At 43.7% G+C, this 72089-nt stretch overlaps 2 protein-coding genes and 2 long non-coding RNA genes across 4 annotated transcripts in view; 2 read left to right on the plus strand and 2 right to left on the minus strand.

Moving 5' to 3' along the window:
• Positions 1-2573, plus strand: part of LOC117530538 (zinc finger protein 773-like) — a 5666-nt gene extending 3093 nt beyond the window's left edge. Inside the window, exons 2-4 of the mRNA XM_034193431.1 lie at positions 1402-2042; positions 2127-2424; positions 2512-2573. Coding sequence (XP_034049322.1) covers positions 1402-2042; positions 2127-2424; positions 2512-2573 — 1001 coding nt within the window. The remainder of the gene's footprint in view (positions 1-1401; positions 2043-2126; positions 2425-2511) is intronic.
• A 27292-nt stretch (positions 2574-29865) lies between these two features.
• LOC117530487 (protein NLRC3-like) lies at positions 29866-35752 on the plus strand. The gene is made up of 7 exons (XM_034193398.1): positions 29866-30007; positions 30147-32007; positions 32894-33065; positions 33241-33245; positions 33277-33414; positions 34922-34968; positions 35205-35752. Exons 2-7 carry the CDS (start codon positions 30197-30199, stop codon positions 35735-35737), a joined length of 2706 nt encoding a protein of 901 aa, XP_034049289.1. The 5' UTR covers positions 29866-30007; positions 30147-30196; the 3' UTR covers positions 35738-35752.
• A 124-nt stretch (positions 35753-35876) lies between these two features.
• LOC117530512 lies at positions 35877-59263 on the minus strand. The gene is made up of 3 exons (XR_004566392.1): positions 59251-59263; positions 51636-51637; positions 35877-36414 (listed from the first exon to the last, which is right to left on the minus strand). It is a non-coding gene; the product is annotated as an uncharacterized LOC117530512 (long non-coding RNA).
• Positions 43897-44712, minus strand: LOC117530519. Its single transcript, XR_004566398.1, has 3 exons — positions 44653-44712; positions 44477-44576; positions 43897-44409 (listed from the first exon to the last, which is right to left on the minus strand). It is a non-coding gene; the product is annotated as an uncharacterized LOC117530519 (long non-coding RNA).
• Positions 59264-72089: the final 12826 nt, after the last annotated feature.

Here is a 72089-nt window from a genome sequence, read left to right on the forward strand (position 1 = left end):
ATGCAGACTAACGAGCAGATCTGATTTGATGCCGGTGTTAGTTTTGGGGATGAAAATTTACAGGGTGATTCCATAATTTTTTCCTCAGAATTGAGTGAGTCCATATATTTTTTTTTTTTTTGTTGTTCCCTCTGCTTGGTCTAAAAAAGTAACCATTACTGACTGCCACAATTTTTTTTTTCCTGATTTCTTAAAGCCAGAAAGTTGCCATTTGAAATGACTTTAGTTTTGTGTCATGTCTGTGATCTGCTTTTTTTTTCTACACATTAAACAACAATGAACATCCTCCAAGGCCGGTGATTCCATAATTTTGTCAGGGGTTGTATAATTCAAACAATTACATATGTATCAAATGCAAATGAAGCATTTGATATGTATTTGTATTTAGCATATGTTTGTATATGTATCATATTTGAAGTATATGTTGCTGCGAATGAAGCTAGCTTTCCAGCTGCGCTCCTAGCGGAACCTGTTGCTGGAGTTTGTGCGACAGCAGCCTGCTTAATATTCTTTGAGTTCCTCACTTTGCAAATAAAACTTCAAAATAACTCTGACTTTAGATGAAAAAGGTTAATTGGGAGCCTTCCTTCCTGTGTCCTTGCCCTACATTACAGCCGCAAGTCTGCCACCAACTTATAGGTTATGGGTCTGCAACCTTCACTGTCAAAAGAGCCACTTTTGTCCTGTCTCCCGCATTAAAATTCGTCTGGAGCCTCAAAACATATTTGACCCTTAAAATGGTTGAATAAAGACAACACAACTTCTAATTTTTTTTTTTTTTTTGTGCATATAGTATAGTTTTGTTTACAACCCCAAATCAGAAAATATGTTTAGAGAATGGAAAATGTGGTGGTGGGTAGACCCACAATGATCCTTAAATTTTCTTTGACTTCTGTTTCATTGCAGACAGTATGAACCCAAGATGTTTTGTGTGGCCAACTTCATTTCATTTAATATAAATCCACTCATTTATGGCCTGCAACACCTTCCAAAAATACTGTAATTTTCCCACAATTGTTTTTTTTTTTTTTTGAGCAAAAATTGGTATGTGCTAGTTTGTTAAAAATGAGCAACGGCAGGAACAGAAGGTGGCCATTTTTTTTTTTTTTTTTTGAGCAATTCAACCAAATTAACTGGTCTGAAAAGAAGGAAAGTGGTTCATACAGGTCATTTTTATGATGGTCCATTGTGCAGCAACTCATCAGGGAAGGATAAGGTGCTTATGGTGAAGAGATCACACTACAGATTCCCACACAAAGAACCAGTGACCTTCTGATATACAATTCCACACTGTCAGTTCCATCAACTTACTGTTGTAAGGTCATATTCACCACTCTGCAGCTTTATCATCATGTAATGACCATTGTTCTAAATGTTATCAATTTAATTGATTAATTGCAGATACGCAACACTTGTTGGTGACTAAAGAAGAAATTTTCCCTGAACACCAGGAGTGGAAACTCAGTGTTGACCAGGAGGAGATTAAAGAGGAACAACAGAAAGTCTCAATAAGTCAGCAAGAAGAGCAGCTTCACCAGCTGGAGGAGGATGATATCACTGATGTCCCTGTAAAGAATGAGAATGGTAAAAAACCACTGTCATTACAGGTTCGCCAAAGTGATGAGACCACAGAGGCTGAGCCTGTAGCCAGCAGCTCTTCTGTACACAGAACACTGACAGCACAAGCTGATGGAGAGGACTATAGTGGACCGCAGCCAGCCAGCAATTCAAGTCCAAATAGTAATTTACAACCAAATACCAATGACAGGAGTTCAGACAGTTCTGAACCTGAGACTGACAACAGTTGTGATTGGAAACAGACAAGAGAACTGCATTCAGGTTTTAACTGTCAAACAAATGTATCAAAACAACACAGAAAAATACAAGCAAATGAAAAACCATTTGAGTGTTCTGAATGTGGTAAAAGATTTGGACACAAGAGCATTTTACTCAAACACAAGAGAATTCATACAGGTGAGAAACCATATCACTGTTCTGATTGTGGGAAAGGATTTGGACAGAAGGATGATCTGATCAAACACATGAGAATTCATAATGGAGAGAAACCTTTTGCCTGTTCTGATTGTGGTAAAAGATTTGGACTTAAGGGTAATCTGATTACACACATGAGAATTCATACGGGAGAGAAACCATTTGACTGTTCCGATTGTGGCAAAAGATTTGGACAGAAGGGGGATCTGATTATACATATGAGAATTCATACAGGAGAGAAGCCTTTTGATTGTTCTGATTGTGGTAAAATATTTAGACACAAAGGCAGTCTGATCACGCACATGAGAATTCATACGGGTCAGAAACCATTCGGCTGTACTGACTGTGGTAAAAGATTTAGACACCAGGGCAGTCTGATCACACACATGCTAATTCATACGGGTCAGAAACCATTTTTGTGTTTTGAGTGTGGTAAAAGATTTGGACAAAAAGCAAAACTAATCAGACACATGAGAATTCATGCAGAACATAAATGATTTTGCTCTTAGACATATGCAGGGTTTGAGAGTAACTCGTCCACTCGTCACACTGGTGCTACCACCTTTCAGGTTGTACCATAACATGATTTGGCCCCAGCATGGTATTCAGAAATGAGTTTGTATGTTCATGAATTGTTATCTGAATTTGCATGCCAGGCATTGAGGTAAAGACTGACAGTGAATCAGACTTAGACTTACTATAATAAATTATAGTAAGTAAAACAAATCAACAACTCAAAAGTGACATATAAGCACTTTTAGCCATTTCAAAAATAAGTGACCAATATCACCACCCTTGTTTTCAATTACTGTCATGAGCCTTCCATTCAGGCAGTCTGTCAGTTTCTTGATCTTTTAGCCGATGGCTATAATCTGGCTTGTTTACGTTACTGTATGTTGATGTACATGAAGTTGCACTGTCCCTTCACAAATAAAATAATATATAAATAATGAAAGTTTGAGTTCAACGGTACACATATTTCATGAGGTGAATTAACTATTCATTCCATTGAACATTCATTTGTTTTATATAATGGCTAAACTACATCTTTGATATTCTATTAACAGAAAAGGGACTTACATTTTGGTGTTCCACTGCTGCTAAAGTCCAACATGAACTTTAAATAGGAGTCCAAATTATGACGATGTAGTCCGGTGATGCTGTGCACTGACTTCATATTCCAAAAAAAAATATTGTGTAGTTTCTCAGTCCAGTGAAAAATCAAGTCAGCTTTTCATCCGAACAGCTCTGCATGCCTCTGGGCAGCTTACAGTGGAGTGGATTTTTTTTTTTTTTTTTGAAGAATTAGCACTGTCAATTAGCTCCTTCAAATCATCGTCCGTCAGCAAAAAAAAAAACAAAAAAAAAAAAAAAAACACCGCCACTAGTGGCAGGGTTCGCAGTGTGCAATGGGACAAAATGTATGGGACCAAATTGCACGCTAATGCAACGCAACACAAATGGATGAATATCTATGTCCATGTTGACATACAAAACACCAGTCATATGACAAGGATCCACTCAGCTGTTATAGTAGTGTTCAGAATAATAGTAGTGCTATGTGAGCTAAAAAGATTATCCAGGTTTGAGTATATTTTTATTGTTACATGGGAAACAAGGTACCAGTAGATTCGTCACAAATCCAAACAAGACCAAGCATTCATGATATGCACACTCTTAAGGCTATGAAATTGGGCTATTAGTAAAAAAAAAACAAAAAAAAAGTAGAAAAGGGGGTGTTCTCAATAATAGTAGCATGCTGCTGTTGACGCTACAAAACTCAAAACTGTTATGTTCAACTGCTTTTTTTTAGCAATCCTGTGAATCACTAACTACTACTTAGATGTATAACCACAGTTTTTCACGATGTCTTCACATTTGTGAGGCATTAATTTTGTTGGTTTGGAACCAAGATTTTGCTTGTTTACTAATGTGCTTGGGCCTATGTCTTGTTGAAACACCAATTTCAAGGGCATGCCTCTTCAGCATAAGGCAACATGATCTCTTCAAGTATTTATGAACATATCCAAACTGACCCATGATACCTGATATGCGTATATAGGCCCAACACCAATAGTAGGAGAAAACATGCCCATATCATGAGGCTGCACCACCAGGCTTCACTGTCTTCACTGTGAACTGTGGCTTGAATTCAGAGTTTGGGGGTCGTCTCACAAACTGTCTGCGGCCCTGGACCCAAAAAGAACAATTTTACTCTCATCAGTCCACAAAATATTCCCCCATTTCTCTTAACGCCAGCTTGGTGTGTTCTTGGCAAATTGTAACCTCTTCTGCACATCTTTTATTTAACAGAGGAGACTTTGCGGGGGATTCTTGCAAATTAGTTTTCCCCTCTCCAATCAGCTTTTTAATCAAACTACACTGTTCTTCTGAACAATGTCCTTGAATGTCCCATTTTCCTCAGGCTTTCAAAGAGAAAAGCATGTTCAACAGGTGCTGGCTTCATCCTTAAATAGGGGACACCTGATTCACAACCTATTTGTTCCACAAAATTGACGAACTCACTTACTGAATGCCACACTACTATATTGTGAACACCCCCTTTTCTACTTTTTTTACTAATAGTCCAATTTCATAGCCTTAAGAGTGTGCATATCATGAATGCTTGGTCTTGTTGGATTTGTGAGAATCTACTGAATCTACTGTGTACCCCTTGTTTCCCATGTAACAATAAGAAATATACTCAAAACCTGGATTAATCCTTTTATTAGTCACATAGCACTACTATTATTCTGAACACTACTGTATAAAGCGCTTTAACATCTGCATCAGAAGCTCAAAGTGCTTTACAATTATGCCCCACATTCACACACCGATGTCAGGGTGCTGCCATGCAAGGTGCTCACTACACACTTGGAGCAACAAGGGGATTAAGGACCTTGCCCAAGGGCTCTTAGTTATTTTCCAGTCGCCCTGGGATTTGAGCTGAGGATCCTCTGGTCTGAAGCCCAACACTTAACCACTAGACCATCACCTTCCTGAAGTAGTCCAAGAACTGTGATGGCCCAAGATATCTGCCAGGTAAACAAATGTTAATACACTTTCACAAATGCAACCAGATGAAACTTACTCTCACATTCTCAAAAAAGTGGTTGCAGTGACCGGTCCAGTGTAAAGCCTTATTTTGTAAGGTATTACACTAGGCATGTAAATCTTATCACTGACAACGATTCGATAAACACCTCGATAACACTACCAGCAATACCATACATTTGGTGTTTCTCAGTTGTGAATCTTGTGCCGTCCGGTGGTCTGTGACTCGTGAGAGGTCAGTTTCAGCAGAGTTCCACTGTCAAGGAGTTCAGCACATCACAGTGTAAACACATCTCGTGTATGGACAATAAGACAATATCGAGGCACAGCACTGGTCTGTCACAGGTGCTACATCTCCTCTAGATAACCCTCTCAACTTCGGAGAGCATCTAATCATTATAATCGGCCATGAACTCACTAAATTAACACCATCCACATCCTAGCTTTGCCATTGTTTACATGTGCTGTGAAACAGTGGAACTCTGCTGGCACCGTGGTGCATTCTGGGAAGCGCAGGCAGACGCCAGGGGCATTATGGGAAACACAAACACCGAATATAGCGATACGATCGGTATGATTCACCCTGTTCCCAATTCGATGCGATTTGATGACGATTAAATTCCTCGCAATATGATTAGGGATGGGTATTGATACGATTTTATTTATATCGATGTCATTATCGTTTCCGCTTATCAACCCGATTCTTTATCAATACCGCTTGTGTACTACTGTGTACTAAAAGTAGGTTTTACAGGTTTTCTGTGTCAACAACATTTTATTGACTCAAAGTAAATAAATATGAAATTGGTCACTGGATCCTTGATCTCTGGACATAAATAAAAATCAATAAAATCTGTACCTGGTCACTGGATCCTTGATGTACATGGTGGATCCTAGATCTCTGAACAGAAATAAACAAAATCTGTTGTTTTTGTCAAAAGCATTTCCTTTCAGATATTAATGACAAATGTAACTCCATAGTCTCTGAGCTGAGCTGTTCAGCTGGCTGCGCTGCATGTCAGGATGTAATTCATAAAAAACGTGGGATGTCCCATTTTTGGGGGGACCTGGTTTTGGTCAGTTGCAGTTCTATTGCTTGTATTAGAATCTTTGGAAAGCGCTGTCATTTGATTTAAAACAGCAATTCGCTCTAAAGTTATTAATTCCAACCAATATCTGTGCAGCTGTTCACTCAGTCTCACAAAATAGAAGATATTATCATTTCCTTTACCTGATGGACAACTTCAGTTTCTAACCAGGTGGTGGACTGCAGTCAGCATATAGAAATAATCATTTTCTTGATAAACACCCTCAAGAACGACGGCTGCCCCGGTGTCCCAAACTGTCTGTGGTGCATTCAATGGGCCTCAGAAAAAATGTATGCAAGCAGGCAGTGAGTTATGCAACGCCGATTCAACCCATCAGCTGAATTGATGCACACTGAATGAATCAATGCACTCACACGTCGCAGGCTTACAAGATTGTGGCAGATCGCAAATGGTCAATAGCGCCTTTCTACGCCCCGGGATAATGGGTTTGGCTTTCCACGTGCCACCTGCCACTGCGAGGAGTGCCTTGGAAAATGGCTACCAGGTTCACTGGCCCGTTCCTGGGATCCAAGATCATTAACCCTGTCTCTGTCCATCTCCGCCTTCCAAGGTCCATGAGGGGTTCACACCAACCTGCCATGTCAGCCACCTGAAGCCTGTATGGTCCAGCCCTTTGTGTCCCCCTGTTGATCCCCCGCCAGCCACCCAGTTCATGGATAGGGGACCGGTCTTCATGGTGCGGCGCCTCCTGGGTTCCCAGCGGCGGGGTCGTGGTTTCCAGTATTTGTGGATTAGGAAGGTTATAGCCCTTCCTAGTCGTGATTCACTCCTGGTTTGTTTTGGACCCCGCCCTTATTCGTGAGTTTCATGCTTCTCACCCTTCTGCCCCTGGGCCATTGGGAGTCGGCCCTTGTGCGGGGGGGGGGGGGGGGGGGGGGGGGGGGTGGGGGGGGGAGGGGGGGGGGTACTGTGAGGTTCTGGATCCGTTTAGGTTGTGTTCTGTTTTACTGTCTTTTTTGGTTTGGTTTGGTTTGCCTTTGTGATCTGTCTTTTTTTTGCTCTGTCTTTATGCTTGGGTTTTCTGTGTCCTGCTCTTTCTTGTCTTTTAGTGGTGGGTGTTTCTTTGTCTGGCCACACCCTGGTTCTGTGAGCTTCTCCATACACCTGTTCTTGATTTACAGTTAATCACCTGGGTGCTTTATAAGTCTCACAGTTTGCCTTTGTCACTCGCCAGATCAATGTGCCTTGTGCCTCTTTCCAGCTCAGTTCCTTGTGGGTTTTTTTTTTTTTTTTTTGCCTTGCCTTGATTGCTTCATTGCATTTTTGATTACCTGCCTGTGTCATGTACTGGGTGTCTTCTGGTTTTCGGCCATGCCTAGGTTGGGGTTCTGTTTCTTTTCTGTGTAGTTCCTGCATTGTTAGAATGGTCTTATTCGGGGAGATGTTGGTTTGTGCTGTATTTGTGACTTCTCTTGCTGGGTGTTTCCTGCTTGGGCTTCTCTGGCCCTATCTCTCTTGTCTGTCTCGCTTGGTGCTTGGTGGGGGGTGTCACACTCTGTCTAGGCGGCACCCTGTTCCGGTTCTTTCCACAGGTGTTCCCAATCTGTAGCTCAATACTTGGTGTATGTAAGCTTCACTGGTTGCACTGATAATTTGCCTGATCATTGTGCCTTGTGCCACCATTTCTAGCTCCGTCCCTTAGTATTGTTCAAGTCCTGCTGCCAAGTGTGTTTTGACCTTCTGCCTGTTTATCTCAACCACACTACTTGCCTGATGATTTTGATCTGTTTGCTGTTTTTGGACTGCCTCTCTCTGTACCGGACCCACTGATTAATTCAGTAAATGTCTCTTTGAACCTGAGCTACTGTGTCAAGTCCTGCATTTGTCTCCAGCCATTCCTGCTAAACAAACCTGATACTGTGTACCTCGACCACACCTAAGCCTGATGATTTAGTTACTGTTGCTTCTTCTGAACTGCCTATCTGTGTACTGACCGCAGCTAATGAAACAAGTAAACGCTTTAACTCTACTGAGCTGTGTACCTGCATCCTGCATTTGTGTCCAGTCTGCTTTACCAGCCAACCCTGATAGAACCTATGTCTTGGTCCTGTTTTTCCTCCTTTTCTTTATATCTTCCCTTGGGCACCAGACAGTTTGGACTTTTTTGATATTGTTATGCCGCAGTTATGTAATGATGTAATGACCTGGAAGGTCTCATAAGGCACTTTTATCATCATTATTATTTAATAGGCTTTGCTATGCAGTTAAATCAATATGGGGCATGTGCATATTTATTTTATATTAAAAGATAAACAGTATTAACTCATTTTAGTATAAGAATAGTGAAAGTTTATTTTTTCCCCCTCATTTGTGGCGCCCCCTGGATGGACAGTGCCTTTAGCAATTATATATATATATATATATATATATATATATATATATACACACACACACACACGAGGTCTGTTAGAAAAGTATCTGACCTTTTTATTTTTTGCAAAAACCTGATGGATTTGAATCACGTGTGCTTGCATGAGCAAACCTTGAACCTTCATGCGCATGCGTGAACTTTTTCACGCCTGTCGATTGCGTCATTTGCTTGTAAGCAGCCTTTGTGTGAGGACATGTTTGTGCGCTTGGCGGATTTTCATTCCAAGGAAAAAGACAGAACGACTGGAGCAGCGCCGCATCAAATTTTGCCAGAAACTGGGCGACAGCCAGGTGGAAACCATTCGGATGATTCAGACGGCTTTCGGTGACTTTTCAGTCGTGTGACTATCTGAGAAATTGTGGAAGAGGTGGGCATGTCACACAGCATGTCCTGTGAGACTTCAACAAGGAGGCACTGTTGCTCCACCGTCAGCAGCAGCATGAATTTCACAGCCACTCTTTTCATGGCTAAATCTTCTATCACAGTGGAATGTACCGAAAAAGTGCTGATGTCCACCTCTTCCGCAATTTCTCGGACAGTCACACGACGGTCCTGCATCACCACAGCGTTCACTTTGGAAATGATCTGGTCATTTCGGCATGTTGATGGCCAACCGGAGCGTGGCTCGCTCTCCACCGTTGTGCGGACGTCTTTAAACCGGTTGTACCGCTCCTTAATCTGTGTGATGCACATAGGATCGTCACCGAAAGCCGTCTGAATCTTCTGAATGGTTTCCACCTGGCTGTCACCCAGTTTCTGCCAAAATTTGATGCAGTAGCGCTGCTCCAGGCGTTCCGCCATTATCCTTGTAATGAAAATCTGCCGAGAGCGCTACACGTCCTCACACAAAGGCTGTTTACAAGAAAATGATGCGATCAACAGGCGTGAAAAAGTTCACACATGCGCACGAAGGTTCAAGGTTGGCTCATGCAAGCACACGTAATTCAAATCCATCAGGTTTTTGCAAAAAATAAAAAGGTCCGATACTTTTCTAAAAGACCTTGTATATATGCCCTTTATTGTGCTATCAGTGTATCAGTGATATATTCACCTCTGTATGTTTATATTGATGTTGTAGGATAAACTCTAACATTTTATTTACGTTTTAATGACATCTAGGCATCCAAAGGAGGACATGTGTGTGCACATGCATGAGCTTCTGTAAAGCGTGGAAGTTACCTTTGACCGGAGGATGTGCGTGCACACTGATGTTCGCAAGATGTCTTAAATCACTCCAGACGTGTTATCAGGTTGTGGAAACAGCGTAGAAGTGTTTTTCAGTAGCTTTTACATAATATATGATCGACATGTTAGACATACACAGAAATTAAGCTGTTTTGGAGTGGATTCTGCCATGTTGGAGTAGCAGCCAGAGAGAGACCAGACGTCATGGTGCCTCTCTACTGTGACTGGCTGTCATCCCTCCAAAAAAAAAAAAAAAAAAAAAAAAAAAACATTTGCAAGATTGTTAGTTTCTTAAACCTGTAATATGGGTCAGGAAAAAGTTCAGGATGGTCTCGTCTATATTTCTTTGATTCTGCTTGGATAGGACAGCTTCGGATTATAGCACAATTGCAGAAATGATGGTAGTACTGTCCATTGATGTGATACTTATTACAGCCACCATGACAACTCTGTAAATTTGTGGCACATCCCTGGCAAGGCTGCCTTTGATAGTTCCTGATTTGCCCTGACTGCCAAAGATAAACAGGAGCCGTAGCATACAAGCCGCCCCTGACAATGCTTGTTACCGTATTCTTCCCTTGTTCCATTCCACGGGTGTATGCAGTCAAGGCATTGATTAGGGCATTCCTCCAGTACCTGGTTCCCTTGTCCTTGCCATCAAGTTTGTCATTAGCACTCTTGAGCTGCAAGTTTCCATTGTTTCCAAGCTGAAAATTTCCATTGTTAGTCATAAGCAATTATATATATATTTTCCTGTTCAGCTACTGTATAATTTGAGCAGCATGGTCATAGCTGGTATTCAACTCAACACCTTATTGGACAGGCCCTATATTTTTAGCAAGCTGCTTATATTGCTTGCAGAATTTTCTCAAGTTAGTTATCAGCGAGGTATACCACACTGGTGAAATCAGATCAGACAAAAATGATTAATCCTATGTACCCACTGCTATTTGTGTAAAGGGCCTTTCACACCACATGTTTTGGAAGCGTGACAAATTGGTCTAAAAGCATTATTTTCATTGAAATGCGCTGCTTTTTAAAGGCGTCAGGAGCATCACCTCAAAACCTGAGCTAAACCGATGCTTCTCCCAGGAGCGCGTGCATTGCTGCTTGTCAACAACCTAATGGTCAAAGTTCAACCCAATCCAACTTTCAGCGCTCTGAACTGTGATAAAGCTTCGCACTGTCCAATAGAAACAACGCGTCGGGTCCAAACACCGAAGACTAGTGGCAGAAACCACTGATCTCTACAAAATAGAAACATGTCACGACTGCTCATTTATACAGAAGAAAAATTCTAGCAAATGTTTTTTTTAAATCTCAAAATTCATTTAATTGCTATATTAAAGCTTTTTTGGTGGTTCATCATCACACATACAACATGGTGATCACTCAGCTTTCCTCTGGAAAAAAAAATCAAAGCAAAAATCTCTGCCCCATTGCCACATGCGACACGTTGGTCATAAAAAGTTATGTATAGTTTAAATTTAACCTTTAACTAAGCAAGTTAGTCCCATTGAGATCAAGACCTCTTTTACAAGCGAGACCTGGACAATTATAAAGTTTCCAATTCACCCAACCTGCATGTCCTTGGATGTAACATGCCCACACACACCTTACTGACACCTTTAGGCTTAATATCAGAATAGATAAAACATGCACAAAATATTAATTAGGCCCGTGCCTCTCTGTGGCTAATATTAGCTCCATGCTAGTCAAAAACATGTTGGCTTGGTTCCCATTAGTCCATGGCTGGCCTAATCAAGCTTCAAGCAAGTTTTGTTACTTCTGGCTAAAACGGGTTCGTGCTCACATCAGGTTCCGTTACCTTAAAGTGTCTTTTGATATTCACAGCATTGTGATCATGATAGAAAAGCCCCGCCATTTGAAGCTAGCTGCTAACTCGTGGTAGCAGCGGCCTTCTCTCTGACGAATCCCATTCGATGGTCCTCCAGCGTTAATCTCCTCTTCTGCTCAGTGGTCTCTTAATCATAGTATAGAGACTGAATAAGCAAATTAACTTGTTGAACATAAACTTTTATTTGCCCAAACAAATCAGAGAGCAGCACTGTTAGTTAGCCAGCTAAGTCTTCTTCTCTTTGGTTAAACAGTGGGTTTTAACCCAACTCGGTGCACTACTGCCACCAAGTGCTTGATGGAGAGCACTCCAAGCAACTGTGAGCAGCTGCAAGCATATTGTTAACAAAATAAGTTAATAGGAAATAGATCTATGTTTACAAACTACTTTAAATAAAATTAATTCATTTGAATTGCATCCCCTGATAATGTTGGTCAAACTTTTTTTTTAAATAAAGCACTATAGTGTTTCAGATATTTAATATGACCCATTTATTACGGTAGTTTTGTGAGAGAGCATTTCCCTGAGCATAGCTGATAAACCTGCACCTCTGCCTTACCTTTAACCACGAAGGAACCAAACACTTATGCTAGAAATTTAACTTAATTAATTGGCAATACAGTGAGGAAAATAAGTATTTGAACACCCTGCGATTTTGCAAGTTCTCCCACTTAGAAATCATGGAGGGATCTGAAATTTTCATCTTAGGTGCATGTCCACTGTGAGAGAAAAAATACGGAAATCACAATGTATGATTTTTTTTAAATAATTGATTTGTATGTTACTGCTGCAAATAAGTATTTGAACACCTTTGAAAATCAATGTTAATATTTGGTACAGTAGCCTTTGTTTGACCCAATGCTCAATGCTCTTACTGAGGGAAGGAGGTTGTTTGCCAAAATCTCGCAATACATGACCCCATCCATCCTCCCTTCAATACGATGCAGTCGTCCTGTCCCCTTTGCAGAAGAGCATCTCCAGAGTATGATGTTTCCACCCACATGCTTCACGGTTGGGATGGTTTTCTTGGGGTTATTCTCATCCTCTAAACATAAGTGGAGTTGATTCCATAAAGCTCTATTCTGGTCTCATCTGACCACATGACCTTCTCCCATGCCTCCTCTGGATCATCCAGATGGTCACTGGTGAACTTCAAACAAGCCTGGACATGTGCTGGCTTGAGCAGGGGGGCCTTGCTGCCCTGCAGGATTTTAAAACCATGACAGCATCATGTGTTACTAATGTAATCTTTGTGACTGTGGTCCCAGCTCTCTCAGGTCATTGACCAGGTCCTCCTGTGTAGTTCTGAGCTTTCTCAGAATCATCCTTATCCCACAAAGTGAGATCTTGCATGGAATCCCAGACCGAGAGAGATTGACAGTCATCTTGTGTTTCTTCCACTTTTTAATAAATAATCATAACAGTTGTCTTCTACCAAGCTGCTCGCCTGTTGTCCTGTAGTCCATCCCAGCCTTGTGTAGGTCTACAGTTTTGTCCCTGGTGTCCTTAGACAGCTCTTTGGTCTTGGCTATGGTGGACAGGTTGGAGTGTGATTGATTGTTTGAACAGGTGTCTTTTATACAGGTAACAAGTTCAAACAGGTGCAATTAATACAGGTAAAGAGTGCAGAATAAGAGGGCTTCTTAAAGAAAAATTAACAGGTCTGTGTGAGACAGAATTCTTGCTGGTTGGTAGGTGATCAAATACTTATTTTCAGCAGTAACATACACTTAACAAAAATATAAACGCAACACTTTTGGTTTTGCTCCCATTTTGTATGAGATGAACTCAAAGATCTAAAACTTTTTCCACATACACAATATCACCATTTCCCTCAAATATTGTTCAAAAGCCAGCCTAAATCTGTGATAGTGAGCACTTCTCCTTTGCTGAGATAATCCATCCCACCTCACAGGTGTGCCATATCAAGATGCTGATTAGACACCATGATTAGTGCACAGGTGTGCCTTAGACTGCCCACAATAAAGGCCACTCTGAAAGGTGCAGTTTTTGTTTTATTGGGGGGGGATACCAGTCAGTATCTGGTGTGACCACCATTTGCCTCATGCAGTGCAACACATCTCCTTCGCATAGAGTTGATCAGGTTGTCAATTGTGGCCTGTGGAATGTTGGTCCACTCCTCTTCAATGGCTGTGCGAAGTTGCTGGATATTGGCAGGAAGTGGTACACGCTGTCGTATACGCCGGTCCAGAGTATCCCAAACATGCTCAATGGGTGACATGTCCGGTGAGTATGCCGGCCATGCAAGAACTGGGACATTTTCAGCTTCCAAGAATTGTGTACAGATCCTTGCAACATGGGGCCGTGCATTATCCTTCTGCAACATGAGGTGATGTTCTTGGATGTATGGCACAACAATGGGCCTCAGGATCTCGTCACGGTATCTCTGTGCATTCAAAATGCCATCAATAAAATGCACCTGTGTTCTTCGTCCATAACAGACGCCTGCCCATACCATAATCCCACCGCCACCATGGGCCACTCGATCCACAACATTGACATCAGAAAACCGCTCACCCACACGACGCCACACACGCTGTCTGCCATCTGCCCTGAACAGTGTGAACCGGGATTCATCCGTGAAGAGAACACCTCTCCAACGTGCCAAACGCCAGCGAATGTGAGCATTTGCCTACTCAAGTTGGTTACGACGATGAACTGGAGTCAGGTCGAGACCCCGATGAGGACGATGAGCATGCAGATGAACTTCCCTGAGACGGTTTCTGACCGTTTGTGCAGAAATTCTTTGGTTATGCAAACCGATTGTTTCAGCAGCTGTCCGAGTGGTTGGTCTCAGACGATCTTGGAGGTGAACATGCTGGATGTGGAGGTCCTGGGCTGGTGTGGTTACACGTGGTCTGCGGTTGTGAGGCTGGTTGGATGTACTGCCAAATTCTCTGAAACGCCTTTGGAGACGGCTTATGGTAGAGAAATGAACATTCAATACATGAGCAACAGCTCTGGTTGACATTCCTGCTGTCAGCATGCCAATTGCACGCTCCCTCAAATCTTGCGGCATCTGTGGCATTGTGCTGTGTGATAAAACTGCACCTTTCAGAGTGGCCTTTTATTGTGGGCAGTCTAAGGCACACCTGTGCACTAATCATGGTGTCTAATCAGCATCTTGATATGGCACACCTGTGAGGTGGGATGGATTATCTCAGCAAAGGAGAACTACTCACTATCACAGATTTAGACTGGTTTGTGAACAATATTTGAGGGAAATGGTGATATTGTGTATGTGGAAAAAGTTTTAGATCTTTGAGTTCATCTCATACAAAATGGGAGCAAAACCAAAAGTGTTGCGTTTATATTTTTGTTGAGTGTACAAATAAATTGTTAAAAAAATCATCATACATTGTGATTTCCAGATTTTTCTTTTTTTTCTTTTTTAGATTATGTCTCTCACAGTGGACATGCACCTAAGATGAAAATTTCAGACCCCTCCATGATTTCTAAGTGGGAGAACTTGCAAAATCGCAACATGTTCAAATACTTATTTTCCTCACTGTACTTGAATGTATAATGTGATTACAGGAAATTATACACAGTGATTGCTGATGCTTTTTTTTTTTTTACCAGAATGAGTATGTTGCATTTTACATACAGAAATGATTGTATCTGGGTGTTACAATTATATTGTGTACAATGTACATGGTTTACCCTGGATAATTATAATATCATGCCTCACTGCAAACATGAATTAAGCAGCCTAAATAAAGGAATCAGAAAGCAAGAAATATGTTTTTATGTTAACAATTCCCACCAAACACTGTTTGACTGTTACAGTCTTCAGGAAGAACCAGCTGCAGCAGCTCTGCCTCCGGACTAAACCCTGTCACCGGGACAAAGGACAATGTCCCGGTCCTCCTCAACAAGTGTGGACGTAATTATGGACAACAAAAACATTTCATTTAGACCCCTGTTAGACCATGATGGTGCGCTCAGGCACATTTGGAAAATTCGAGCGCACTCAAATATATTCTGTCGAACCGCAATGGACCGCAAACGTCCGGCTTGTAAATTCATTCTAATTGTTGTTTCTGCATCCTGGCAGCTGTCCAAGTACTCTTACTGTGTTCCATGCACATTTGTGCTGCGTTGAGAGGCTCATGCACACAGTACATGCACGAATCAGTCCGGGTGCGCCGGAGCGCAGTCTGGGTGTTCAGGCGGCTGTCCTCTGTTTCTTTTTCTTTGTTACTGAGACTACAGATGGAAATTAGCATCCTGCTATAATCTGGCAGATTTACATGTAACAATGTTCATTAATATGCATTGTCCCATTTCAAATAAACATCTATAAATTAACACTGCCAGTGTACATATGGACCTACTCTGGCCAGAGTGGGATTGGTGATTGGTGATTTTATTGTGTAGGTGTCACACTCAGGGAGGACAGAAACGTCCCCTGGAGACTCCAGTAAAGTCAGAAAGATCTTCACAGATTCACAGCTCAATAAATCTTAAGAGAAACGTTGTAGAAAAGCAAACACTAGTTTCTAACCTCAGGAAGGAGCTACAACCTTATTTTTATCCATATGAGCCGTCCTCTGATCTGAACGAGCACGCGGCTGAGAAATGGAAGTGTGGGAACCGTCTACAAAGTGCAAAAATGAAAAGAGACATCAGAAAAATATTCCATAAATTCAGGTGTGGTGTCACCAAATTCCCTGAACACATTATTGGTCTCCTGCTGGTTATACTGCAGCACTCAGTTTGGAAAAATGCCTTTTTGAAAAATTTAGGGAATTTTTCATTGTTTCCGTTTTCAGTAGTGTCACTGTTATAAGGTGTAGTGACACAAAATTTACTGCACACAACAGTGGGGCCCTGCTGGTTATACTACTGCACTCGTTTGGAAAAACATGTAAAAACTGATTTTTATTGCTCATTTTATTACTTATTTTAATGAAATCACTAAAATTCAATTCTGGTCTCATTCGTGTTGCATTCAAGCGCCCACTTGGGACATTGTGGGGGCAGTCAGGTGTATTCCAGCTCATTCATGCCACATCCAGGGCATCACAACATGTGCTCTACGTTCAGGCTGGTCACATGACTATGCGCCCGATTGTTTGGAATGCACTCAGGATACTGTCAGAGGTTTTTGGAAGCACCTCAACAATTCCGGAATGGAAGTCAAATTTTCATTCAGGTGTCATTCAGCCTCATTCGGCCTCTGGTGTGACGGGGATATGAGGGTGATTCTTTAACTACGGGCACTATTGGCCTTGTAAATGTAATTTCCACCACACCATTGCCTTACAATATAAAGCGCCTTGGGGCAACTGTTTGTTGTGATTTGGCGCTATATATATGTGCTCTGATGTCACTGTTTATCTCCATAGAAACTACCCAAACAATCTTTCATACAAACTGTTTAGGGACATTACAGTGTTGTTGGAAATTAGTGTGGGACAACTACATTTTGTTTAAAAAAATCACAACAATTGTATGACATTGAATACCCCAATTATGTTTTATTTTACTGATATTTTATTCAGAGATATTTTAAAACATTACAAAAAACGTTTCTTCACCATTCATTTTTATCATTGAAGATCAAAAGTCTGGGTGTGGGACAAGCACAAAACGGCAATATTTGCATATAATGATGCTGAAAAAAGGTGAAAAAGTCATCATAGACTACTAGAACAAATTTCTTAACACAATTTCATTGTAAAGATAACTATAAAAGTGTGAAATTTCCCCTTTTTTCTGTTTTTCATACAATATGATCAAAGGACATAATAAGTGCCCGTAGTCTAAGAATAACCCATGAACATTCAGGGCGACCACACAACTCTGCCCACCTGTTTGACTGCTCTCAGAATGCTGTCCGACATTTTCAAATGCACCTCGACACTTCCGGAATCTCATTTGGCCTCTAGTCTGACGGGGCCCTTGAAGATACTTGTTGGCTGTTGAATATTTGCTTCAGAATATCAGATGTGAAGGACTTGGTTGTCATGACAGCAATGTATTGCTATTAATGTTTGATTTGAGTCTTTTACAGGTGCATCAGTTACCCATGATGCCGTGGACATGAGCGCGCACCAGAACCATGAATGTGTGTTTAGTGTTTTTGGTGCATTAAAGGTCTGTAAGAGCAGCAGGAGGAGGACAGAGTGAGTCTTCACTGTGTGCAGACAGACACAGACCTCAGAGTCTGACAGCTTCCTGAGGAGCCTCGAACACATCCTGAAGGAAAACCACACACACACACACACACACACACACACACACACACACACACACACACACACACACACACACACACACACACACACACCGTCAGGCTTTATCTCCACAAACACTCACACATGGAAACAGATTGTTCAGACTGTGATGTGTAACAAACTGCACACTTTGACAGTGAAGCTGAAAAGGAATTTAAACATTGCGTTCTGATCTCATCCTGGAATTTAAAGGCTGTTGTTCTTGTGTGTGTCTGATTGTTGGACTTTCTGTTTGACGGGTTTGTCAGAGACATCATGTTTTTACTGGAAATCCTTCTCTCTGGTGATGGTTTTAACGTGGGCTGACTTTAACCCGACATAATGTTGGAAAACATTTAGGATGTTGGCCAAAAACATAGTGGGCATTGCAAACATTTTGTTGTGACTGTTGGTCACATGTTAAATAAATATATTTTGAGGTATTTACATGAAATGTTTAGTTTTAGAAAAAGTCGATCTTTTCTTTTATGAAGAATTTCTTATATGTTGTTGCTAGAGTTTGTTCACATGTTTGTTGACATTACACTTTTTAATGAATAAAATTACAATCCAAGGTACAGTCAGATAAACACAAATTAAAACAAACAGGGATTCATTCACACACATTCACTATTATTGCAGACTTTCAAACCAAAGTATTTCATTTAGCACTTTGTAATGTTGCCATTCTTTCACAATGCCGAATTTTATTTTTTCATTGACAATACTGTGGTGCAAAAGCCTAGAATGATTCATCTGTTTCCAGAAAAGCTAAAACATGTTTATTTCTTGATTAGTTTCAAACATTCTATACTTCCCTGTGGCAGGCCTCTCTGGCAATGTTTTTCCCAGCACTTGTCATTTGAACCGTTCTTGTAAATAGCCAAGGATTTGTTACTGAAGGATTATTGAGTGTTATTGTTACTGAGATACATTTGTCCCAGTAGAATACAACAGATACCAAGCAACAAAACATTTCAATTGTTGTTTTTGTCCCATTATTTCTAAAAAAAAAAAAAAAAAAAAAGTAGTATGGGGTCATTGCTGCATTTATTTATTTAATTTTTTTGTAAAATTATTACACCTTCTCCACTGGGGACAGGTCTGGAGTGCAAGCAAGCCAGTCCAATGCCCTTCACCTCTTCTTCTGCAACCATTCCTTTGTCATGTGCAGAATGTGGTTTTGCACTGTTTTGTTGAAAAATGCATGGATGCATGGAAAACGTATCCTTGGAAAATGTTTTCTTGAAGGCAGCATATGTTGCGCTAAAATCTTAATGTACTTTTCTGTATTAATGGGGGCATCACAAGTGTGAAGTACAGAAGTGTTCAGAATAATAGTAGTGTTATGTGACTAAAAAGATTAATCCAGGTTTTGAGTATATTTCTTATTGTTACATGGGAAACAAGGTACCAGTAGATTCAGTAGATTCTCACAAATCCAACAAGACCAAGCATTCATGATATGCACACGCTTAAGGCTATGAAATTGGGCTATTAGTACAAAAAGTAGAAAAGGGGGTGTTCACAATAATAGTAGCATCTGCTGTTGACGCTACAAACTCAAAACTATTATGTTCAAACTGCTTTTTTAGCAATCCTGTGAATCACTAAACTAGTATTTAGTTGTATAACCACAGTTTTTCATGATTTCTTCACATCTGTGAGGCATTAATTTTGTTGGTTTGGAACCAAGATTTTGCTTGTTTACTAGTGTGCTTGGGGTCATTGTCTTGCTGAAACACCCATTTCAAGGGCATGTCCTCTTCAGCATAAGGCAACATGACCTCTTCAAGTATTTTGATCCAAACTGATCCATGATACCTGGTATGCGATATATTGGCCCAACACCATAGTAGGAGAAACATGCCCATATCATGATGCTTGCACCACCATGCTTCACTTTTTTTTTTGTCCATTTTAAAGCATTGGAGATCATTGTAGATGAACAGCCTATAATTTTTTGCACCTGCGTATATGTTTTCCCCTCTCCAATCAACTTTTTAATCAAACTACGCTGTTCTTCTGACCAATGTCTTGAACGTCCAATTTTCCTCAGGCTTTCAAAGAGAAAAGCATGTTCAACAGGTGCTGGCTTCATCCTTAAATAGGGGACACCTGATTCACACCTGTTTGTTCCACAAAATTGACAAACTCACTGACTGAATGTCACACTACTATTATTGTGAACACCCCCTTTTCTACTTTTTTTTACTAATAGCCCAATTTCATAGCCTTAAGGGTGTGCATATCATGAATGCTTGGTCTTGTTGGATTTGTGAGAATCTACTGAATCTACTGGTACCTTGTTTCCCATGTAACAATAAGAAATATACTCAAAACCTGGATTAATCTTTTTAGTCACATAGCACTACTATTATTCTGAACACTACTGTACCTTTACAAGGGCACTTGCACACCATGACAGACTCTGGCTTTTGGACTGATATCAGACTGGACGATCCTGCTTGTCTTTGGGGTGGAGCACAAGGTGCCAATTTCTTCCAAAAAGATCTAGAATACTGATTCATCTGACCATAACCCACACATCCACTGTGTGATGGCATCAACCTGATTGCATCAGAGACCAGAGAAGTCAAAGCCACTTCTGGACAGAGTTGACAAAAGGCTTCTTTTTGTACACAGTAAGTTTAAGTGGCATCATGAATGTAACTGTGCTTGACAAAGGATTTCCAAAGTAATCCTTTGCCCATGTGGTTATATCATCTAATGATGAATGATGGTTCTTGATGCAGTGCTGTGTCAGGGTTCAGAGATAACATATTCACACTAAAATTTCTCCAAGTTCATTGACTCATTTGACATTGTGCTCTGTAGTGGGGAAAAATATGCAAATCGCTTCCAGCCTTTCTTCGAGGAACATGGTTTTTAAACAGAATTGTTTTAAACCAGTTTTCTCTTGCATTTGACAAACTGATAATCCTTTGCTCCTCAACAACTCACCTTTTTGTTACCAGCGCTTTTGCATCAATCATGATTACACTCACCCTGTTGTATGGCTGGGGGGCCTGGCTGCCTTTTTGTTTCTGTCTTTTGTTTTTTCCTTCCAGGTGGCTTGCATTTGGGACTGAGTGGCTGTGTAGCTGAGTTTATCAGGACCTCACCCTGATCACCTGCGGCTCATCAGGACTCACAGCTGTGGTGCATCTACATGGATTGGTAACATGGTGGCATTTAAGACTGGAGTACACAGTGTGTATTTGCCAGAGACTCGACCTTGTGACCAGAACGGGTGAGATCGTCATCTCGGGAGCCATCTCATCATCAGTGGATGCAGAGAACGTCCAGGTTTGATGCATGGTCTGTGAAAGAGGAGAGGGTGAGGTCTCACAGCTCGTCAGCACACTTCCTGAGGTACGTTAGATTTTGTGACTAACATTTATACAGTCAGTAAATGTGGTGTCCCTCACACCTTATTATATTGAGCTGTATGTTGGTCGTTTAAAATCAGCTTCCGCTGCATTGAGTTTGTGAACTGGATGTTCTATGCCTGCAGGTGGGAAGCTGATTAGTAATTAAGGCCAGGAAAGTGTTTTGCTGTTTGTGCACCTTTGAGCGTTCTCTCTGTGTGTTGAGTGTGGACTCACATAATGATTCCTTCTTTCACAGACTCGGTTTGTCGGCGCCACCTGGGGGTGTCGGCGGGGTCCTTGGGTCCCGAACCAGTTCTGCTCCGGACCGTTAGCGCTGCTGGGAGCGCACACGCAATCCACCACGCCAGACCGCGCACTTTATATTTTTCACAGCACGGTTATGTTCATTAAACTCTGTTATCCTTTGTACCGTGCTCTGCTTATTTTATACTGGGTCCGTCAAACGCTGGTCGGTTCTCCGGGCTGCGTCCGACACATAACACACCCGTTGACATGTGACCTCTTCTGCACCTCATAGGGCATTTCACCTTCAATAAGCGAAGTGCACAACGCATCTGCCATGCATGGTCAAAGGGGGGCAAAAACTCCAGCTAACCAAACTCACAAGACCCGCTCCCATTGAATTTCATATACATTAGCATTAGCGGACTGTAAAAGTTAAGGCTTACAGGGATGTTTCAAAGGCTTTAAGCCTTAAGCGATGCATACATAATGACAGGGGCACATTGTGCTGTTTTCAAATGCTCGAGACGGGAATTTATAGGCTTGAAAGTTGGCTGAAACACACGATAGCAAGCTCCGCCGAGTCCAAACAAAGACGGAAAGAAGAAAAATGTGGTCGTAAACCTCCGTTCATTCTACACAATGTCGCCACAGAAAAGAAAGATCCAGAGGGACGTAAAAGACGGACTAAAATTGTAAGTTTCTTGCACACATTTATTTTGACAATATCCTGAAACCGTACCGCCGTTTTCGTGCATCGGCTTATGACTGTAATGTCGCGCCATGAATGACGTGGCACGTAATATTGTAAAATTGACATGTTCTATAAACAAACTGTATGCATGCACATATCATCAACTTATCAAAACAAACGTGACACCAAAGAGGTTATATGCGAGACCCAGCTTCATTGTAAATCAAATTAAATCAAATCAATTTTATTTATATAGCGCCAAATCACAACAAACAGTTGCCCCAAGGCGCTTTATATTGTAAGGCAAAAGCCATACAATAATTACAGAAAAACCCCAACGGTCAAAACGACCCCCTGTGAGCAAGCACTTGGCGACAGTGGGAAGGAAAAACTCCCCTTTAACAGGAAGAAACCTCCAGCAGAACCAGGCTCAGGGAGGGGCAGTCCTCTGCTGGGACTGGTTGGGGCTGAGGGAAGAGAATCAGGAAAAAGACATGCTGTGGAAGAGAGCAGAGATCAATCACTAATGATTAAATGCAGAGTGGTGCATACAGAGCAAAAAGAGAAAGAAACACTGGGTGCATCATGGGAACCCACCAGCAGTCTAAGTCTATAGCAGCATAACTAAGGGATGGTTCAGGGTCACCTGATCCAGCCCTAACTATAAGCTTTAGCAAAAAGGAAAGTTTTAAGCCTAATCTTAAAAGTAGAGAGGGTGTCTGTCTCCCTGATCCGAATTGGGAGCTGGTTCCACAGGAGAGAGCAGATTCAAAAGAGCAGAGTTGTAGTCTTACACACCTCTCTGCAGCTTCTCTCCCCCTGCCATCCCCTCATTACCCCATCCCCGTAGAGACGGTGCCTGCTCCCAGACCACCAATAACCAGCAAAAATCTATTTAAGCATAAAAACTCAAAAGAAAAATAATATCGCACCTTCAACTGCACCACAGACTAAAACAGTTAAATGTGGTCTATTAAACATTAGGTCTCTCTCTTCTAAGTCCCTGTTAGTAAATGATATAATAATTGATCAACATATTGATTTATTCTGCCTTACATAACCATGGTTACAGCAGGATGAATATGTTAGTTTAAATGAGTCAACACCCCCGAGTCACACTAACTGGCAGAATGGTCGTAGCACGGGCCGAGGCGGAGGATTGGCAGCAATCTTCCATTCCAGCTTATTAATTAATCAAAAACCCAGACAGAGCTTTAATTCATTTGAAAGCTTGACTCTTAGTCTTGTCCATCCAAATTGGAAGTCCCAAAAACCAAGTTTATTTTGTTGTTATCTATCGTCCCTCCTGGTCGTTACTGTGAGTTTCTCTGTGAATTTTCAGACCTTTTGTCTGACTTAGTGCTTAGCTCAGATAAGATAATTATAGTGGGTGATTTTAACATCCACACAGATGCTGAGAATGACAGCCTCAACACTGCATTTAATCTATTATTAGACTCAATTGGCTTTGCTCAAAATGTAAATGAGTCCACCCACCACTTTAATCATATCTTAGATCTTGTTCTGACTTATGGTATGGAAATTGAAGACTTAACAGTATTCCCTGAAAACTCCCTTCTGTCTGATCATTTCTTAATAACATTTACATTTACTCTGATGGACTACCCAGCAGTGGGGAATAAGTTTCATTACACTAGAAGTCTTTCAGAAAGCGCTGTAAACTAGGTTTAAGGATATGATTCCTTCTTTATGTTCTCTAATGCCATATACCAACACAGTGCAGAGTAGCTACCTAAACTCTGTAAGTGAGATAGAGTATCTCGTCAATAGTTTTACATCCTCATTGAAGACAACTTTGGATGCTGTAGCTCCTCTGAAAAAGAGAGCTTTAAATCAGAAGTGCCTGACTCCGTGGTATAACTCACAAACTCGCAGCTTAAAGCAGATAACCCATAAGTTTGGAGAGGAAATGGCGTCTCACTAATTTAGAAGATCTTCACTTAGCCTGGAAAAAGAGTCTGTTGCTCTATAAAAAAAAGCCCTCCGTAAAGCTAGGACATCTTACTACTCATCACTAATTGAAGAAAAATAAGAACAACCCCAGGTTTCTTTTCAGCACTGTAGCCAGGCTGACAAAGAGTCAGAGCTCTATTGAGCCGAGTATTCCTTTAAGTTTAACTAGTAATGACTTCATGACTTTCTTTGCTAATAAATTTAACTATTAGAGAAAAAATTACTCATAACCATCCCAAAGACGTATCGTTATCTTTGGCTGCTTTCAGTGATGCCGGTATTTGGTTAGACTCTTTCTCTCAGATTGTTCTGTCTGAGTTATTTTCATTAGTTACTTCATCCAAACCATCAACATGTCTATTAGACCTCATTCCTACCAGGCTGCTTAAGGAAGCCCTACCATTATTTAATGCTTTGATCTTAAATATGATCAATCTATCTTTATTAGTTGGCTATGTACCACAGGCTTTTAAGGTGGCAGTAATTAAACCATTACTTAAAAAGCCATCACTTGACCCAGCTATCTTAGCTAATTATAGGCCAATCTCCAACCTTCCTTTTCTCTCAAAAATTCTTGAAAGGGTAGTTGTAAAACAGCTAACTGATCATCTGCAGAGGAATGGTCTATTTGAAGAGTTTCAGTCAGGTTTTAGAATTCATCATAGTACAGAAACAGCATTAGTGAAGGTTACAAATGATCTTCTTATGGCCTCAGACAGTGGACTCATCTCTGTGCTTGTTCTGTTAGACCTCAGTGCTGCTTTTGATACTGTTGACCATAAAATTTATTACAGAGATTAGAGCATGCCATAGGTAATAAAGGCACTGCGCTGCGGTGGTTTGAATCATATTTATCTAATAGATTACAATTTGTTCATGTAAATGGGGAATCTTCTTCACAGACTAAGGTTAATTATGGAGTTCCACAAGGTTCTGTGCTAGGACCAATTTATTCACTTTATACATGCTTCCCTTAGGCAGTATTATTAGACGGCATTGCTTAAATTTTCATTGTTACGCAGATGATACCCAGCTTTATCTATCCATGAAGCCAGAGGACACACACCAATTAGCTAAACTGCAGGATTGTCTTACAGACATAAAGACATGGATGACCTCTAATTTCCTGCTTTTAAACTCAGATAAAACTGAAGTTATTGTACTTGGCCCCACAAATCTTAGAAACATGGTGTCTAACCAGATCCTTACTCTGGATGGCATTACCCTGACCTCTAGTAATACTGTGAGAAATCTTGGAGTCATTTTGATCAGGATATGTCATTCAAAGCGCATATTAAACAATATGTAGGACTGCTTTTTTGCATTTACGCAATATCTCTAAAATTAGAAAGGTCTTGTCTCAGAGTGATGCTGAAAAACTAATTCATGCATTTATTTCCTCTAGGCTGGACTATTGTAATTCATTATTATCAGGTTGTCCTAAAGGTTCCCTGAAAAGCCAGGAGAGAGCATATCTCACCCATATTGCCCTCTCTTCATTGGCTTCCTGTTAATTCTAGAATAAAATTTAAAATTCGTCTTCTTACTTATAAGGTTTTGAATAATCAGGTCCCATCTTATCTTAGGGACCTCATAGTACCATATCACCCCAATAGAGCGCTTCGCTCTCAGACTGCAGGCTTACTTGTAGTTCCTAGGGTTTGTAAGAGTAGAATGGGAGGCAGAGCCTTCAGCTTTCAGGCTCCTCTCCTGTGGAACCAGCTCCCAATTCGGATCAGGGAGACAGACACCCTCTCTACTTTTAAGATTAGGCTTAAAACTTTCCTTTTTGCTAAAGCTTATAGTTAGGGGTGGATCAGGTGACCCTGAACCATCCCTTAGTTATGCTGCTATAGACTTAGACTGCTGGGGGGTTCCCATGATGCACTGTTTCTTATTCTTTTTGCTCTGTATGCACCACTCTGCATTTAATCATTAGTGATTGATCTCTGCTCCCCTCCACAGCATGTCTTTTTCTTGGTTCTCTCCCTCAGCCCCAACCAGTCCCAGCAGAAGACTGCCCCTCCCTGAGCCTGGTTCTGCTGGACGTTTCTTCCTGTTAAAAGGGAGTTTTTCCTTCCCACTGTCGCCAAGTGCTTGCTCACAGGGGGTCGTTTTGACCGTTGGGGTTTTTCTGTAATTATTGTATGGCTTTTGCCTTACAATATAAAGCGCCTTGGGGCAACTGTTTGTTGTGATTTGGCGCTATATACACTCAACAAAAATATAAAAGCAACACTTTTGGTTTTGCTCCCATTTTGTATGAGATGAACTCAAAGATCGAAAACTTTTTCCACATACACAATATCACCATTTCCCTCAAATATTGTTCACAAACCAGTCTAAATCTGTGATAGTGAGCACTTCTCCTTGCTGAGATAATCCATCCCACCTCACAGGTGTGCCATATCAAGATGCTGATAAGACACCATGATTAGTGCACAGGTGTGCCTTAGACTGCCCACAATAAAGGCCACTCTGAAAGGTGCAGTTTTATCACACAGCACAATGCCACAGATGTCGCAAGATTTGAGGGAGCGTGCAATTGGCATGCTGACAGCAGGAATGTCAACCAGAGCTGTTGCTCATGTATTGAATGTTCATTTCTCTACCATAAGCCGTCTCTCTTCACGGATGAATCCCGGTTCACACTGTCCAGGGCAGATGGCAGACAGCGTGTGTGGCATCGTGTGGGTGAGCGGTTTTCTGATGTGAATGTTGTGGATCGAGTGGCCCATGGTGGCGGTGGGGTTATGGTATGGGCAGGGGTCTGTTATGGACGAAGAACACAGGTGCATTTTATTGATGGCATTTTGAATGCACAGAGATACCGTGACGAGATCCTGAGGCCCATTGTTGTGCCATACATCCAAGAACATCACCTCATGTTGCAGCAGGATAATGCACGGCCCCATGTTGCAAGGATCTGTACACAATTCTTGGAAGCTGAAAATATCCCAGTTCTTGCATGGCCGGCATACTCACCGGACATGTCACCCATTGAGCATGTTTGGGATACTCTGGACCGGCGTATACGACAGCGTGTACCAGTTCCTGCCAATATCAGCAACTTCGCACAGCCATTGAAGAGGAGTGGACCAACATTCCACAGGCCACAATTGACAACCTGATCAACTCTATGAGAAGGAGATGTGTTGCACTGCATGAGGCAAATGGTGGTCACACCAGATACTGACTGGTATCCCCCCCAGTAAAACAAAACTGCACCTTTCAGAGTGGCCTTTTATTGTGGGCAGTCTAAGGCACACCTGTGCACTAATCATGGTGTCTAATCAGCATCTTGATATGGCACACCTGTGAGGTGGGATGGATTATCTCAGCAAAGGAGAAGTGCTCACTATCACAGATTTAGACTGGTTTGTGAACAATATTTGAGGGAAATGGTGATATTGTGTATGTGGAAAAAGTTTTAGATCTTTGAGTTTTGAGTTCATCTCATACAAAATGGGAGCAAAACCAAAAGTGTTGCGTTTATATTTTTGTTGAGTGTAAATAAAATTGATTTGATTTGATTTACAATGAAGCTGGGTCTCGCATATAACCTCTTTGGTGTCATGTTTGTTTTGATAAGTTGACAGACATATATAATATATTTATATATATATATAAATAAAATTGATGATGATGATGATGATGAGAGGAGCCTGAAAGCTGAAGGCCCTGCCTCCCATTCTACTCTTACAAACCCTAGGAACTACAAGTAAGCCTGCAGTCTGAGAGAGAAGCGCTCTATTGGGGTGATATGGTACTATGAGGTCCCTAAGATAAGATGGGACCTGATTATTCAAAACCTTATAAGTAAGAAGAATAATTTTAAATTCTATTCTAGAATTAACAGGAAGCCAATGAAGAGAGGCCAATATGGATGAAATATGCTCTCTCCTTCTAGTCCCCGTCAGTACTCTAGCTGCAGCATTTTGAATTAACTGAAGGCTTTTCAGGGAACTTTTAGGACAACCTGTTGTGTGTGGGCCGCCAGAAGAGGAGGTACTGCTGGCCCACCATCAGAGGGCGCCCTGCCTGAAGTGCGGGCTCCAGGCACGAGAGGGCGCTGCCGCCATGGACACAGCCGGGGGTGACAGCTGTCACTCATTACCTCTTGACAGCTGTCACCCATCTACTCAACGTCCTCTCACTCCATAAAGACCAGACGTCATCTCCACCTCGTTACCGAGATATCATACTTCATTGGAGGTAATATCCTCAGCCATTCTGTAATTGCAATATTTGTATATTGTGAGTGTTTGCAGGAGTACCAGTTCCTCCGTTGGTGAAAGCTGTGAGAGCGCTGAAGGCACTCTTTTCCCCTGAGGAATCTACAGTACTCAGCAGTGTTTGAGTGTGAGGTGGAGGTGGCATTCCCACCGCTGTTGTTACTGGGTGTACACACACCCACACTTGACTGTCTTTGTTCTCACCAGCAGTACCAGATCCGACAGTCGGGGACGGTGATCACCTGGGAATTCGGGACTTGGCGGCTCCAGTATTCACCAGGTTCTGTGGCGGCGGAAATCGTGTGGTTCCGGCTCTTCTCAGGACGGACGTCTTCTATCCTCGAGCCTGCCCACACGTCACCTTTGTGGATTGACTGTAATTATATTCTGAGATTGTCTGTATGTTCGTTGTGCACATTTCACAACATTAAATTGTTAAATTGTTAAATCTATTGGCCGTTCATTTGCGCCCCCTGTTGTGGGTCCGTGTTCACTACACTTTCACACAACCTGATAATAATGAATTACAATAGTCCAGCCTAGAAGAAATAAATGCATGAATTAGTTTTTCAGCATCACTCTGAGACAAGACCTTTCTAATTTTAGAGATATTGCGCAAATGCAAAAAAGCAGTCCTACATATTTGCTTAATATGCGTATTGAAGGACATATCCTGATCAAAAATGACTCCAAGATTTCTCACAGTATTACTAGAGGTCAGGGTAATGCCATCCAGAGTAAGGATCTGGTTAGATACCATGTTTCTAAGATTTGTGGGGCCAAGTACAATAACTTCAGTTTTATCTGAATTTAAAAGCAGGAAATTAGAGGTCATCCATGTCTTTATGTCTGTAAGACATTCCTGCAGTTTAGCTAATTGGTGTGTGTCCTCTGGCTTCAAGGATAGATAAAGCTGGGTATCATCTGCGTAACAATGAAAATTTAAGCAATGCTTTCTAATAATACTGCCTAAGGGAAGCATGTATAAAGTGAATAAAATTGGTCCTAGCACAGAACCTTGTGGAACTCCATAATTAACCTTAGTCTGTGAAGACGACACCCCATTTACATGAACAAATTGTAATCTATTAGATAAATATGATTCAAACCACCGCAGCGCAGTGCCTTTAATACCTATGGCATGCTCTAATCTCTGTAATAAAATTTTATGGTCAACAGTATCAAAAGCTGCACTGAGGTTTAACAGGACGAGCACAGAGATGAGTCCACTGTCTGAGGCCATAAGAGGATCATTAACCTTCATGTAACCTTCACTAATGGTGTTTCTGTACTATGATGAATTCTGAACCCTGACTGAAACTCTTCAAATAGACCATTCCTCTCCAGATGATCAGTTAGCTGTTTTACAACTACCCTTTCAAGAACAAAATCCAGAGAATCTCACACAGTGAAAAAGTGGAGACAAAATAACAAATTGATGAGTTTCTGCATCCATGTTGATGTTCTGCTGCAGAACATCAAGGAGAACATGGGGATGTTTATGAAAAATGAGCTGAAGATGATCCAAAAGTTTCTCCTGACAAATGATACAGAATACTTGGAGAGTCAGAGTGAGGATGAGGAGCAGAGGAGCATCCAACTGGTTTTCCTGGACCTCACAGTGGCCTTCATGAGGAGAATGAATTATAAGGAGCTGGCTGACTGTCTGCAGAGCAGTAAGAGGACTTCTGTCCACATTTAACACAGACGCTAAATGACATGTGATGTTTGTCTGTTTGAAATATATTCATGTGTGAATTCTGTCAGGGAAACAGGAAGTGATGTCATCATTCAGTAACTGATCTGTGCTGTTTGTTCTTTCATGAACTCGTGCTGAAGTTTGTCGTCGTAAATTCAAATCTAACATGAAGCAGAAGTTTGAGCGTGTGTTTGAGGGGATCTCTAAAGCAGGAAAGACGACTCTTCTGAAGGAGATCTACACAGAGCTCTACATCACAGAGGGCGGGGCTTCAGAGGTCAACCAGGAACATGAGGTCAGACAGATTGAAGCAGCATCCAGGAAAACAGACACACCACAAAGAACCATCACATGTGAAGACATCTTTAAAGCCTCAGCTGACACACAGCCACCAATCAGAACAGTGCTGACAAAGGGCGTGGCCGGCATCGGGAAAACAGTCTTAACACAGAAGTGGATTCTGGACTGGGCTGAAGGACAAACCAACCAGGACTTCCACTTCATATTTCCATTAACTTTCAGAGAGCTGAATGTGCTGAAAGAGAAGAAGTTCAGCTTGGTGGAACTTGTTCATCACTTCTTTCCTGAAACCAAAGAAGCAGGAATCTGCAGCTTCCAGCACTTCCAGGTGTTGATCATCTTGGACGGTCTGGATTGTCGCCTCCCTCTGGACTTCCACAGCAATGACATCCTGACTGATGCCACAGAGTCGAGCTCAGTGGATGTTCTGCTGACAAACCTCATCAGGAGGAACCTGTTTACCTCTGCTCGCCTCTGGATCACCACACGACCTGCAGCAGCCAATCAGATCCCTCCTGAGTCTGTGGACATGGTGACAGAGGTCAGAGGCTTCACTGACCCTCAGAAGGAGGAGTACTTCAGGAAGAGATTCAGAGATGAGGAGCAGTCCAGAAGAATCATCTCCCACATGAAGACATCACGAAGCCTCCACATCATGTGTCACATCCCAGTCTTCTGCTGGATCACTGCTACAGTTCTGGAGGACGTGTTGGAAACCAGATACAGACAAAAGCTTCCAGAGACCCTGACTGAGATGTACATCTACTTCCTGGTGGTTCAGTCCAAAGTGAAGAAGGTCAAGTATGATGAAGGAGCTGAGACAGATCCACTGTGGAATCCAGAGAACAGGGAGATGATTGTGTCTCTGGGAAAACTGGCTTTTGAGCAGCTGCAGAAAGGGAACCTGATCTTCTATGAAGAGGACCTGACAGAGTATGGCATTGATATCAGAGCAGCCTCAGTGTACTCAGGAGTCTTCACACAGATCTTTAAAGAGGAGAGAGGACTCTACCAGGACAAGGTCTTTTGTTTCGTCCATCTGAGTCTTCAGGAGTTTCTGGCTGCTCTTTATGTCCATCTGACCTTCATCCAGTCTGGAGTCAACCTGCTGTTCAAAGAACAAACATCATCCAGAAGGTCTGAGATGTATGAAGAAGAATCTGATGAAGCACTTTTCTCTAAGAGTGATATGTCAGAAGATGAAGATAAACCTGAACTAACACGTCTCCATCAGAGTGCTGTGGATGAGGCCTTACAGAGTCCAAATGGACACCTGGACTTGTTCCTGCACTTCCTTCTGGGTCTTTCGCTGCAGACCAATCAGACTGTCCTACGAGGCCTGATGACACAGACAGACAGAATCTCAGAGACCAATCAGGAAACAGTCGAGTACATCAAGAAGAAGCTTAATGAGAATCTGTCTGCAGAGAGAAACATCAATCTGATCTACTGTCTGAATGAACTGAAGGATCGTTCTCTACTGGATCAGATCCAGCGGCTCCTGAACTCTGGACATCTCTCTGCAGGTGTTCTGTCTGGTTCTTATTTATCAGCTCTGGCCTTCATCTTACTGTCCTCAGATCAACATCTGGATGTGTTTGACCTGAAAAAATATCAACCTTCACATGAGGCTCTTCTGCTGCTGCTGCCAGTGATCAAAGAATCTACAAACGTTTTGTAAGTACAAAGACACTTTGACATTTGAACTCTAGGTGTAACAGATCACAGAACTCACAGATCAGATCAAGACTTAAAGTCACGGTTCTGATCGAGATTTCAAGTCGCAGTTCAGATCATTTTCATGTCACAAAAAAAAAAAGATGATGGGAAGACAAAAATAACTGATTTCTAACTGAAAGAACAATGAAAACAAGAGGCACAGTTTGTAAAGAAGAATTTGAAACCGTTTGTTACATTAAATTACAACATGAACAGTGATGGTGAATAAAAACATCATAAAAACAGACCAGAGTTTCTAACTTCAAATTCTTTTTCAACGTGAGGATGTCTCCATCATCTGGTTAGAAGGTAAAAATCAGAATAATAACTATTTCTGTCGCTCTTTCAGGATAAACACCACTCAGCAACAGTCAGGAACAGTTTTTTTTGTTTTTTTTGCTGATGACGTCACGGCTCACACTCACTGATCTGAACCATCTCAGTGAGATCAGCGCTCACATTCCATCCTCATCTTCCTGATGTTTCGGTGTTTTTTTTTTTCACATTTGGAGCTTCAGTCTGTCTGCTGCCGACCACAAGGGGGGCAGACTCTGTCTGCTTTGAACTCGCTCCGTGCACGTGAACGCACAAAAGCTTTTTCTGCTCACACTTTGATTTCACTGAAACTCAGCATTGAAATTTACTCAGTTGTTCCTTTAAAACAACTTATAGGGACAATAAATCTGTATTTCACACTATGATGGAAACTTTGGAGTTAAATCACAGTTCATATGTGAGCTGAACCGTGGGGCATCTGTGATTTGTTCCATCACTAATTTGAACCGAGACTTAATTTCTCTGATTTTAAAGTGAAAATCTTTCTTGTTTTGAATCGTCTCTGCAGGTTATCTGGCTGTAATCAGCTGAGAAGCTGTGAAGTTCTCAGCTCAGTTCTCAGCTCTCAGTCCTCCAGTCTGAGAGAACTGGACGTGAGTAACAACGATCTGCAGGATTCAGGACTGAAGCTGCTGTCTGCTGGACTGGAGAGTCCACACTGTCACCTGGAGACTCTCAGGTCAGGACTCATCCATGTGTGCAGCAGCTCCATAAATCAGAGTGAAACTGCAGCTTTGCTCCCTGTCATGTTGTTTGAGTGTTGATGGATCTCAATGTTTGGAACCACAGTCATGAGCTCATCCTGCAGCAGACATCAGTGTGTCAGTGCTTCTGCAAAGTGGGGACGTCCTGACACTGTCCTCACGTTGTGTCTGCTGGTTTGTTGTTTGCAGGCTGTCTGATCACACATGAAGGCTGTGCTTCTCTGGCCTCCAACCCCTCCCATCTGAGAGAGCTGGACCTGAGCTACAACCATCCAGGAGACTCAGTCAAGCTGCTGGATCTACTCCGGACTCTGGACTCTCTCAGGTATGGACTGGGTCTGGCGGAGGAGCTCCGTGTGGTTCCTGTGGACCTGACACACTGAGCTGACCTCAAACATCTCACACTGACAAACAGTGACTCAGCAAACTCTCTGTGCCGACTCATTGTTACTGTTTGACATAAACACATGACAGAGATCCAGCTGATGGTCAGCTGACCTCTAACATACGTTTGTGTGTGTGTCCTGCCCACGTGTTTGAGGAAATCATTTGTTAGTCGTTCACACGGTCTGGTGCAAAGACAAACAAAAAAACAGTCGTCGATCATTTTCACTGTCAGACTGTTCAGAGTCACATGTTTCAAAGAGGAACGGAGACAAAAAGCTTAATTTCTCTGAAGCTGGAGTCATCAACCTGCTCCTGGAGATCACCTGTTGCCTGCATGTTCTCCATGTGGACCTGCTGCAGCCACAGCTGATGAGTCCAGTCTGGTGTTTCCTCACAGGCGTCACATGAAAGAGCTTCAGAAAAGCTTCTTCATGGAACATCTCTGAGCTCCAACAAAACTTTGAGTTTTTAGGCTGAAGAATTCAAAGTTTGAGGTTTGTGTCTCCAAATTCCTGTAGTTTTTCAGCTTCTGGACCATTAAAGGTTCACTTGTTCTGGATGATAGAAAATCTTAAAGTACTATCAGTGGTTCTGCAGTAAATCATTATTTTCACAGCCAGTTTTCTTTGGAGATGAACACATGAACATTTTCTTGGACTTCATTTCCATCAGTCCTTCAGAAATCCAAACAGTCTGATACTGTGGAGTAAATCTGTGTGCAGCAGGCAGCTCTCAAAAGCTGAGTGACTGAGAATGAGGGAAGCCACCAAGACACCCAGACAGCTCTGAAGGACTTACAGGCTTCTGTGGCTGTGATTGGAGAAACTGTGCAGAGTGAAACATTTTTCTGAGACAGAAAATCTGATCTGGTCCGTCTGTGGACTCGTGGATGCCGCCATCTTACAAAGGGATCACTCACTAATACTGCATGCTGATTGGTCCAAATCAATATGGACATCATTCTGCACCAACTGGAATGGAAAAGCACCAAATTTAAAACAGGATTTTTAAAATAAAAACTGCAGGAAATAAATTTTTCAAACATAAAACTTAAATTTAGTCCTTGATCTTTGGAACATGCAGTTTTAGTTCTGGAGGATCTGCTCCAATATGAGGGGACATGTGACGCCTGCAGCTGATTGGCTGAACACACATGACTTAATGAGCATTGGGCGGAGCCTGGAGAGTCAGGTGACCTCCAGCAGCAGGGTTGGTGAGCCCTGATTGGTTAAATCCACTTCAACAGATTTCACCAGCATCTTCAAACCTGAAAAAGCCAAAAGTTGTTGTTTGCTGCTGATCAGCACAGTTAGAGGTGATCAATAATCAATCCATTTGGAGCGATGAGTGTGTTAGAAGAGAAGAAGTGTGTGGATGAGATCAATGTCATGTTGATGTTTCCATGATTAAAGACCATGTGTTGCTCCGCCCCCTCCTCCTTTCAGGGTGGATCCTGGTGGAGTCCGATGGCTGAGACCAGGTCTGAGGAAGTGTAAGTGTCTTTGTACTTTGATCCATCTGTTTCCATAGAAACCACCCTCTGTGACATCACTCATTCAAGTCCTACTGAGTTGTGTTGTCATGTCGATTGATAACTGTCGTGTCGATTGACAAGTGAACTGGTCGATTGATAACTGTGTGGTGTTGATTGATGAGCTGATCGATTGACAACTGTCATGTTGATTGATGAACTGATCGATTGATAACTGTGTTGTTTTGTTCCATCAGATTTCTCTGAACTCTCTCTGGATCCAAACTCAGTGAACAGAAAACTCAAACTGTCCAAAAACAACACAAAGGTGGAACATGTGGATGAGGATCAGTCATATCCTGATCATCCAGACAGATTTGACCTTTGGCCACAGGTCCTGTCTTCAACTGGTCTGACTGGTCACTCTTATTGGGAGGTCGAGTGGAGAGGAGGCGTTTATATATCAGTGACTTACAGAAGAATCAGAAGGAAAGGAGACATTTTGGACTGTGAGTTTGGACGTAATGATCAGTCCTGGACTCTGTTCTGCTGTGATGACCGTTGTTTCTCTGTTTATCACAATAACAGAGGAACAGACCTTCCTCGCTCCCCTTCGTCCTCTCACAGAGTCTCAGTGTTTGTGGACTGTCCTGCTGGGACTCTGTCCTTCTATGAAGTCTCCTCTGACTCTCTGATCCACCTCCTCACCTTCTGCTGCATGTTCACTGAACCTCTGTGTGCTGGGTTCTGGTTTGGTTCTGGTTCCTCTGTGTCTCTGTGTGGACTGTAGGAGAGAGTAGAGAGTCTGTAGAGAATCTCCTCTTGTGGACACAAACACTCGATCATGAGTGTTTGGACAGTAAATGTCCAGCTGGTTTTACTTTGACGTCTCAGTATGACGCCCTATCCAGACATCGGCGTGTTTGTGGTTCTGTGTCAGCGACTTTGTGCCTTTAAAACATACTACTAGCCTGTGCAGTGTTACTGCACAGTCCAGACCAACATCTGGACATCAGCAGAGCCCACACTGTGCCAAACCCCAGCTTGCTGGACTTGGACTTCTTCAAACAACTGAACCGAGTTAATTCCAGCCAACAAGAGACGGCAGCTCCGGATACACGTGAGCAACGAAGCAGACGAAGCTATTCACAGAACATCCGAAGAGGAGGAGAGGGAAGAGAGGCGGGCTAAATCCGAGCCTAAAGGTTAGAGCTACCACACAATAGCTTCCTAGTCTGTTACCAGCTGATATCCACTCGTAGGCTAAAGGCGGGGGCTACCAGACCGCAGCTGTCTAGTCTGTTACTTGCTGATGTCCGCTCGTAGGCTAAGGCAAGAGCAACCAGGCCACAGCTGCGTAGTCTGTTACTAGCTGATGTTTGGTCTCTTGAAAACCAGATGATGAGCTGAGAACCAGACTAACCACCAGCATGAGATCAGCTGTGCTCTTATTTTGTCTGAAACCTGCTTGGATGGATCTTGTGACTGCACTGGGGACACTGCAGGACGTCCTCAGCAGACATGAAACTGTCCACCGATGCTGCGGAGACACGTGTCTCTGCAGCGGCCTCAGTCCACAGTGTCCTCAGTCCGCTTGCTGTCTGTCCTCTGACAGTCGGCCAACATCTTTCCTAACATCAAGCCTCTGAAGACCGTTGTCTTTTGTCCACAGGTTTGTTGATGTTTCAAGGAAAGTGTGAAAGTGAAACAGCCAAAAACAAAGTCATTAACATATTTTCAGGTTCAAACTTCCGTCATGTGATTTTTCCATGTCATCAATTTTCCATTTGTTCATAGCTGTTGATCTTTTCTTCATGAGTTTTAAATACCAACAACACAGCAGAAACAACTTCAGGCTTTATTTTGTTTTTAAGAAATAAATGAATCAAACATCATGTAACTGAGACCAAAACAATGATGGACAGCAGTGAAGACAAACTGGTCTTATGCAAAGTTCTCGTGACACCCAGTGGCCAATAAGACAAACAGCAGCTTTATTGTGGGAAATGATGAAAAAAAAAAACTCTCAGCTCTCAGTCTGAAAACTTCCTGGAATTTTAAGAGTCTGAAAACTAATCATGTTTAAATAAATGACTTTGAATCACGTTAAATCTTTGAGTGTTAAATTACAGTGTCATCTGCATAAGTCTGTTTATACAAGCTGTAACAAGTCATTGTTCTAAATTCTCATGGGTCTAAATACTCAACAAGCCCAATTTGAGGTCTTCCATCTGGACACACTGAACTTTGTTTCAACAAAAAATTGCAGTTAATTTTACACAAACAATTTTTAATCTGCTGCCTTTGAGCATTTCACCAAAAATAAAATAAATAAACTGCAGGATCAGCAAAAATGTTCTTCCAAAATCCAAATGAGTGTAAATAGTTCATCCGGATTCAAATTACATCAGATTGACCCCTGAATATGTGTTTAGGTTTGATCCAGTTCCTCCACATGAGAGAGAGAGACACAATCCGGAATTCTATTCCTGACCCACCTGCAGTGGTGGCTCTAGAGGGGGTTTTGGAGGTTGCAGAACCACCTTCCCCCCCAACCTGAATCTACAACCCCTGGCAATAATTATGGAATCACCGGTTTCGGAGGATGTTCATTCAGTTGTTTAATTTTGTAGAAAAAAAGCAGATCACAGACATGACACAAAACTAGAGTCATTTCAAATGGCAACTTTCTGGCTTTAAGAAACACTATAAGGAATCAAGAAAAAAAAATTGTGGCAGTCAGTAACGGTTACTTTTTTAGACCAAGCAGAGGGAAAAAAAATATGGACTCACTGAATTCTGAGGAATAAATTATGGAATCACCCTGTAAATTTTCATCCCCAAAACTAACATCTGCATCAAATCAGATCTGCTCGCTAGTCTGCATCTAAAAAGGAGTGATCACACCTTGGAGAGCTGTTGCACCAAGTGGACTGACATGAATCATGGCTCCAACACGAGAGATGTCAATTGAAACAAAGGAGAGGATTATCAAACTCTTAAAAGAGGGTAAATCATCACGCAGTGTTGCAAAAGATATTGGTTGTTCACAGTCAGCTGTGTCTAAACTCTGGACCAAATACAAACAACATGGGAAGGTTGTTAAAGGCAAACATACTGGTAGACAAAGCGTCAAGACAGAAAACTTAAAGCAATATGTCTCAAAAATCGAAAATGCACAACAAAACAAATGAGGAACGAATGGGAGGAAACTGGAGTCAGCGTCTGTGACCGAACTGTAAGAAACCGCCTAAAGGAAATGGGATTTACATACAGAAAAGCTAAACGAAAGCCATCATTAACACCTGAACAGAAAAAAAAAGGTTACAATGGGCTAAGGAAAAGCAATCGTGGACTGTGGATGACTGAATGAAAGTCATATTCAGTGATGAATCTCGAATCTGCATTGGGCAAGGTGATGATGCTGGAACTTTTGTTTGGTGCCGTTCCAATGAGATTTATAAAGGTGACTGCCTGAAGAGAACATGTAAATTTCCACAGTCATTGATGATATGGGGCTGCATGTCAGGTAAAGGCACTGGGGAGATGGCTGTCATTACATCATCAATAAATGCACAAGTTTACATTGACATTTTGGACACTTTTCTTATCCCATCAATTGAAAGGATGTTTGGGGATGATGAAATCATTTTTCAAGATGATAATGCATCTTGCCATAGAGCGAAAACTGTGAAAACATTCCTTGCAAAAAGACACATAGGGTCAATGTCATGGCCTGCAAATAGTCCGGATCTTAATCCAATTGAAAATCTTTGGTGGAAGTTGAAGAAAATGGTCCATGACAAGGCTCCAACCTGCAAAGCTGATCTGACGACAGCAATCAGAGAAAGTTGGAGCCAGATTGATGAAGAGTACTGTTTGTCACTCATTAAGTCCATGCCTGAGAGACTGCAAGCTGTTATAAAAGCCAGAGGTGGTGCAACAAAATACTAGTGATGTGTTGGTGCGTTCTTTTGTTTTCATGATTCCATAATTTTTTCCTCAGAATTGAGTGATTCCATATTTTTTTCCCTCTGCTTGGTCTAAAAAAGTAACCGTTACTGACTGCCACAATTTTTTTTTTCCTTATAGTGTTTCTGAAAGCCAGAAAGTTCCCATTTGAAATGACTTTAGTTTTGTGTCATGTCTGTGATCTGCTTTTTTTCTACAAAATTAAACAACTGAATGATCATCCTCCGAGGCCGGTGATTCCATAATTTTTGCCAGGGGTTGTAGATCTGGCCCTGTTCTGGAGTCACAAGATGAACGAGCCAAAGAGCCGCTCCATGGTGCTGACTTATCAAATCAGATTGACTCAAAAAATACAATGGATCATCTGGACCAGCTGAAGAACCGGCTGGAGCCCTTCAACACCACAAAGTCTTCAAGAAAAGACAACTGGAACCCTTCAATACCACAAAGTCTTCAAGAAGAACCGGCTGGAACCCTTTAACATGACAAAGTCTTCAAGAAAAGCCAGCTGGAACCCTTCAACACCACAAAGTCTTCAAGAAGAACAAAGCTGGAACTCTTCAAAACCACCAAGTCTTCAAGAAGAACAAAGCTGGAACCCTTCAAAACCACCAAGTCTTCAAGAAGAACAAAACTGGAACCCTTCAAAACCACCAAGTCTTCAAGAAGAACAAAGCTGAAACCCTTCAAAACCACCAAGTCTTCAAGAAGAACCAGCTGGAACCCTTCAACACCACCAAGTCTTCAAGAATAGCCAGCTGGAACCCTTCAACACCACCAAGTCTTTACGAAGAACCAGCTGGAACCCTTCAACACCACCAAGTCTTCAAGAAAAGCCAGCTGGAACCCTTCAACACCACAAAGTCTTCAAGAAGAACCAGCTGGAACCCTTCAAAACCACCAAGTCTTCAAGAAGAACCAGCTGCAGTGGCTCTTCCTCCAGACTGAACACTGTCACCAGGACACAGGACAACATCCCTGTCCTCCTCAATAAGTGTGGATGTGATTATGGACAACAAAAACCCTTCAGTTAGACCCCCATCACACATAGTACAAATGAGGCCGAATGAAAACTCAACCTACATTCGGGAGGTGTCAGTGTGCATTTGGAAAACATCGGACAGCAGGCTCAGAGCAGTCGACACAGTTGGGCCTGATTGTGCAGCCGCCTTGAATGTTTTGCACATGTTCAAAACCCTGGTGGCTCAGTGGAGGTGGATCAACTATATCAAACGACAGTCAAAGTGCCGCCTGACTGCAGTCTGATCAGTCAGACGGCATGAAAACATCATTGTGACATCCTGATCCAGGGTTGCCAACTCTCATGTATCAGGCGTGACAGTCATGCTTTCATCATCAATCTCACGCACAAGCAAGAAATGTCAGGCCAAAATAAAAATATCTCCCGTTAATTTTCTGTTAATGATGAGACCAGACCACAGCGCATCATTTCTTAATGAAAGGAGAGAAGTTTCAGGCGCACACACAAAACAGCTGTTAACAGTGTTCTGACTGCAGGATTCTCTGATCGTTGATTTGCTGAAAAATTTGCACTTGACACATCAGCTGCGTGTGAAGAGTTCAGAGAGAATACGAGCAAAGCTTCGAAGCTTGTTTCTCAGTCGGTCACTGTTTGGATGACAAGGTAAGCCGATAAAAAGTCGAACAATTTATTAGTGAATACAAACTTAAAAAAAAAAAAAATGGGTTACTGCACACAGCACCAGCCACAGCCGGGCTGGTGCTGTACTGTTGGTGCTGGATTAGTTACTAGTACAGGTTAGTTTAAAAGACTGATCTCATCACAGGACCATGGGGCCAGAAACATGACCACACACAAAAAAATGACACTTCTACATCACTGTCAGAATTAACAACCCTCTTCATAAAGGCTTCTTCGATGATGTCATAGAGTGCGTATGGTCCTTTGAATATTGAGGATGAAGAGTGTGTTCAAGACAGAGGGAAGATTTTTGGTGTTTGTCCGTGTCCACAAAGACAAAAGAAAATCACTGCTGTTAAAGCAGCTTTCTAGAATAATGTTAAAAAAGGAAATAAAGAATTAAACGCAGTCCAACAGTTTTTATTAATATATTTTCTCACAGCAGCTCAGATCTGAAATTTATACTTAAATCAACATTTTATATTAAAAAATATCTTTGAGATATGAACAATATTGTGCTTATGATACATCATAACCAACTATTGATTAGTGCACTGTTCAGTATCAGCAAAATATTTTTTTAAATAGGATTGTAATGGAAATAACAGATACAGTGTACGAGTATTGAAATTTAAAAAAGATATTTGAAGTAATCAAATCTCATGCTGGAAATGAAAGAAATATGGTGAAAAAGACCATCAGCAGCCACAACAATTACTTTGGGTATCACACACGAAACCAAATAATAAAGTTAATGAGCAGCAAAATGATGTCAGTGATGGCGAATGATATCAGACAAGCAAAGTGCTATTTTTTCCTGCATAATTCTTGACTTCAGTCCAGATATCAGCCACACTGACCACTTATCAGTGGAGATTGGAGTGGTCTCACTGTAAGAGAAAACCTGCTTAAAGGAACATTCTCTGGGTTTTTCTGGTGGCAGATGAGTCCACAGGTGAGCACTTGACATCCCTGATTTGGAAGAAACTTGACGAGTTGACAATTCCTTTTAAGGACTGTAGAGGACAGACATAAGACAACAGGGCAACATGAGTGGAAAAACCAAGGTAGTACAAGCTACCAGGCTCCTAGAAATAAATCCTAGAGGTTTTTTGTGCCATGTGGGGCACAAACCTTAAACTTGGTTGTGCCTGATGCTGTAAAAAACTCCACCGATGGTCCACATGACTTTGGCATTTTGAAGAAGCTCTAGGCCTTGTTTTCTGCCTCCACACAGAGACAGAGCATTTTGAGAAAATCATGTGAACATTACTTTGAAGATGTGCTCTGAAACAAGGTGGGAAAGCAAAGTAAAGAAGTCTCCCAGCATGCACGTGGACACTGCATTTGGTCTCCTCAAAAAGACAGAGCATCTCTGATTACTTGAAGTAAATTCTTCAATGTTGTTGATTCTGTAATATCAGCACTTAGAGAGGTTTGCCACTGTGCAAATTGTAGGAGACAAGTCTGGTGTTCTGACTAGTTTTCAAAGTCTCTTTGATGCTGAAACAACCAAACAGTGTCAGGCTCTAAGTGCTGCTTTGGACTTTAATGGTCAGTCTGACCTGGATGGCAAAGAGCTAAAGAACCTGCCAACAAAACCAACGTCCCACTTTAAGCTGCTGTCTGTCATTTATGAAGCTGAACCCCAATTTGTGGACGGCTCTGAGAACAGCACGAACTCTACTGTAGCTGAGACAGAAAGAAGCTTCTCCAAACTCAAACTCATCAAAACAGATTTAAGGGCAACAACATCTCAAGAGCACCTTTCTGGACTTGCTGTCACAAGTATCAACCATATTCTCACTGAAAAAGTTTCATATGATGATGTTATTCATAAGTATGCAAGAAGCAAGAAAGCAAAATTTTTTAGATTTCACTGGATTTGATGAAGATTATAATGTCTGTATTTGCTACAACCCCTGGCAAAAATTATGGAATCACCGGCCTCGGAGGATGTTCATTCAGTTGTTTAATTTTGTAGAAAAAAAGCAGATCACAGACATGACACAAAACTAAAGTCATTTCAAATGGCAACTTTCTGGCTTTAAGAAACACTATAAGAAATCAAGAAAAAAAAGATTGTGGCAGTCAGTAACGGTTACTTTTTTAGACCAAGCAAAGGAAAAAAATATGGAATCACTCAATTCTGAGGAAAAAAGTATGGAATCAGCCTGTAAATTTTCATCCCCAAAACTAACACCTGCATCATATCAGATCTGCTCGTTAGTCTGCATCTAAAAAGGAGTGAGCACACCTTGGAGAGCTGTTGCACCAAGTGGACTGACATGAATCATGGCTCCAACACGAGATATGTCAATTGAAACAAAGGAGAGGATTATCAAACTCTTAAAAGAGGGTAAATCATCACGCAATGTTGCAAAAGATGTTGGTTGTTCACAGTCAGCTGTGTCTAAACTCTGGACCAAATACAAACAAGATGGGAAGGTTGTTAAAGGCAAACATACTGGTAGACCAAGGAAGACATCAAAGCGTCAAGACAGAAAACTTAAAGCAATATGTCTCAAAAATCGAAAAATGCACAACAAAAATGAGGAACGAATGGGAGGAAACTGGAGTCAACGTCTGTGACCGAACTGTAAGAAACCGCCTAAAGGAAATGGGATTTACATACAGAAATGCTAAACAAAAGCCATTATTAACACCTAAACAGAAAAAAACAAGGTTACAATGGGCTAAGGAAAAGCAATTGTGGACTGTGGATGACTGGATGAAAGTCATATTCAGTGATGAATCTCGAATCTGCATTGGGCAAGGTGATGATGCTGGAACTTTTGTTTGGTGCCTTTCCAATGAGATTTATAAAGATGACTGCCTGAAAAGAACATGTAAATTTCCACAGTCGATGATATGGGGCTGCATGTCAGGTAAAGGCACTGGGGAGATGGCTGTCATTACATCATCAATAAATGCACAAGTTTACGTTGATATTTTGGACAATTGAAAGGATGTTTGGGGATGATGAAATCATTTTTCAAGATGATAATGCATCTTGCCATAGAGCAAAAACTGAAAACATTCCTTGCAAAAAGACACATAGGGTCAATGTCATGGCATAGGGTCAATGTCAACAAGTAGATCTGATTTGATGCAGGTGTTAGTTTGGGGGATGAAAATTTACAGGGTGATTCCATACTTTTTTCCTCAGAATTGATTCCATATTTTTTTTTTCCTCTGCTTGGTCTAAAAAAGTAACCGTTACTGACTGCCACAATCTTTTTTTCTTGATTTCTTATAGTGTTTCTTAAAGCCAGAAAGTTGCCATTTGAAATGACTTAGTTTTGTGTCATGTCTGTGATCTGCTTTTTTTCTACAAAATTAAACAACTGAATGAACATCATCTGAGGCCGGTGATTCCATAATTTTTGCCAGGGGTTGTATGAGCTGTTATTAGACTAAAGACTGCATATTTTATTTGAATCAGTTTTCAGTACTTTGTGCCTTGGAGCCAGTGATGCTGTGGACTGGAAGGAAGAATAACTCCAACGTTAGGCACACAGGTTTTCTGCAAACTCGGCAGAGTAGGAGGTTCACTTACAAAACTTAGTGAAACTGATTATAAAAACACAAACAATTGATAAAACATTCAAGATAAGTCAGTAGTCCCCATCTGCAGGTGGCCTCTCTGAACACCAGAGGGAACCATCACACCACCAACTCCATGAGCAGGCATCAGCCTAATCTCCAAGCTGAACGACAAATCCAGACAGGTAGCAGCAGACATCAGGGCGGAGCAATGGTCTCAACTCCAGGCAAAACAGCAGAGGCGTCTGCAGGGCTCACTCCTCACCACCAAGAACCTGGAACTTCAATAGCACAATCATAAGTGACGCACAAATATTTGGAGGTGGAAACCAAGCCACCCACACATACCACTCCATCGGTCCCAGCCAACACAGCACCGGAGCATCCAACAGCCAGCAACCACCCGTGCTGAGCAGTGCATAACCAGCGACGACTCCCATGGAGATCTCTATGAACAAAACCATTCACATAAGCACTTTAACAGTGCACACTTCAACACACACACAGCCGTGGCCGGCACCTACCTGCCTTTACAGGAACACGGAAGTGGAACCATCAAACAGACACCTGCAGCAAACCTCGACAAGCGAGAGAAAGAAGAGCTCTTTGCCCCTTTTATGAGAACACCCTCCTACACTGATGGGCTGAAATCCAACAACCAGCTGAAGATAATTAAGCTCAATCATACTGCTGCACAAGCAATAGTGCACAATCCCAAGCACAATGACAAAACTGGTAAACCTAATTTTTCAAACTATAATGGGTAAATATATTCTTTTTAAAGAGCCTTTTAAAGCCAACAAAGGTACCAAGTAATTTAATATTATTAGGACAATTATTCCAAATATTTATATCTTTGATGGAAACACAGTGACTTTTTACAGTAGTACAGATCTTTAATTTTTCAAATAATAATATTCCTCTCAAACTGTAGCTGGAGTCCCTCATTTTAAACAGATCCTGGACATGTTGAGGCAAAAGTTTGTTTTTAACTTTATACATAATTTGTATTGTGATATAATCAACCAGGTCTCAGAACTGTACTGTATGATTTGTGACTCTTTCACAGGTGCATCAGTTACCCATGATGTCGTGGGCACGAGCGCGCACCAGAACCATGAATGTGTGTTTAATGTTTTAGCTGCATTAAAGGTCTGTAAGTGCAGCAGGAGGAGGACAGAGTGAGTCTTCACTGTGTGCAGACAGACACAGACCTCAGAGTCTGACAGCATCCTGAGGAGCCTCGAACACATCCTGAAGGAAAACCACACACACACACACACACACACACACACACACACACACACACACACACACACACACACACACACACACACACACACACACACACACACACACACACACACACACACACACACACACACACAGAGGCAGGCTTTATCTCCACAAACACACTCACACATGGAAACAGATTGTTCAGACTGTGATGTTGTGTAACAAACTGCACACTTTGACAGTGAAGCTGAAAAGGAATTTAAACATTGCGTTCTGATCTCGTCCTGGAATTTAAAGGCTGTTGTTCTTGTGTGTATCTGATTGTTGGACTTTCTCTCTAACTGGTTTGACGGGTTTGTCAGAGACATCATGTTTTTACTGGAAATCTTTCTCTCTGTCTTACTTTGGTTCCTGGGTTTGAGGTGGAGGGATATTTTGTCTTTGTTTGTTTTTTTTTTATTCTCTTTTGGACTGTTGTCTGTGTTTTTGCCTCTTCTGTTGGCTGCTGATAATCAGGTAAATATTGACTTTTACTTTCAGATGATGTCACAGTGTTGGTGTGTAGTTTGTTTCCTCCATCTGATACTGGTGGTATTTTGGATTGTTCCTGATGGTGGAAGAGGTTCAACCAGCAGATCACATGTTGTTATTAACTGGATGAATCAGGCAGTAATGGATTTTGTTTGAAATCAGATATGAAGATGAATATTTTCACTCAGGTTTCACTGGTCTTCAGTCAGAACACTTGTCTGGTCTCCCTCCATTTGTTCCACTGAGCTGTTGGAGAATGAACTGTGGAGATTTTTGAGCAGGTTTAAAACTGATCTTTTTAAATGTTCATCTGAAGCTCTTCCTGTCTTTGTGGAGGCAGCAGTTGATTGTTGGACTCTCTGACAGTGGGCGTGTCCACAGAGTGAAACACGATGATGGTTTTTACGTGGGCTGCGTTCAGCCTGACATAACGCAGGAAAACCTTTCCAGTCTTCCACTGCTTTGATTGGTGATTCCCACCAATCAAAGCAGTGGATATTGCAAATGTCCATATGTAATAAATTTTTGAGTATTTACATAGAATATTTGTTTTTTGAAAAAGTTAATGCTTTTTGGTATGAAGAATTTCGTATATGAAAACTGAAAAATGCGTGAACGCCTCTGGAAAGAATGTTGTCTTGAAGGCAACATATGTTGTTCAAAAATCATAATGTACTTAATGTATCCTTCATTTTTTGTGAACTTTCCACGAAGCTGCCATTTGACTCTTTCTGACAGAGAACTCAAGATCTCTGTTATAAAAACTGTTATAAACTTTAAAAGAGATAAGTCGTTATAAGCCTTAGAGGCATTAAATTATGATCTTAAAAATCAAAATTGGGAAGAGGTTTATGTCGGTGACGTTAATGTAGCATATAGTTCATTCATGAAAATACTGATGAAATCATATAATAAAAATTGTAAATTAATAAAAACTAGTAAGAAAAGAGTAAATAAACCATGGCTGACCAAGTGAATAAAAAACGCTTGTGTAAAGAAAAACTATTTATATAAGTGCTTTTTAAAAATGTAAACAAAGGAAACAGAACACAGATACAAAAAATATAAAAATGAACTATTGACAATAATTAGGAAACAAAAAAAAAAGATTATTATAGTGAACAATTGAATAAGAGTAAAGATAATATAAGGGCAACATGGGGAATTATAAAAAGTGTGATGGAAATTGATGGAGTGAAATCAACTTTTCCGAATTACCTTGTCAAGGAAAATAAAGAGATAAATGATATAAAATAAGTTGTAAATGAGTTTGATTATTTCTCAAAGGTGGGATCAAATCTGGTGGGAAATAAACCAATAGTAGAAGATAAATTAAATACAATTGTAAATATGGTCAATAGTATTTTCCTTGACAATGTGGAGAAAGATGAAATAAGGAATATTGTAAAAAACTGTGTAAGCAAAAGATCAACTGACTATGAAGATTTAGACATGATGACTGTAAAAAGTATAATAGAAACCGTTATTGAACCATTCACTTACATTTGTAATCTGTCTCTGTCAACAGGAATTTTCCCAGACGAAATGAAAATTGCCAAGGTAGTCCCATTATATAAAAATGGAGACAAACATAACATTTCAAATTACAGGCCAGTGTCATTGCTTCCACAGTTTTCTAAAATTATGGTAAAGGTTTTTGTGACAAGGTTGGATAAATTCATTGAGAAACATCATATTTTAACTAATGCTCAGTATGGATTTAGAACAAAACATTCGACACCTATGGCAATTATGGAATTAACAGAGAAAATATCAACAGCAATAGATAATAAGGATTATATGGTAAGTGTTTTTATTGACTTGAAAAAAGCTTTTGATGTTATCGATCATTCAAGATTGCTTCACAAGTTAAAAACAATATGGAATAAGAGGGATTGCACATCAGTGGGTAAAAAGCTACTTAGAAAATAGAAAACTGTTCAGATAAATAATACTAAATCAGAATTGTGTAATATTATGTGTGGAGTACCACAAGGGTGGGTACTTGGACCCAAACTGTTTATTTTGTATATCAATGATTTTGTGAATATATCTAATGTACTTGGTAGCATTTTATTTGCTGACGATACAACATTATTTTACTCTGGATCAGATATACAGGAAGTAGCACAAGTGATAAATACAGAGTTGGAAAAAGTGAAATATTGGTTTGATATAAACAGATTGTCACTTAATCTTAATAAAACAAATTTCATATTGTTTAATGACAGAGTTAAAAAAAATGATGTCATTAAAAATAGATGGAATGGACATTCAAAGGGTAAAAGAAATGAAAGTTTTAGGAGTTATAATTGATGAAGATTTTACATGGAAGTCACACATAAATTACATAAAAGGAAAGATAGCGAAAGCCATTGCTGTTTTGCATAAAGTTAAATATTCATTAAATAGTTATGGATTATTAACATTGTACAATTCATTGATTGTTCCATATTTGACTTATTGTGTAGAAATCTGGGGATCAACATGTACAACTTATACACAACTTTTGTTTATTTTGCAGAAAAGAGCTTTAAAAGTGATTGGCAACAGTGGATTTAGAGATCCATCTAATCCATTGTTCATTAAGTATAGGGTACTTAAATTTCATGATTTAGTTGATTTGAAATTACTACAAATAATGTACCAAGCGAATAACAATACCTTACCAATAAACATTCAAAATATGTTTGAAAAAAGAGTAAGTAGTTATAATTTGAAGGGCATAAAAGTCTTTAAAAAACCAAGATTCAGAACCAAGATAAAGGAACGGAGTATTGCAGTGAATGGTGTAAAATTATGGAACAACCTCAACAAAGAAATCAAAGAATCAAGGTCGCTTTGTTGTGTGGGCCGCTGAAGAGGATGTACTGCTGGCCCACCACCACCAGATGGCGCCCTGCTTGGAGTGCGGGCTTCAAGCACGAGAGGGCGCCGGAGCCACTGGGAGTGACAGCTGTCACTCATCCTCAGCACCAGCTGTCACTCATTCATCATCATCACCATCACCATAAAGGCCGGACTGCAACTCCACCTCCTCGCCGAGAAATCAGCTACCATTCAGGTAACTTTCTCTGCTGACTCAAAACATTGAGTAATAATCTGTACTTCTTTGCAGCCGTTTTCCTGTGGTGTGTCCTTATCTGTGGAATTGGCATTTGGTGTGATCAGCGACGGCTTCGCTTCACACTCCAACCAGATAAGTGGTTAGACAGGAGCTGCACGAGTGTGTGATTGGAGGTGGAGGTTCTCCCTCCTTTACTGAACACTGACTGTGGGATTACTGAGTGTGCGAACTCACACTCATCAGGACTGTCTCTGTTTTCTGCCAGCAGTACCGGGTCTGACTGCTGAAGACAGTGGCCACCTGGGGCGCAGGGCTTGGCGGCTCCAGTGTTCTTCAGCTCCGTTGGTGGTGGAAGCTGTGTGGGGATCCAGCTCTTCTCTCGCCAGGCGTCTTCTATCGTCGAGCCTGCCCACACGTCACCTGGTGTATGATTGACAGTCCACCATATTGTTACTGTCTGTACGTCGTTGTGCGATTCACAACATTAAATTGTTACTTTTGGCTTATCCATTGTCCGTTCATTACCGCCCCCTGTTGTGGGTCCGTGTCACGACACTTTCACAACAGGATTTCTCGGCCAGCGTCATGGATCCCGAGGGGCGTCAACCATCGCTTGAACAGCCAATGGAAGAGCGAGGTGCACAGGCGCCAGCAGGAGGCGTGTTGGGTGAGCTGCAGCACATCTTAACCGCCGTTACAGCTCGGTTGGACTTAGTTACCAAGCAGAGCAGTGTTCTCAATCGTAGGATGGAGGCTCTCACCACCCAGGTGGAAGCGCGTGCTCAGGGCGCTGCTGCAGCACCTCCTCCTGCTGACCGTGTGCCAGAAACAGACATTCCGCTGGTCGTTCAACGAACCCCCCCACCGTCCCCTGAAGTATACATAAGCCCTCCGGAGCTGTACGGGGGCTGTGTGGAGACGTGCGCGGACTTCTTGATGCAGTGCTCGCTCGTCTTTTCACAGCGTCCCGTCATGTACGCGTCAGACGCTAGCCGGGTGGCTTACGTTATAAATTTGCTTCGAGGAGAGGCACACGCCTGGGCTACGGCGCTTTGGGAGCAGAATTCACGCCTCCTAACGGTTTATACTGAGTTTGTGAGGGAGTTCCGACAGGTGTTCGACCACCCTCATAGAGGCGAGACCGCTTCAAGTGTGCTGCTGTCGATACGGCAGGGTCGTCGGAGCGCAGCAAAGTATGCAGTCGACTTCCGCATCGCGGCAGCGCGAGCTGGCTGGAATGCTGTTGCGCTCCGCGCCGCCTTTGTAAACGGACTGTCTCTGGTCCTTAAGGAGCACCTGGTGGTGAAGGACGAGCCGCGGGATTTAGATGGGCTTATCGACCTGGTTATACGGTTAGACAACCGATTAACGGAACACAGACGGCAGCGAGACAAGGGGCGTGGTCAGGTACAAGCCGTCCCTCTTCCTCCCGGGTCTGAAAGGAAGCCGACTTCCCCACGCTCCACTGCCAGGGCTCTCCACGTGACAACAGCTCCCCCTGCTGACGTTGCTATGGAAACGAGCAGGGCCAAAAAACGATCAGATCAGAGACAAAGGAGGCTGATCCGTGGAGAGTGTTTTCTCTGCAGCTCTACCGAGCACACACAGAGAGAATGCCCCAAACGGTCAAAACAGCAGCACTCGTCCTTAGAGACTGGGCTAAGGGTGGGTCACAACACCCACGTGGGGAAACCCCGACGATCTGCACGAATCCCAGTCACGATCCTGAGTGGGGATCTAACCCTTCACGCCCCAGCACTGGTGGACACGGGGTCGGAGGGGAATCTGCTGGATAGCAGATGGGCAAAGGAGGTTGGGCTCCCTCTAGTGGCCTTACCGTCACCATTGTCGGTGCGGGCACTAGATGGCACCCTTCTTCCACTAATCACACACCAGATACAGCCAGTGACATTGGTGGTGTCTGGGAATCACAGGGAGGAGATTGTGTTTTATGTAACACCTTCTACCTCCCGAGTGATTTTGGGTTTTCCATGGGTGTTGAAACACAATCCCCGGATTGATTGGCCGTCTGGGGTTGTGGTTCAGTGGAGCGAAACCTGCCACCAGGAGTGTTTAGGATCCTCGGTTCCACCCGGTGTGACAGCTAAGGAGGAGGTTTTAGTCCCCCCCAATCTGGCGGCGGTGCCGGCTGAGTACCACAACCTTGCTGATGTCTTCAGCAAGGATCTAGCACTCACGCTGCCCCCGCACCGTCCGTACGATTGTGCCATTGATTTGATACCGGGCGCTGAGTACCCGTCCAGCAGGCTGTACAACCTCTCACGTCCGGAACGCGAATCAATGGAGACCTACATCCGGGACTCGTTAGCTGCCGGGTTGATCCGGAACGCCACCTCCCCGATGGGTGCTGGTTTCTTTTTTGTGGGCAAGAAGGACGGCGGACTCCGTCCATGCATTGATTACAGAGGGCTGAACGAGATCACGGTTCGCAACCGATACCCGTTACCTATGTTGGATTCAGTGTTCCCGCCCCTGCATGAAGCCCAAATTTTCACGAAATTGGATCTTAGGAATGCTTATCACCTGGTTCGGATCCGGGAGGGAGACGAGTGGAAGACGGCATTTAACACCCCGTTAGGTCACTTTGAGTACCTGGTCATGCCGTTTTGCCTCACCAATGCGCCCGTGACGTTCCAAGCGTTGGTTAATGACGTCTTGCGGGACTTCCTGCATCGATTTGTCTTCATATATCTAGACGATATACTCATCTTTTCTCCGGATCCTGAGACCCATGTCAAGCATGTACGTCAGGTCCTACAGCGGTTGTTGGAGAACCGGCTGTTTGTGAAGGGCGAGAAGTGTGAGTTCCACCGTACTTCTTTGTCCTTCTTGGGGTTCATAATCTCCTCCAACTCCGTCGCCCCTGATCCGGCCAAGGTTGCGGCGGTGAGAGATTGGCCCCAACCAACGAACCGTAGGAAACTACAACAGTTCCTCGGTTTTGCAAATTTCTACCGGAGGTTCATCAAGGGCTACAGTCAGGTAGTTAGCCCCCTGACAGCCCTGACCTCCACAAAAGTCCCCTTGACCTGGTCGGATCGGTGCGAAGCCGCGTTTAGGGAGTTGAAACGCCGGTTCTCGACTGCACCGGTTCTGGTGCAGCCCGATCCCAAGCGCCAGTTTGTTGTTGAAGTGGATGCCTCTGACTCAGGGATAGGAGCCGTGCTATCCCAGAGCGGGGAGTCCGATAAGGTTCTCCGTCCATGTGCCTACTTTTCCCGCAGGTTGACCCCAGCTGAACGGAACTATGACGTCGGCAATCGGGAACTTCTTGCGGTGAAGGAGGCTCTTGAGGAGTGGAGACACCTGTTGGAGGGAGCATCGGTACCATTAACGGTTTTCACGGACCATCGGAACCTGGAGTACATCCGGACCGCGAAGCGTCTGAACCCCAGGCAAGCCCGCTGGTCGCTGTTCTTCGAGCGTTTTGACTTCCGGATCACCTACTGCCCCGGGACTAAGAGCCAACGATCTGACGCCCTGTCCCGGGTGCATGAAGAGGAGGTCAAGACCGAGCTGTCAGACCCCCCTGAAACCATCATCCCCGAGTCCACTGTCGTGGCCACCCTTACCTGGGACGTGGAGAAGACCGTCCAGGAGGCCCTGACACGGAGCCCGGACCCAGGGACAGGTCCGAAGGACAAACTGTACGTCCCATCAGAGGCCAGGGCTGCGGTCCTTGACTTCTGTCACGGTTCCAAGCTCTCCTGTCACCCAGGGGTGCGAAGGACCGTGGCAGTGGTCCGGCAGCGCTTCTGGTGGGCATCTATGGAAGCCGACGTCCGGGAGTATGTCCAGGCCTGCACCACCTGTGCCAGGGGCAAAGCCGACCATCACAAGGCCCAAGGCCTCCTCCAGCCTCTGCCTGTGCCTCGTCGCCCCTGGTCTCATATCGGCCTGGACTTTGTCACGGGCCTCCCGCCGTCCCAGGGCAACACCACCATCTTAACGATAGTGGACCGGTTGTCCAAGGCGGCCCACTTCGTGGCCCTCCCGAAGCTCCCAACGGCCCAGGAGACTGCAGACCTCCTGGTCCACCACGTCGTGCGTCTGCATGGGATTCCAGCAGACATTGTCTCAGATTGTGGTCCTCAGTTCTCCTCCCAGGTCTGGAGGAGTTTCTGCAGGGAACTGGGGGCCACCGTCAGTCTCTCGTCTGGGTACCACCCCCAGACGAAAGGGCAGGCAGAGCGGACGAACCAGGAACTGGAGCAGGCCCTCCGCTGCGTGACCTCCACGCACCCGACGGCCTGGAGTGACCATCTGGCCTGGATCGAGTACGCTCATAATAGCCAAGTTTCATCTGCCACCGGCCTCTCCCCGGTTGAGGTGTGTTTGGGGTACCAGCCCCCATTGTTTCCACTAGTGGAGGGAGAGGTCGGAGTGCCCTCAGTCCAGGCTCTGAGGAAGTGCCGTCGGGTGTGGCGTACCGCCCGCTCTGCCCTGCTCAGAGCCCGGACGAGGGCTAAGGCCCATGCAGACCACCGGCGTTCCCCGGCCCCTGCATACCAGCCCGGGCAGGCGGTTTGGTTATCCACAAAGGACATACCTCTGCAAACGGAATCCCAAAAGCTGAAGGTCAGATTTATAGGACCCTTCACCATCGTGAAGGTCCTCAGTCCAGCCGCAGTACATCCGGTATTCCATGTCTCCAGACTCAAACCCTGCCACACCTCTCCCCTCTGTGCCCCTGGACCGGCGCCGCCGCCTGCCCGGATCATCGACGGGGAGCCGGCTTGGACTGTGCGCCGACTCCTGGACGTTCGTCGAAAGGGCCGGGGGTTCCAGTATTTGGTGGACTGGGAAGGATATGGACCCGAAGAACGCTCCTGGGTGAAGAGGAGCTTCATCCTGGACCCGGCCCTCCTGGCCGAATTCTACGCCCGGCACCCGGACAAGCCTGGTCGGGCGCCAGGAGGCGCCCGTTGAGGGGGTGTCCTGTTGTGTGGGCCGCTGAAGAGGAGGTACTGCTGGCCCACCACCACCAGATGGCGCCCTGCTTGGAGTGCGGGCTTCAAGCACGAGAGGGCGCCGGAGCCACTGGGAGTGACAGCTGTCACTCATCCTCAGCACCAGCTGTCACTCATTCATCATCATCACCATCACCATAAAGGCCGGACTGCAACTCCACCTCCTCGCCGAGAAATCAGCTACCATTCAGGTAACTTTCTCTGCTGACTCAAAACATTGAGTAATAATCTGTACTTCTTTGCAGCCGGTATCCTGTGGTGTTCTGCCTTATCTGTGGGATTGGCGTTTGGTGTGATCAGCGACGGCTTCGCTTCACACTCCAACCAGATAAGTGGTTAGACAGGAGCTGCACGAGTGTGTGATTGGAGGTGGAGGTTCTCCCTCCCTTACTGAACACTGACTGTGGGATTACTGAGTGTGCGAACTCACACTCATCAGGACTGTCTCTGTTTTCTGCCAGCAGTACCGGGTCTGACTGCTGAAGACAGCGGCCACCTGGGGCGCAGGGCTTGGCGGCTCCGGTGTTCTTCAGCTCCGTTGGTGGTGGAAGCTGTGTGGGGATCCTGCTCTTCTCTCGCCAGGCGTCTTCTATCGTCGAGCCTGCCCACACGTCACCTGGTGTATGATTGACAGTCCACCATATTGTTATTGTCTGTATGTCGTTGTGCGATTCACAACATTAAATTGTTACTTTTGGCTTATCCATTGTCCGTTCATTAACGCCCCCTGTTGTGGGTCCGTGTCACGACACTTTCACAACACGCTTAAATTATTTTAAAAAACATATTAAACTTGATGTATTTCGTAAGTATGAAACTATGAAATAAGTCAGTGGGCTGTGACAAAGCCAAAAATGTAATCTGTTAATAATGTTTAGAATGTCTGAAGTTTAAAATGTAATCTATTAGGAATGTAGTCTTTTAAATAATGGTTAAAATTAGGAAAGAAGTCGGTGGCATGTGACAAAGTCATAGAAATGCAATGATGTCGATTGATGATGCTTTGCAAGATTGGATTGTAAAAAAGGAGCAGAATATATGACTTGTTCTTCCAAACTGCTCCTTTTCGTTCAATGGCTTGTAATGTTTTGTTAATTTTGCTTTTCTGTTTTTCTTTTAAATGAATGAAATAAATCCTCAATAAAAAAAAAAAAAAATAAAATAATGTCCTCTACTTGGTCTACAAGACTCCGTGTCTCGATACTAATCCATGGCTTCTTATCCTTCCTCGATGTAGCCAGGACGGATTCTGCAGCTTCTGTATCTGGCGTTCTAATTACCTGAACCTGCTGGTTCCACTTCGTTGTGACATACGCCTGATTTATAATTTATAAAACTAATATTCAAGTACTAAACTATCCAGAGTTTTTGGAAAAACTGTCCCGTTAACTCTACTAAAATCAGTCATGAGCTGGGGAAAATACACAAAACTAAAAAGGAGCATTTCAAAGTTTTTGAAGTTTACTTAAATTTATCTTTAAGAAATCAAAAGATGTGATACAGTAACTGGAGGAGATTACATAGTGAATGAGTGTGCATGAAGGAGACTATTGTGGGAAACAGTTACAAGTGAGGGAAGCTCCAAGACAACCACAACAACAGGGAGGGGGGAAAAGGTGGAGGCAATTACACTGTACTATATTCTGTTGAATAACTCTGTTACGTTTAAAAATGATAATACATGCCTCCAAGATGGTGGTATAGGTGTAGAAAAAGAAAGTAATCCCTTGAGTGTTAAACTGTTCTGTTACTGTCTAATAGAATTCTTCTTTGTCTGTTATATTCTTGTCACTCCAATAACACGTGCTCAGCCGTCTCTTCTGCGGCATCTCAAAAACTGACCGGTTTCATGTTTTCTAATGATGCTGAGAGTTTGATTTAAACCTGTGTGATCTATACGTAGTCGTGTGATTACTTCTCCATCTCTCCTGTCTCCTTGATCCAACCTTTTAAACTTAAAAATTTTCGACACACACACACACACACACACACACACACACACACACACACACACACACACACACACACACACACACACACACACACACACTGTTTGTGTTGAGAAACCATGTTTCTGCTCTGCTCCTGAAAAAAGTTCAGGCATTTTCAACACAGAAAAAGAAACCATTTGGCTGTTATCCTCTTTGAAACATATTGCCATGAAAGAGAAATCTGAGGATTCAGACACAAGTGCACACACACACACACACACACACACACACACACACACACACACACACACACACACACACACACACACACACACACACACACACACACACACACACACACACACAATGTTTTTGTTGAGAAACCACGTTTCTGCTCTGCTCCTGAAAAAAGTTCAGACAAATTTCAAAACAGAAAAAGAAACCATTTGGCTGTTATCCTATTTGAAAAATATTGCCATGAAAGAGAAATTTGAGGATGCAAACACAGCCACACAGGCACGCATGCCCACAGATACAGACAGACAGACATACATACACACGCACACCTTGTGTGCGTGTGGCAAAAATGACAAAAAAATTACCTCAAAATCGAAACTTCAAATCCCCCAAACCCACTTCCAAAATATTGAATTTTGGATCCAGCCGGATGACTTTGCAAAGTTTGGTGACTTTTTGAGCATGGGAAAAGGCAGAAATTGGGGCTTGAAAGGTGTGAATAATAATAATAATAATAATAATAATAATAATAATAAACAGCGCAATTACAATACGGTCCTCATAGGGTCCTCGGGCCCTAATTATAAATAATAATAATAATAATAATATACATCGCGACTTTGTCCTACTCAGGCACTAATAATAAATTATAAATAATAATTAACAGTGTAATTGCAATCAGGTCCTCATAGGACTGTTGCCTTGCTCTGTTATGATACAAATCAGTGCGTTTTATCCCACCTGTGTTCATTATTCATTGATCCAAATCACAGACACATGTGCCTATAAACCTAATAAATGACAGAACATGCAGGGAAATGGGCCAGGCAGTTACTTCATGATTATTTACTAGAGACACCATTCAACTGCCATTCACCAACCAGATCCATGTTTCATTTTGTTTTATTCTTCACAAAAAAATTATTTCATACTCTCAGAAATACAAACGTAGTGTGCAAGATTTACAGAGATCTGCAAAGCGAAACAGTGATCAGCTGATTCTATGTTTATGAATCGACATTGCCTGGGTCGGCAGTGGGTCGAGTCGGGCAAAACCTGAATTTTCAGTTCGTGTGCAACATAAGCTTCAGTTTTTCTTCCTTGGATACAAATACCATGAAAATTCAGTAAGGTATATCTTATATATTATTTCCAATTCTAAGGTGGAACTATGCTAGTATACTAAGGTATATCTAAATATCTAAAAAGGAGGACTTGTTGGGAAAGTGTAGGAACACGGACCCACAACAGGGGGCGCAAATGAACGGACAATGGAGTAAGTCAAATAACAACGCTTTACTGTTGTGAATGTGCACAACGAATACGACCAATCACAGAAATGGACAACAATCAATTCACAAAAGTGTCGTGTGGGCAGGCTCGAAGGTAGGAGACGCCTCTCCAAGGTAAGACCGGAACCACACGGCTTCCTCCGCCACAGAACCCCGGGAATACTGGAGCCGCCAAGTCCCGAACTCCCAGGTGGCCACTGCCTCAGCGTGTCGGACCTGGTACTGCTGGCGAGGAAACAAAGTACAGTCAGATGGGGGCGCGTTTGCACCCAGGACTCCGAACAGCAGGAAAGTTACCTCCACCTCTCGTTGGAACAGTAATCCAAATAACTAGCTCAATCCAAAAAGATACACTCTGTTAGCTTCAATACGTTACCTCTCCGGTAAAAACGATATCTCGGCAATGAGGTGGAGATGCCGTCCTGCTGATATACCCCACTGATGATTGCCGTCAGCTGTCTCCGGTGATGGGTGACAGCTGTCACCGAGGCTGCTCCCGTGAGGCGGCGGCGCCCTCTGGTGCCTGGAGCCCGCACTCCAGGCAGGGCACCCTCTGGTGGTGGTGGGCCAGCAGTACCTCCTCTTCAGCGGCCCACACAACAGGACCCCCCCCTCAACGGGTGCCTCCTGGCGCCCGACTGGGCTTGTCCGGGTGGCGACGGTAGAAGTCGGCCAGGAGGGCCGGGTCCAGGATGAAGCTCCTCTTCACCCAGGAGCGTTCTTCAGGGCCGTACCCCTCCCAGTCCACCAGATATTGAAAGCCCCGGCCCATCCGTCGGACGTCCAACAACCGGCGCACTGTCCAAGCCGGCTCGCCATCGATGATCCGGGCAGGAGGTGGCGCCGGACCGGGTGTACAGAGGGGCGAGGTGTGATGGGGCTTGATTTTTGACACATGAAATGCTGGATGGATCCGCAGTGAGGCTGGAAGCCGAAGCCTCACTGCGGCGGGATTGATGACCTTGAGAATCTTAAACGGACCAGGAGGTCCGCTGTCTCCTGGGCCGTTGGGAGCTTCGGGAGGGCCACGAAGTGGGCCACCTTGGAGAATCGGTCCACTATCGTGAGGATGACGGTGTTTCCCTGGGACGGCGGGAGGCCCGTGACAAAATCCAGGCCGATGTGGGACCAGGGGCGATGAGGCACGGGCAGCGGCTGTAGCAGTCCCGGAGCCTTGCGATGGTCGGCCTTGCCCCTGGCGCAGGTGGTACAGGCCTGGATATAGTCCCGGACGTCGGCCTCCAGGGACGCCCACCAGAAGCGCTGCCGGACAACTGCCACGGTTCTTCACACCCCTGGATGACAGGAGAGCTTAGAGCCGTGACAGAAGTCCAGGACTGCAGCCCTTGCCTCTGGTGGGACGTAAAGTCTGTTCTTTGGTCCAGTCCCGGGGTCCGGGCTTCGTGCCAGGGCCTCCCGGACGGTTCTCTCTACGTCCCAGGGGAGGGTAGCCACGATAGTGGACTCCGGGATGATGGGTTCCGGTGGATCCGACAACTCCGTTTTGACCTCGTCTTCGTGTACCCGGGACAAGGCATCCGATTTCTGGTTCTTGGTCCCGGGCCGGTAGGTGATGCGGAAGTCAAAACGGCTGAAGAACAGTGACCAGCGGGCTTGCCTGGGATTCAGCCGCTTGGCGGTCCTGATATATTCCAGGTTCCGGGGTCAGTGAAAACCGTGAATGGCACGGACGTTCCCTCCAACAGATGTCTCCACTCTTCAAGAGCCTCTTTCACCGCAAGGAGTTCTCGGTTGCCGACGTCATAGTTCCGTTCAGCCGGGGTCAACCTGCGGGAAAAATAGGCACACGGATGAAGGACCTTATCGGTCTTCCCACTCTGGGACAGCACAGCTCCTATCCCTGAGTCCGAGGCGTCCACTTCAACCACTAACTGGCGACTAGGATCGGGCTGCACCAGAACGGGTGCAGACGAGAAGCGCCGTTTCAACTCCTTGAACGCGGCACCGCAACGATCCGACCAGGTGAAGGGGACTTTTGGTGAGGTCAGGGCTGTCAGGGGGCTAACAACCTGACTGTAGCCCTTAATGAACCTCCTGTAGAAATTCGCAAAGCCGAGGAACTGTTGCAGCTTCCTACGGCTTGTGGGTTGGGGCCAGTCTCTCACCGCCGCAACCTTGGTCGGATCAGGAGCGACGGAGTTGGGGGAGATGATGAACCCCAGGAAGGACAAAGAGGTGTGGTGAAACTCACACTTCTCGCCCTTAACAAACAGCCGGTTCTCCAATAACCGCTGCAGGACCTGACGTACATGTCGGACATGGGTCTCAGGATCCGGAGAAAAGATGAGTATGTCGTCTAAATATACGAAGACAAATCGGTGCAGGAAGTCCCGCAAGACATCATTAACCAATGCTTGGAACGTCGCGGGAGCATTTGTAAGACCGAACGGCATGACCAGGTACTCAAAATGACCTAACGGGGTGTTAAATGCCGTTTTCCACTCGTCTCCCTTCCGGATCCGAACCAGGTGATACGCATTCCTAAGATCAAGCTTGGTGAATATCTTGGCTCCATGCAGGGGCGTGAACACCGAATCCAACAAGGGTAAGGGGTATCGGTTACGAACCGTGATTTCGTTCAGCCCCCTGTAATCTATGCATGGACGTAATCCGCCATCCTTTTTCCCCACAAAAAAGAAACCCGCACCCATCGGGGAGGTGGAATTCCGGATCAACCCGGCAGCCAAAGAGTCCCGGATGTAGGTCTCCATTGATTCGCGTTCAGGTCGTGAGAGGTTGTACAGCCTACTGGACGGGAACTCAACGCCTGGAACCAAATCAATGGCACAATCATACGGGCGGTGCGGGGGAAGGGTGAGTGCCAGATCCTTGCTGAACACGTCTGCAAGGTCATGGTACTGCACCGGCACCGTCCCTAGATTGGGCGGGGCTCTGACCTCCTCCCTGGCCTGGGAACCGGGAGGAACCGAGGAACCTAAACATACCCGATGGCAGGTCTCGCTCCACTGAACCACTACCCCGGACGGCCAATCGATCCGGGGATTGTGTTTCAACATCCAGGGAAAACCTAAAATCACACGGGAGGTGGCCGGAGTCACGAAAAACTCGATTTCCTCCCGGTGATTCCCCGACACCACCAGAGTTACTGGTGGTGTCTTGTGAGTGATTGGAGGGAGTAGGGAGCCATCTAGCGCCCGTACCTGCACAGGCGAGGTAAGCGCCACCAGAGGGAGCCCTATCTCCCTAGCCCATTTGCTATCTAGCAAATTCCCTTCTGAGCCCGTGTCCACCAGTGCTGGGGCCTTCAGGGTTAAATCCTCATAAAGGATTGTAACTGGGAGTCGTGTGGCGATGTGGGTGTGTCCCACGTGAACGTCTCGGCCCACCCCTAGCCCAGTTTCTAGGGGCGGGCGTTGGTGTTTAACCGCTCGGGGCAGTCCCTTACTTGATGCTCAATCGAGCCACAAACAAAACACGCCCCGCGGGCCAGCCTCCTTTGTGTGACCGGTGCCCTAAATGTTGCCCTACTCGTGTCCATAGCTTCGTCAGCAGGGGGGGCTGTAACCGCACGGAGCGCAGGGGCCGTGGAGCGTGGGGAGGGCGGAACGCGGTCGGAACCGGAAGGGAGAGGGACGACGCGTGCCTGGCCACGCCCTTCGTCTCGTTCCCGACGGCGCTCATTTAACCGATTGTCTAAACGTATAACAAGATCGATAAGCCCATCTAAATCCCGCGGTTCGTCCTTAGTCACCAGGTGCTCCTTGAGGACCAATGACAGTCCGTTTACGAAGGCGGCGCGGAGGGCAGCGCTATTCCAGCCGGACCTCGCAGCCGCGATGCGGAAGTCGACTGCATAGGCAGCTGCGCTCCCGCGCCCCTGTCTCATTGACAGCAGCACGGCTGAAGCGGTCTCTCCTCTATTAGGGTGATCGAACACCGTTCTGAGCTCCCTCACAAACCCATCATATGTCAGAAGGAGCCGTGAACTTTGCTCCCAGAGCGCTGTAGCCCAAGCGCATGCCTCACCACGAAGCAGATTTATCACATAAGCTACTTTGCTAGCGTCAGTCGCGTACATGACGGGACGCTGTGCGCAGACGAGCGAACACTGCATAAGAAAATCCGCGCACGTCTCCACACAGCCTCCGTACGGCTCTGGGGGGCTTATGTATGCTTCAGGGGAAGGTGGGAGAGGTCGTTGGACAACCAGTGGAACGTCGTTGTTACGCACAGGTTCTACGGGAGGGAGAGCTGCAGCGGCACCCGGAGGGCGCGCTTCCACCTGCGCGGCGAGAGCCTCCACCCTGCGGTTCAGGAGGACATTCTGCTCGGTCATCAAATCTAACCGAGTCGTGAAAGCGGTGAGGATCCGCTGCAACTCACCGATTACCCCTCCTGCGGACGCCTGTGCGCCTTGTTCTTCCAACAGCCGGTTGACGCCCCTCGGGATCCATGACGCTGGCCGAGATATCCTGTTGGGAAAGTGTAGGAACACGGACCCACAACAGGGGGCGCAAATGAACGGACAATGGAGTAAGTCAAATAACAACGCTTTACTGTTGTGAATGTGCACAACGAATATGACCAATCACAGAAATGGACAACAGTCAATTCACAAAAGTGTCGTGTGGGCAGGCTCGAAGATAGGAGACGCCTCTCCAAGGTAAGACCGGAACCACACGGCTTCCTCCGCCACAGGACCCCGGGAATACTGGCGCCGCCAAGTCCCGAACTCCCAGGTGGCCACTGCCTCCGCGTGTCGGACCTGGTACTGCTGGTGAGGAAACAAAGTACAGTCAGATGGGGGCGCGTTTGCACCCAGGACTCCGAACAGCAGGAAAGTTACCTCCACCTCTCGTTGGAACAGTAATCCAAATAACTAGCTCAATCCAAAAAGATACACTCTGTTAGCTTCAATACGTTACCTCTCCGGTAAAAACGATATCTCGGCAATGAGGTGGAGATGCCGTCCTGCTGATATACCCCACTGATGATTGCCGTCAGCTGTCTCCGGTGATGGGTGACAGCTGTCACCGAGGCTGCTCCCGTGAGGCGGCGGCGCCCTCTGGTGCCTGGAGCCCGCACTCCAGGCAGGGCGCCCTCTGGTGGTGGTGGGCCAGCAGTACCTCCTCTTCAGCGGCCCACACAACAGGACTAAAATAGAAGAGTAGAAAAGAGTAGAGTAGAGCCACTTAGGTGCCTGGTCTTGAGAACCAGGGATGGTAGGTTGAATGCACTATGTTTTCACAAAACATCTTTCAAGGAATCAATGCTCCAACGGGAAAAATAATCAAAGTCTCTGTCATTCTCTCTGCCAACACAGTCAGTCATAATGCCTCAAGACTGCAGTTTACACCTCTTGCTCTTTGACCTCGCACATCAGACCCGGAAGAGAGCGAGTGTGTGAAAAGGCTTATTGAGTTCAGCGACGTTTTAACCGGGCAAATGCCTGGGTGGCTGACCTTCAGAATAAAGAACTTACCATATTAATTTTTTTTTTTTATCCAGTCTCTGTTGGGGACACGGACCCACAACAGGGGGCGTAAATGAACGGACAATGGATAAGCCAAAATATAACAATTTAATGTTGCAAACTGTGCACAACGGAATACAGACAAATGCAGTTTGAGAATGATAGTCAATTATACGAAAAGTGACGTGTGGGCAGGCTCGAGGATAGAAGACGTCTGTCCAGAGAAGAGCCAGGTCCCACACGGCTTCCACCACCAACGGATCTGAAGAACACCGGAGCCGACAAGTCCTGAATCTCCAGGTGGCCACCGTCTCCAGCTGTCAGACCTGGTACTGCTGGCAGGAAGCAGAGACAGTTAATGGTGGGTGTGTGGATACACACCCAGTAAATCCTCACTCACAGAAACAGTTCCTCCGGGAGGGAGCACCTCCACCTCCGAAATAGGAACATGATAGCAGCTCCTGTTAACCACTTATCTGGTTGCAGTGAGAGGCGAAGACGTCGCTTCTCTCACTACTCGCCAACCCAGCTGAAAGTGCACCACAGGAACACGGCTGCAAACAGATCACACGTAAGTCACAGTTCAGACACAGCTAGTTAGTAGATGATATCTCGGCAGCGAGGTGGAGTTGCTGCCTGGCTTTTATGGTGCTGGTGATGAGTGACAGCTGTCACTCCCGGTTGCTCCGGCGCCCTCTCATGCCTGAAGCCCACACTTCAGGCAAGGCGCCCTCTTTTGGTGGGCCAGCAGTACCTCCTCTTCAAGGGCCCACACAACAGTCTCCTGGTCTTCATGTTGACTTGTATCTCTGTCATCTGTGTAGTTGGAACATCAGCAGTTTCCTTCAGGATAAATTAAGGCTTCTGATTGTAACTGGTTTGAGCAAAGCCTTGGTGTTGTACTCTGAGTTCAGCAGTTTGGAGTCATGATGTTGCCTCAGATTTTATGAATTCTGTGCACAGTTCCATTTTAGTGTGTATAAAATGAGGAAAAACTGTAATCGATAACTATCGACTGATCGGCTTCATCAGTCCATCACCATGCTGAACTGTCCTTCATTTATCATCATAACTAACAGCTATCATTTGGATGTGGTGGAGTTGGTCTGAAATAAAGTTTAGTGGACAAACCTGCTCTGGATCAGCAAACTTCAGGCTTGAAAACAGCATCCAGCACATTGACTAGTTTCTTCTCTTCTTTAAATCCACTCGTTTCTTCTTGCTGATCTGCGATCTGTTTGTTTCTACCAACTCAAATATCTCGGTATTAGCTGCAGTTAGTCGCTGTTTCAACAACCTTCTCAACTGTTCCACCTTTTCGCACAAACTTTGCCTTTTCTTCTTCTTCCGGTTTACTGTCGACCTTTGTGCTTCTGGAGCTCTTTGAAAAACATATTTGAGGATCACCGAGTGAAGTTTGATGAAGAATTACCAGCGTCTCCATTTAACTAACTTTAGCCTTTGGCGCTGACAGAAAAGTTCTTTGTTGCATTTAAATGGCGTTGACTAATTTATCATTGCATTACTGCTCCCTGCCGGACTGGACCATAGACAAGAGATTTGCAAAGATGAAAGAAAGAAAAACCTATATTCTCTCCATCGATCCTGTAATTCTAAGATAAGATAAGATAAGATAAACTTTATTGATCTCACAGAGGAGAAATTCACGTTACGTCAGCTCTTAAAAACACACAAGATGGCTGCGAGTAGAGGAAAATGTTCATCAAACAGCGTGTGCAAGGATAAGCAATAATAATAATAATACTTATAACAGTACAAGACATAAGAAAATGAGATAAAAATAGAATATGTATGTATATATATATATATATACACACACACACACATATATATATATATATATATATATATATATATATATATATATACACACCCACATAGTGCTGCAAAGATGTTCAAAGATTCCTGGGTTTTGCCAATTTCTATTGCAAATTCATCCGCAACTTTAGTACAATTGCTGCTCCACTGCTGTAACCTCCTCACTTAAGTCTTTTGTGTGGACACCTGAGTGTGATGAGGCGTTCAAGAACCTAAAGAATCGTTTCACAATGGCCCCCGTGTTGCACCTTCCTGACCCCGCCCGGCAGTTTGTGGTCGAAGTCGATGCATCTGATATTGGGGCAGTTCTTTCTCAAACCAGGTCTGGGGATAACAAATTACATCCCTGCGCCTTTCTGTCAAAGAAACTCACTACAGCTGAACGAAACTATGGCATTGGAGACCGCAAACTGCTGGCGGTCAAAGTGGCCTTGGAGGAGTGGTGTCATTGGTTGAAGGGGGCACAGTTGCCTTTTTTAGTCTGGACTGACCATAAAAATCTGGAATATCTATGCACCCCTAAGAGACTTAACACGCGTCAGGCTAGGTGGGCTATTTTCTTCAGCAGGTTCAATTTCGTCTTATCATATCGTCCAGGGTCCAAGAATGGCAAGCCTGATGCGCTTTCACGTATAGGAGAGTCCACGGTCTCCGCTCACAGTCCTGAACCGATCTTGCCTGAAACTTGTTTTGTGTCCGCTCTCACCTGGGATATTGAATCCAAAATCAGGTCAGTGGTAGGCAATACTCCCATTCCGCCAGATTGTCCTCGTGGCAAATTATTTGTTCCGGACTCGCTTAGGGGGGAGGTTATTCAATGGGCTCATGACAGCCATTTTTCGTGTCATCCGAGCGCTCAAAGAACCTTATCCGTACTTAATCAGAGGTTTTGGTGGCCAAAAATGGTAGCTGATGTGAAGGAATACGCTAATGCTTGTTCTATCTGTGCCATGCATTAAACATCTACGCGCCACCTACGGGTGCGCTATTGCCTTTACCTGTCCCTGTTCGACCTTGGACCCACATCATTGTGGATTTTGTAACAGGTCTGCTGCCCTCTAGGGGCCTAACTGTGATCATGACTGTGGTTGACCGGTTATCAAAGATGGTCCATTTTGTGCTGTTACCCAAATTTCCGTCTGCTAAAGAAACTGCTGAAGCACTATTGTTACATGTCTTCAAATTGCACGGTTTGCCTCAGGATATGGTCTCTGACCGGGGTCCACAGTTTATTTCGCAATTCTGGAGGGAATTCTGCCGTCTACTCGGGGTCACATCTAGCCTTACTTCTGGTTATCATCCCAAAGCTAATGGACAGATGGAACGTCTGAATCAAGAATTAGAAAACACAGAACAAAATAGTTTGATATTTCCTCAATGTCCCTCCCAGGACCCACATAGGGCACGCTGAGTTCAAATAGGTCCAAATTCTCCCAGTAAGTCTGAGAGTTAAACAGTTAAAAATTAACTTAGTGCATAATATTATTTGTTGTACGCCCTGAACTATCTATCATCCACCTTTTGTCCAAAGTCTAATCCTCACTCAGGGCCCTACTCTCTCATTATTTATCCTGTAAAATCTTTTGGCCAAACTTCCGTCAAACATACTGGTGCCACAGCCTGGAATTGGATCATGACTCAGTTACAGTCGATAAACAACAAGGTAAGTTTTAAAATACAATTAGTAATTTTATTGTCACTTAAGGGAAGAGGAACTCAACCCTTTCATTTGTTATTAATGTGATTTTTAGTTGAAATGTCTCACCTAAGTCCATTGTTTTTCTAGTCCTAGTTTCGGTGCTAAATTTGTTGTTGTGTTTACATATCTATAGGTATACAGTTACTATTTAACTTACAGTTACTATTTAACTATTTACTATTTAACCATATATATATATATATATATATATATATATATATATATATATATATATATATATAGTTATTTACATTAATTATTAAGGCCCCATTGTCTTATTTACAAGTTGTACATGTTCAATCAAGCCCCTCTATTTTGTCACGTGATAGTTTCACAAAGATCACAATGGAAATAATCGTTTATTGTTTATTGTTGTCCGTATATATGATATATATTCACCTCTGTATGTTTATATTGATTTTACAAAATCAATCAATCAATTCAATCAATCAATTTTATTTATATAGCGCCAAATCACAACAAACAGTTGCCCCAAGGCGCTTTATATTGTAAGGCAAGGCCATACAATAATGACGTAAAAACCCCAACGGTCAAAACGAAAAATAAACTCAATCAATCAGTCCACAAACACACTTAAAGCAACACATTACTTATGCTGCAACAGTGAAAAGCATGTCACGCTTTTCAATTTGACAATTCTCAGGAATAGGGAGATTAGGGAAATACAGTGTTCTACGGGTTACCGTTTAACTCCGCGCGTGCACGCTGCGAGGAGAGTCCGTGATTGATGAAGCTACAGCATTTAATCGGCGCAGCTGCAGAACCACGTCCTGATTTTGTGTCAAAATAAAAGCTCTGAAGAGTTTCATACACGGTGCAGTCTTATACTAGGTTTCAGTTTTGTTTCCGTTTGATCACACAACGGTGAATTACATCGAGCACAATAATTAACATGACCAACAGCCAATGACAATTGGAGAAGCACACAGGGTGGCCAGTCAGATTGCAGGCGGGTCGCTCCCGCCCCTTTGAATGGACTGACTCCTCGGCGCCTGGACTTCTTTCCGCGCTTCTACTGACTACAAGGTTGGAATCGTTTGTTTTATGTTAATTAACTGTGCATTACTTTTGTTAGTCTTTAAATGCAACAGCTACGGAGTTTAGCGCATTAATTTGCTGCTGTGTGAATCCTAGCAGTGGTTAGCTTCTCGTTAGCATTTAGCTTGTGCTAGCTGTCGCTCCTCGCTTGTTCTTTTCTTAGTGCTCAACACTTTAAAATAACTTGTGTGATGTTGTCAGACAGGGTGGCCCTCTGAGAGAGCCGTGTCCGTAAGTTAGGGCAGCTTCTGAGTTCGGTGGAGTTAGATATCACGGACACTCCAGACCAGCTTAGTGTCTGGTCAGCTAGCGGGCCTGTTAGCATTAGTTTAGCTCCGCCGCCTAAAGACGAAGCTTTCAGCACCGAGCTTCGCCCTCCGAGGCCGCGGGTAACTTCTATCCCGATCTCCAGGCCAGAACGCCGTGCGATAGTGAGAGGGGATTCCATTTGAGTTCTTTAATGTAAAAACAAAAATACACTAAAATACAAGGAAACACATAAACCGACAAATGCACTTGTTTCCATTGTAGCTCAACGTACACCTCCATTTTCGATTTGGCGCGGTGCACGCTGGGATTGTTTGGGTACATCCCGCATGTCCGCCTATCAAACGTGTTGTAGGTTATTTTCAGGTGTGATCTGGATACCCTGCTGAATCTAATCATCGTACTCATTTGTCATGCCAGTGTGTGTCTGAGCGTGAGAGGCTAATGAGTGGGGCTGATTATTATTAGTATTATTATTATTATTTTATTGAAGTAGCAAGTCCAAAATTTATTCATCAACCTCTGTCGAAGCCATTTAAAGATGTCGATTGTAACTCGCCTGTCCGCTTATTAAAGACAGGACCCATGTTTGCCATTTCACAGTGAGCAGTTATGAGTGGACCATTAATATCTCCCAGTTTGTGAAAGAAGCTACATTAAGTGGAACTATGTTAAAATGTGTGTGTGTGTGTGTATATATATATATATATATATATATATATATATATGTATGTGTGTATATATATGAGGTCTGTTAGAAAAGTATCAGACCTTTTAATTTCTTGCAAAAACCTGATGGATTTGAATCACGTGTGCTTGCATGAGCCAACCTTGAACCTTCGTGTGCATGCATGAATTTTTTCACGCCTGTCGATTGCGTCAGTTGCTGGCAAGCAGCTTTCGTGTGAGGACGTGTGTAGTGCTGTCGGCGGATTTTCATTGCAAGGAAAATGACGGAACGACTGGAGCAGCGCCGCATCAAATATTGCCAGAAACTGGGCGACAGCCAGGTGGAAACCATTCGGATGATTCAGACGGATTTCGGTGAATTTTCAGTCGTGTGACTATCCAAGAAATTGTGGAAGAGGTGGGCGTGTCACAGCATGTCCTGTGAGACTTCAACACGAAGGTGCTTTTTCTTCATCGTTAGCAGCTTCGGCATGAATTTCACCGCCACTCTTTTCATGGCCAAATCTTCTGTCACAGTGGAATGTACCGAAAAAGTGATGATGTCCACCTCTTCCACAATTTCTCGGATAGTCACACGACGGTCTCGCATCACCACAGCGTTCACTTTGGAATGATCTGGTCATTTCAGCATGTTGATGACCGACCGGAGCGTGGCTCGCTCTCCACTATTATGCGGACGTCTTTAAACCAGTTGTACCACTCCTTAATCTGTGTGATGCCCATAGCATCATTACCGAAAGCCGTCTGAATCTTCCGAATGGTTTCCACCTGCTGTCACCCAGTTCCTGGCAAAATTTGATGCAGTGGCGCTGCTCCAGTCGTTCCGCCATTTTCCTTGTAATGAAAATCTGACGAGAGCACTACACACGTCCTCACACAAAGGCTGCTTGCCAGCAAATGATGCAATCGACAGGCGTGAAAAAATTCACGCATGCGCACGAAGGTTCAAGGTTGGCTCATGCAAGCACACGTGATTCAAGTCCATCAGGTTTTTGCAAAAATAAAAAGGTCCGATACTTTTCTAACAGACCTTGTGTGTGTGTGTGTGTGTGTGTGTGTGTGTGTGTATAGATAAATAAAGGGGTGGGAGAAAAAATCGATTTACATAAGTATTGCAGTTTTTTGTTTTGCAATTTTTAAATTGTTTTTTTTTTTTTTACACAAAAACATTGATTTTTTTCGAAATTTGAATGCTTCATTTTAGACTACGTTTATCAGCCAGGTTGGAAAAAGTTACCACTTTTATCTAGCAGAGGGCGAAATGCTTTTTATTGATTCTCTACCTGGCAATGCAACGTCACATCCATCTGGGGGGAGCAGGGGGAGGAACTTAAATTGAAAGCGGAGAATGGCAGACAACTCACGAAATGGCGTGGGGATAAAACCTCCACCATCATATTTTAAATCTAAAGTGTGGGCACATTTTGGATTTTTTGCTTTGAAGGGAAAAGCAGAGCTTCCAGACAAATGTCCTGCAGCAGCAAGCCAGCAGACACTGAAAGCAGCATTGTCCAATCTACCCAGCACTTATGAAAAAGCGAAACATGTTTTAAAATTTCTTTTTGAGGCCCTTCATCACACTTTTTCAAGTTTTAAATTAGACAGCACATCTTTATAAAAGTGTGATATGGTGGGTGGGGCAGCTTCCTTCCATTTTAAGAGGATGAGGCGATGGGCCAAGAGAGTTGAAAAGGCAATAACTCTACAACCTCCACTTGGTAAATCCAGTCCTTCAGGGGTGACCACGAAAAGCAAAAGTAAGGGTTGTGGGGTGACTTTTGATGCAAGGACAGGAGAAAGTGCTTCACAAACATCCTTCCAAAAAAATGGGATTTTAGGACAAGTCCAAAACATGTATCAGAGTCACTTCCCCTGATTTACATCTATTGCACGTTGGGTCAGTTTGAGGATAAATTTTATCGAGTTTGGATTTGTGTAGGTATGTCCTGTGAACCACTTTCAATTGAATAAGAGAATGTCTTGAACAGATTGAAGATGAATGAATGTTCCTCAAAACATCAACCTATACTGCCTCATTAAATGTAATTTGAAGATCTGACTCCCAAGAATGTTTAATTGCAAGAGAGGAGGGTGAATTTATATGAGAGAGTAGATTCAGCATGACAGAGATGGCTTTGTTTCTGTTGGGTCAAAGGACATGAGCTCATCAATAACATAACAAAGAGGCTTAACCGGAAACCCGGGGGAGGATGATTGAATGAACTGTCTTACCTGTAAATATCTAGGACAGGGGTGGCTAAGTTTGGTCCTCGAGAGCCACACTCCTGACACTCTTGTCTTCCTGCTCCAACACACCTGAATCCAATGAAAGACTCGTTAACAGACTTTTAATGAGCCTTTCATTGGAAGGGCATCCAGTGTAAAACTTGTGCCAAATAACTATGCAGATCTGACTGTATCCACTGTGCTGACCCTGAACAATAGCGGGAGCTGCTGAACAGACAACAACCTCTGAGCCAAATTCTTGCAAACGGCTGTGGTGCTTGTCAGGATGTCTCATTTTGGGAGGCAAAAAAAACATTTTAGTCTGTTGTCTCTGTTACAACATTTGGAAACAGGTGCCATTTGATTTAAACGGCGATTCGCTTTGAAGTTATTAATTCCGACTGGACTCTGTCTCAGCAGAGAGTGGCACAGTGTTTGGATGGGTACAAACGGAATTGAGGATTTTTTTTTTTTTTTTTTCTCGCAACAAGACAAGAGTCCCAGTTAGTGACTTTAATCCACACAAAAGTGACTTACAATTGACATTTTTAAATGGCTTTGAGAGGGGTTAAGAACCGGACTTGCTGCTTCTGAAAAGCTGCGAAGCAATGAACCAACGAAGCAGCGGGGTGGATCACCGTTTTGTTGTTTTAAGATTCAAAGTGGAGCCGTTGCAGAAGTGGTTTATTACAGACTCGCTGCAGGGTCTCTAATCTATTTTATCACTTTTGACTTAAGGCGTATGGATAAATCACTGTGCAAAAAAGTGTTAATTTTGCATTTTAGGGCAAAAAGCGTGTCCTATATTTGTGTGCCCAAATTCGGCCACCAAAATTTTAAACAAAATCAAAGTAAGAGGTCCTAATCTATCATCACATGCATAAAAGACTTTGGGTGACAAAGGGCGCAGGCCACACCGCCCCTGAGAAAATGTGCACAATTACAAAAAAAAAAAAATAGTACCGCACCTCCATGTCAAAACTTTGCAGTGCCATCAACCATGAGGCAACTCTGGAGTTTGTTACTACACCTTCTCGCCGTCTTTGACTGTTAAGGAATGTCACTGGTTGATGATTGGTTTCTACAATGACTTTTTGTCCGCCCAGGTAGTTGGTGAAATTTTTCACAGCCCAGACTGTTGCTAGTAGGGCTTTTTCGCTGTCACTGAATTTAAGTTCCGGCGGTTGTAGCGTTTTGCTCGCGTATGCGACCACTCGCCTATCTTTGTCATACATCTGGTATAGTCCCGCGCTTAGGCATTGATTGGAGAATCCCACCTCTAGGTGGAATTCTTTGCTACAATCGGGGTATGCTAGGTAGGGGGCTGAGCAGAGTTTGTCTTTTAGAGCCTGCATGGCCTCTTCTTGGGGTTCACTCCATAGGAACGGCGTATCATTTTTGAGCAGGTCTGAAAGTGGTTTCGCCAAATCTGCATAGTTTT

The sequence above is a fragment of the Thalassophryne amazonica genome, chromosome 18 (genome assembly GCF_902500255.1).
Source record: "Thalassophryne amazonica chromosome 18, fThaAma1.1, whole genome shotgun sequence".
NCBI classification, from domain to species: domain Eukaryota; kingdom Metazoa; phylum Chordata; class Actinopteri; order Batrachoidiformes; family Batrachoididae; genus Thalassophryne; species Thalassophryne amazonica.

Coding starts and splice junctions, on each gene's coding strand:
- LOC117530487 (XM_034193398.1), top strand. CDS start 30,197: ATGAAGCAGAAGTTTGAGCGTGTGTTTGAGGGGATCTCTAAAGCAGGA. Junction 33,415..34,921: donor CGGACTCTGGACTCTCTCAG/GTATGGACTGGG, acceptor TCCTCCTTTCAG/GGTGGATCCTGGTGGAGTCC. Junction 34,969..35,204: donor GAGACCAGGTCTGAGGAAGT/GTAAGTGTCTTT, acceptor TTGTTCCATCAG/ATTTCTCTGAACTCTCTCTG.